Source organism: Vicia villosa, linkage group LG2 (genome assembly GCF_029867415.1).
Source record: "Vicia villosa cultivar HV-30 ecotype Madison, WI linkage group LG2, Vvil1.0, whole genome shotgun sequence".
NCBI lineage: Eukaryota > Viridiplantae > Streptophyta > Magnoliopsida > Fabales > Fabaceae > Vicia > Vicia villosa.
In genome coordinates, this window is record NC_081181.1 from 115,797,656 (window position 1) to 115,869,744 (window position 72,089).

The 72,089-nt window shown below is 35.1% G+C and overlaps 3 protein-coding genes and 1 long non-coding RNA gene across 12 annotated transcripts; 3 read left to right on the forward strand and 1 right to left on the reverse strand.

Annotated features, from left to right (window-relative positions):
* Window positions 1-19,176: 19,176 nt before the first annotated feature.
* On the reverse strand, window positions 19,177-23,762 carry LOC131646656 (uncharacterized). 8 transcript variants are annotated; one of them, XR_009297561.1, is made up of 8 exons: window positions 23,356-23,762; window positions 23,123-23,216; window positions 22,544-22,622; window positions 22,389-22,476; window positions 21,911-21,995; window positions 19,733-19,817; window positions 19,578-19,642; window positions 19,177-19,363 (listed from the first exon to the last, which is right to left on the reverse strand). It is a non-coding gene; the product is annotated as an uncharacterized LOC131646656 (long non-coding RNA). The 8 variants fall into 8 exon arrangements; XR_009297559.1 differs by having other exon boundaries at window positions 22,544-22,675; XR_009297563.1 differs by having other exon boundaries at window positions 22,389-22,471; window positions 23,123-23,224.
* An 8,926-nt stretch (window positions 23,763-32,688) lies between these two features.
* Window positions 32,689-36,694, forward strand: LOC131651841 (uncharacterized). 2 transcript variants are annotated; one of them, XM_058921551.1, is made up of 4 exons: window positions 32,689-33,631; window positions 35,634-35,689; window positions 35,785-35,974; window positions 36,177-36,694. In XM_058921551.1, the coding sequence occupies exons 1-4, from the start codon at window positions 32,972-32,974 to the stop codon at window positions 36,525-36,527; spliced, it is 1,257 nt and encodes a 418-aa protein (XP_058777534.1). In that variant the 5' UTR covers window positions 32,689-32,971; the 3' UTR covers window positions 36,528-36,694. The 2 variants fall into 2 exon arrangements, with proteins under 2 accessions (XP_058777534.1, XP_058777533.1); XM_058921550.1 differs by having other exon boundaries at window positions 32,690-33,631; window positions 35,782-35,974.
* A 146-nt stretch (window positions 36,695-36,840) lies between these two features.
* LOC131651842 (RING-H2 finger protein ATL52-like) lies at window positions 36,841-38,045 on the forward strand. Its single transcript, XM_058921552.1, has one exon. It carries the CDS (start codon window positions 37,312-37,314, stop codon window positions 37,849-37,851), a length of 540 nt encoding a protein of 179 aa, XP_058777535.1. The 5' UTR covers window positions 36,841-37,311; the 3' UTR covers window positions 37,852-38,045.
* A 19,169-nt stretch (window positions 38,046-57,214) lies between these two features.
* On the forward strand, window positions 57,215-57,751 carry LOC131649843 (E3 ubiquitin-protein ligase EL5-like). The gene has a single exon (XM_058919595.1). The coding sequence runs from the start codon at window positions 57,215-57,217 to the stop codon at window positions 57,749-57,751; it is 537 nt and encodes a 178-aa protein (XP_058775578.1).
* The last annotated feature ends 14,338 nt before the right edge of the window (window positions 57,752-72,089 follow it).

A 72,089-nucleotide genomic window follows, 5' to 3' on the forward strand; every position in this document is an offset into this window, starting at 1 on the left:
GTAATTTTTAAAGTTCCCAGGACTATCCATACTATATAGAAGTAGGTAGTCCTTGTTTTATTGGACGTGCGGGTCATCGAAGGGTCATCGAGGTCGTTTGAAGGCAACAGGTAGAGGTACCTTTAGCAATATTCGAAGGGACAATCATTGTTTCGTAGGCAACCATCCGAGGGACTAGATCATATTATCGTAGGCAACATCGTGGGTCATCGAGGGACTTATGATCTTTGCAATGATTTTAATCGAGGGACTTTGCTAATTGGTACCTCTACATTTCGAGGGACACGACCTTTATTCGAAGGCAACCAAGAGGGGCGTACCCTAGGGGTGAGTGCGTGCAAGTGTGTTGGATTCGAGTATTTAATCTTGTACTTAGGTTAGCTAGCGTTTGATTAAATTATCTTGCCATACACGCCCTAATTATCATACATCTAAGCAGAATAATAATTAAAAATACAGGAATTTAAAGGTGCGGAAACGTAAAAATATTCACTATGATACTTACATATTTTTCACCTATGTACATTCTAATATCTTAAATAAAATAAAACAATCATGCGCCATACACGGGATTTTTAAGATGAGAGAAGAAATCGGGGATGATTTTGAATTTGTAAGAAGAAATATTTAAATTTAAATCAATACCAATTTTACTCCTAGTTATAATTAAAATTAAATTATTAATATTAAATACTAATCTAATTTATAAAATTAAACCTAATTTAAAATTAAATCTAATTATTTATTTTTATTGATTAAAAGAGTGAAGTTTGATTTTAAATCCTTTTTTTAGTGATTTTTAAATTGGTTAGTTTAATCAAAAACAAAATAAAACATAAAAAAAGAAGTTAAAAACAAAGTAAAACAAATAAAATAAAATAAAGAGTGCTGGAATCTGGTGTGGAATTCCCATGAGAGAGCATCATGGACTGTGCTTTCAGAAGCGTTAGATCAACCAAAGTCGAGATCTGATTGCTGGAATGATGGGGTGCATGGTGCATGCGCGATGGCCAGCAGCATGGGATCTGTGTAACAAATAATTTAAAAAAAAGATGCAACACACAGGGCTCGAACCGAGGTGTTGCAAGTCATTCCTGAATGCGTTTCACCAATGCAGCCATTTCATCTCGCTGATATTACCACTAACAGGAACAATTAAATATTAAGCAAACATCATATAATGGAATTCAAATTCAAAACCAGAAGTGGGCCCAGGCTTCCTCGAAAGGACCAATCGCTAATGGAGGGAGAAACTGATTTATTGGCTAGCGAATTAAGCAATGCCACGCGACGGTCAAATTTTCAACGGGCACTATTCATCATCCCCTTCCTCCATACCTGCGGTTTCTCTTGCCACTTTACCTAGGACATTACCTGCGAATTTTCATGTTTCTTCCATTGCCATTTTTGAGATTTCACAGCCTGCGCAACATGATAAAAACACATACAACAAACACCCAGACACACTAATTAAAAGCTTCTGAAATCAATGGTGCAATTATTTTTTCCTAAAGAGGCCGAGAACCCTAGGTACGAATGCAAAAGCAAAACATGCCCTAACCATGGCATCAAACGATTTAAGCTTCAAAGCTTACAAGCAATGGTCCAATCCTTCCTTAAAACACTACACAAACTCAAGGCAATCGTTAAATAGTGTTAAAACATCCATGTATACGTAAAACGAAATATTACAAAAAAATCAAAAATTTGAATCATGAGACATGCATATTTATGAGATAAGGGACCTGTTCTTTTGGTTATTTCTTACCCTTTGATACCTGATGAATGAGTTAGGATGATCTTTCGGCTAGGCGGCTGCTGCAAAATAGGAGAACGGAAAATTCAAGCTTTCTTTGTATTTTTTGAAATTGGAGGCACACCAAAGGCTAGGTTTTCGTCCTTGGGCAAGGCTGATTGCTTGTGAATATATAGGATATCAAATTAGGGTTAAAAGAATGGAATAAAATCATGCCTTGAATGAAAGAAATATTTGATCATGAATAAAAGGAATTATGGCATGATTCTTGTACCAAAGCTTTCCATTTTGAGTTCCATGTTATTTTGTGCCTTTGTTTCACGTGTTATAGCCTTCCTAACTCACATAATTTGGAATGATTTATTAGATTTAAATTTGAATTTACATACATAAATTCAAAAATAAAGAAATAAAATCAAAAAATAATGAGAATTGTTTTATGAACTTTCATAGTGATCCTAAAATTGATAAAAAAAAGATTATAAAAGATTCACATAACTTCTATCATTTAATTGTGATTTTAGTTGATTTTATTTGAATTTAAATGAATAAACTCAAAATAAAATAAATAAAAATCATACAATAAAGATAAATGAACTTATGGACCTCCTATGGGCTATAAATCACGTGGAGAGTTCAAGCATTAAGGCCCTTTTAAAAAAAAAGTCAAGATTGCTCAACATTGGCTTCATGAACTTTCTCCAAAATCACTCAACTTCAACCATGCGTATCTTTCTCAATTTTTACCCTATGAAGGTGTTCTTGATCATTTTAGAAAGCTTAGAGTGTCATCTAAATGATGCTTTTGGTTTCATCTCGATTAAATATTCCATGCTCAAGTTATGAGCTTTGACCCAAAAGGTGTTTTCGTTGACCTTTTTGGAGGACCTGTAATGTATTGGCTCATATCTCTTAAACAAGGAATTTTTGGACTTGGCATGTGAGAGACAAAGTTGTAGAGAATTGAATTTCCTTCAAATTGAGCTTTGGATGGGCAATTTTTGATGAACCATGTGAGAGTTATGATCGGTCAAAGTTCAGTTGACTTTCCCTTTAAAACCCTAATTTAGTAACCTCTTCCTTTGATGATTTTGGACCTTTTTCCTGATGAATCATGATCAAATTTTGATCGAATGATGAATATAACATAAAAATGTTGATGTTGCCCAAAAATCGGGAGTTTTGACTGTACTTTGACCATTATTGACTTCTAGGTCAAAGATAGTCGACTGTTGATCGTTGGGGCGTTTGAATGAGCAATCCTGTGGATCAAGACTTGAAATTTGTCATGAGGGTCCTTTGAGGCATATGAGAGGCCATGGTGCCTATTTGGGGCCTCAGAATTTGATTATCCTAGAGAAAATATCAAACCCTAGTTCTAACCTTCATTGCTTAGGAGGAGAGTGAGCATGTGGAGATTAACTGAGCTCAATTATCATGAAATGTAATGGGCAAATTTTGGGGTATGACACACTTCAACTTCCAAGGCGGGAAACGGCGGATTCCATAACTTCTCTTGGGGAAACCAGACGCGGTCCAATCAAAACTTAAAGAATAATCACTCTTTTATGGCCAACATCCTCTATATAAACCTTAGTATTCTATTCATTTCTTCATCCTCTTTCCATATTTCGCTCAGAGTTTTTCTCTCCTCTTCTTGTACTTCTTTGAACATAGAGTTTGAAGAATTTCTTTCTTGTACTCCCTCATTTACAATGACACCTTTAACTTATTCTACTATCAGATCTTCTATCATTAAAGAATTCAAACTTTCTGTAGAAGAGTTCGATGAGAATGAAATCAATGTTGACGCACTCTTTGCCAACCAACAACTACGGGTTTACCAGGGAATCCTGGAGGGATCTGTTTATCCAAACATGTTGGCAGACTTCTAGATGTTTGCGTCCCTCCGTATAGATCCAGAAGGAAGAACCACCATTGTGTCTCAGGTTCGACGAGCCCGTATCACCATTACTCCCTCGACTATCTCTGAACTGTTAAGATACGATAACTTTGGAGATGTGTTTGATGATAACACCTTCAGCACGACCACCTCTGATGTCTTGAGGGTCCTCATGGATAATGATCCTTTTAGTGCCAAGATCATTAGGATTTGGCATCAACTTTTAGTGGGTAACTTTCGCCCATGAAATCAGGATCTAGAAAGCATAATGATGGAAGACCTGGAGTTCATACTTTGTGCCATTCAGGGAAGGAAAATCAACTTTCCATTGCTGATCTTCAAACAGCTTGTCGAAGTTGTTTCTATTACTGCCTCTCGTCAAGGCATAGCAACATGCCTTCCTTATGGAAGGTTGTTGTCCTATATGTTTATCAAACAAGGCATAGTGAGGAGAATGCGCATGGAATGATCTCTAGATCTTTTTGAAGCAGAAAGCTTGCCCCTGCTATCCTTGGAAGGTTTGGAGCAAAGGATCAACTAGAGGGTGCATTGTTTGAGGCATTGTTGGAGGCGTTGTAGGCCATAGTTTTATTGTTTATAATTTCTAAATGCTTCTTTTGATAGCTTCTAGTGTGCCTCTATTTTTGTAACCTTGGTTATGCATGCAAGCACAATCTTCCAAGATGAATGTACTCTTCTAATCGTAATGAAATATTTCTTGACATTGTTCTGTCTTCTTAGTTTATTTACTATATATCTCACTAAGATACGAAGCCATTTTGGTGCTTGTTCAACCATTTTGGCCTACGGAGCACACTTTAAATATCTACGTTTTTGCAATTTTTACTTCGTGCATGATTGGTTTGTATCTTTTCAGATACTTCCCATTCACTCTCAAAATCCTACGATCTTCTGCCAACTCTTCTATCTCATAAGCATTATTTGAGAACACTTTTAAGATTCGAAAGGGTCCTTCCCAGTGAGGGGACCATTTTCCTAAAGACTGATTCTTTCGATCTATAGGCAAAATAACTTTCCAAACTAAGTCATTACTGATAAATGTTTTACCTTTCACCTTTTTGTTGTATGCTCTCGACACCCTTTCTTTTTGTCTTTTTATCATTTCCAACGCTCGAAGTCTGTCTTCGTCCAGATCAACCAATTCGTTCATCATTAATTCCCAGTACAAGTTTGGGGGAATTTCTGCTTGTCTTTGGATCCGGACTGATTGCGAGTATATCTCAACTGGGAGTACTGCATCGTGTCTGAACGTCAATTGGAAAGGTGTAGTGTTTGTAGCTTCTTTTGGTGACGTTCGACAAACCCAAAGTGCCTGGTCCAAAGTTTTATGCCAATTTTTTGGTTTTTTCCCTACATGTTTCTTAATAAGGCCAATTATTACTTTATTGGCTACTTCGACCTGTCCATTTGCTTGAGCATAATAAGGTGTAGAGGTAAATAACTTGAACCCCATTTCTTTGGTGAATTCTTGCATCTTTCGTCCAGTATACACTGATCCCTGATCAGTGGTTACACTTTCTGGGATTCCAAATCTGTATATAATGTGTCTTTGAATAAACTCAATCACAGCCTCCTGATCCACATTTGCCAGTGGTATCGCTTCGACCCATTTTGTGAAGTAGTCTATTCCTACTAAAATATATCTTTGACCTTTGGAAGATGTGGGACGAATTTCTCCAATTAAGTCTAATGCCCAACCTCTGAAAGGCCATGGTTTTATTATCGAATTTAATTCATTTGCAGGTGCATGTTGAATACTTGCGTGTTCTTGACATTCTTGACACCCTTTCGCAAACTCTATGCAATCTTTTAACATTGTGGGCCAATACATTCCATAGCGAAACAAAAGCCATTTCATTTTGTGCCCCGCTTGGTGAGCACCACATGCCCCACTGTGTACGTTCGAGAGAGCCAAGTATGCTTCAGCTTCGCCCAGACACTTTAGTAAAACACCTTCAGGAGTTTTTTTAAATAATTCATTTCCCATCAAGAAGTATGATAAGGCTTTATACTTCACCTTTCTATCTGTATCCGTCGAAGGGTCTTTCAAATAGTTTACAATTGGACTCCTCCAATCTGTGTCTGCTAGGGAATCTATATTCAGAACTTCAAATTCCTCTTTGTTAGCGAAGCCTAATTGTAAATTCTCCAGATCACTTGGAGATAGCTTTGTGGCCATTGCTTTGCCTCTTACTTCGATAAATTCTTCTAGTTTTTCCTTTGATACCCTGTACCCTGAGGCTAATTGCGCCAGATCATTTGCTTCTTGATTGTTTACCCTTGAGACGTGTTTTAATTCCACATACTCGAATTTTTTAAGCAATCTATTTGCTATGACAAAATACATGATCAAATTCTCTTTGATACATTTGTATTCCTTTGTCAGTTGCTTAATCACTAGTTCTGAGTCTCCTTTAATTTCGACTCTGGTTGCCCCCAATTCTAACAAAGCTTCAAGTCCAGCGATCACTGCTCCGACTCAGCTTCGTTGTTAGAGTATAAGGGGCCGTCAATCTTATACTTGAGCTTTGTTGGAATTCCATCAGGAGAAATTATTAGTATCCCAACTCCACTTCCTTCTTTATGTGTTGAACCATCAAAGTATAACTTCCAAGGCTTCAACTCTACATATTGCTGAGGATTCTCAACCACTGCATGGTCAACAATGAAATCTGACACTACTTGTCCTTTCATTGCCTTAAGAGGTTGAAAGATTAGAGAGTACTTAGTGAGGGCCAAAGCCCATTTGCCAATTTGACTATGCAATATTGGTTTAGATAGCATATGTTTAATGACATCAAAGTGAGATGAAACATAAATATCAACTGGCTTTATATAATACTTGAGTTTAATACAAGAGAAATATAAACAAAGGCAGAGCTTTTCTATTGCGCTATATCTAGTCTCTCCGTCATTGAGTACTCTACTTAAGTAATAAATGGCTCTTTCGATGCCATTGTCATCCTCTTGAGCCAACATGCTACCTATTGTGTTATCTGAAGCTGAAATATACAAGCGCATGTGCTTCTTTCCATTTGGGGGAGACAATATCGGTGGATGCATCAAATATTGCTTGATTTTCTCAAAAGCTTCTTGATGTTCAGCATGCCATTTAAACCTTCCTTGCTTCAGTCGAAGCAAGGGGGAAAAATCTTGCGTGCGTCCACTCAAGTTAGAGATAAATCTTCTTAAGAAGTTTATCTTTCCCAATAACGATTGTAGTTCTTTCTTCCTGGATGGAGGCTTTGTTTTGTTTTATTCTGATTAATTTCTATTCCCTTTTTGTGGACTACGAAGCCCAGGAAATCTCCAGCCTGCACAAAGAAAGCACATTTAAGGGGATTCATCTTTAAGCCATGTTTTCTCATTCTTTCGAATGATTGGCTTAGATGGTCAAGATGACTGTGATCTGAAACAGATTTTATAACAATGTCATCTATGTACACTTGCATGAAAGTTTCTATAAAATCAAGGAATATAGAATTCATGGCTCTTTGATAAGTTGCCCCGGCATTTTTTAGACCAAAAGGCATTACAACCCATTCATAGGTGCCTATTGCCCCTGGGCAACGAAAAGCTGTTTTGGACACATCTTCTTCTACAATGAAGATCTGGTTATACCCAGAATATCCATCCAACATACTTAGGTATTCGAAGCCTGCGGCTGAATCTACTAGTATTTCTGCCACAGGCATGGGATATTCATCCTTAGGAGTTACTGCATTTAGATCACGAAAATCAATGCATACTCTTAATGAACCGTTCTTTTTAATAACAGGCACAATATTAGCAATCCACTCAACATACCTTATAGTTCTGATGAATTTGCAGCGAAGAAGTCTTTCGACCTCTGTTTTGATCTTCGAGAGAATCTCTGGTGCGAACCTCCTAGGAGTTTGCTTGATGGGATAAAATGTATCCCAGGACCTGGTGCTTCTACCTCTTTCTGAACTGCATTGACAGTCATGTTTAATAATTTGGCTTCGAGAGCCATTTTTCTTTTGTTCTCGGCTATGTAGGCCGAAATCCTTTCGAAGAAGGATGACTCAGACATCATCAACGTTGTCGTCCCAGCCTGTTGGTCGTATTGGTGGTAGTCCTTCGACAGGTTCTGTGTCATCTGGGCCATCCATTATTTCTCTATTCCATTGGAATCCATTTGGGTGTAAGGATAAATAGTATAAAGCATTCTTGTTTGGGGTGTATATATCTTCCGCAGCATGGCAAGGCCCTATGTTAGCCAAGTTCCTGTCGAAACTAGTTTTATTGACTTGGTTAACTTCAACCATGTAGTAGCTTTGATCCCCTTCAATGTTTTCCACTATACCATCTTCCCTCCAGATGTTTAGTCTCTGATGCATTGTCGAAGGCACTGCAGCAACTCCATGGATCCATTCTCTTCCTAGCAAAAGATTGTAATTTGCCTTTGCTGGTATCACCATGAACATCGTTGGCCTCGTGACCAAACCCACGGTTAAGTTCACTTGAATGACTCCCAAAGTTTTCCCTATTTTGCCTTCGTAGTTAGACAAGACCATATTATGTGGCCTTATATCAGTATCGAACATACCAATTCTTTTCAACATGTACTAGGGTATTAGATTCACTGCTGCCCCCATCTACTAGGACTTTGTTAATGCCAACATTTTCAATCTTAGCCCTTATGTAGAGTGGTTTTAGAGGGTTTCTCATACCTTCATCAGGTCTCTCGAAGAAGGCATTATGCTCTTCGACGACCCATTGTTTAACACATAATAACATACAGGTCTGTGTCCTGCCATCTCTTCTGCATCAGCTTTCTCACAATCTTCCGCTTCTGTTTCTTGGTTAAACTCATGAGGGAATACTGACACAATATTGCAATTAAAGTTTATAGATGACACTCCGTCTGAGTCGAAGTCATTTGTCATCCTATCGTCCTCTTTCCAAGGACTGGAATGCATCTTTTCTTCTTCCTTCTCATTTTCGAAATTGAATAGTTTGCGTTCTAGCGGAGGTTTGCTTGATCGTGCCCCCTGCATTGGGACTTTGGTACTACTAGACTCTCCAACCTCCTTTGCCTTGTATTCCTTTTGGGTTTTCTTCATCCTTTAGTGCCTTCTCCATTGGGATCTGGACATAGGATGCTTGCCTTTGTAATTCTCCAACCTATACATCTCTCAATTTGAGGTCTGGAATTGCTTTCTATAAGCCATAGTAGTCCTTCCCCCTTGGTCCCAACTTCTCCACTTGTTGTTTCTTGTTCCAGCTTGTGTCCATCTATCCATGGGTATGTTTGCATGAAGCTTGAAAGACACTCTTCGAGCTTTAGGATGAGGACTATCAGGCCTTCTTGATGGTGTTCGATTGTCGAACACATACATGTTGGGACGAAGTCCTTGAGACTATCTACCAGAAGTGAGTATAGTTCTTTCGAATGATTGTGCCATAAGGCTATCATAGACTGCCCCACATCTGGGACACATAACAATTTCTGAATTTTCCTTGTGACACCTGACTAGGAAACCCACCAAGCTTTCTTCTGGCCTTGGATAAATTTTCAGCACTAGGTTTCCCCCTCTCCAGGGTTGTTCCATCCTTTCACGTTGGGCCCTATCATAGTTAGCTTGGGCCATTCGATTCAGCATGATCGAACATCTTGGACACATTAGCATTTGACCAGAATTCCTCTCGTGACATCTCCAGAGATAGTCTTTCAAACTTTCAACTTTCTGTGGGAATTTCACCACATTGACGTTTCCTTGTTCTCTCAATAAGCACTTCTCCAACTCCTCTATTTCAGATAAAGGTTGTCTAACATTCACCATGTTGACACCTGCTGGGGAAGCTTCGGAGATCTTTATCTATTGGAGTTTCATCCAGATGTCTTCAGTGGCCTCACTGGTTTTCCCTTCTACATCTTCATTGATTTCGGTCTTGGCAGATTCTTCAACATCAGTATTGAAGGTTGTACTGTCATTTAAGCTATCAGTAGCCTGCTTTCCAGATGAAATTAATTCCAATTCAGCAATATCAGTTTCATACACTTCCACCATGTTGACATCGAATGGTTCACACAAGTTAGTGTCAGCAACATTCAAAGGATCTGCGTCGACCTTCATATGATTCTTTGTTTTATCAGCGAATTTCAGACGTCCATCCTTGATAGCATTCTGAATTAGATCCCTGAAAAGAAAACATTGTGAGGTTTTATGGCCTAAAAAACCATGATATTTACAAAAGCCTCGTTTCTTCCGTTGTTATAATGGAGGAACTTTGGAATTAGGAGGCACTATCATCTGGCCATCTTTTACTAGCAAATCAAATATTTCGTCACATTTTGTGACGTCAAATGTATAAGTTTTCTTTGGAAATCTATCGCTTTTATCATTTTCAACTGGATTTTTTCCATTCGAAGGGGTGAGCAACTTGCAGGAATAAGGTGGTGCCTCTTTTAATTCGGCTAGGTCTATTTCGACTTCCTCCACGCTATATGAATCCTCGAAGGGTTCGCCCTCAGCGTCTTCAGCTTCAATATATGCTACCCTCTCCTTCTTGTAACTTTTGTTTGCTCTGGCTTTTTCTGCTTTCAGTCGTTCGAGTTGTCGAACCCTGTCTGCCAATTGGGCCATATCCCTTAGGTATTGGGTATACAGTTTCTTTCTGATTGAATAATCTAGGCCGCCTGCAGCCATTTTGACTAACTCATGTTCTGGGGCAACCGTGAAACATCTTGACTTTAGCAAACGGAACCTGTTCAAATAATCATCTATAGGCTCTATGAACTTCCTCTTGATCCTAGCCAATTCCTTCAGGCTTATCTTGGTTTGACCCATGTAGAATTGTTCATGGAACAATCTCTCCAAGTGTGCCCATGCATCTATGGAATTTGGGGGTAAGGTAGTGAACCAAATAAAAGCATTTTTTGTTAGCGAGCTAGGGAAATATTTGATTCTCAAATCCTCGTTGCCTGCTAGATCCCCTGCTTCTGTCAAATATTTGGCTATGTGTTCTACGGTCGATTCACTAGTGTCCCCTGAAAATTTTGTGAATTTAGGCACCTTGGTACCTCTTGGCAATTCCGTTTGCATAATATATTCGGCTATGGGGGATGAGTAGTTTGGACGTCGAAGTCCCGTATTAAGGCCATTATTGGCCAAAATTCTCTCTATCATGGCAGTTAAATTATTCTCTGTTGCCATGTTTTCTCTCCTAACCCTGTGGACTACCTCATCTGGATGTTCGTTCTTACCCATTATCCTTAATCTGGGACCTTCTTCGATAGTCTCTTGTTGGCCAGGATTGGTCCTTCGATTCGGATTTTCTAGGTCTATCACTTGGTTTCTTTCAACGGGTGGTTGCCTAGGCGGGGGAACTACATCACCAGGTGTTGGTCTAGGCGGAGGAACCACTTCTTGAGCACGTTCCAAGATTGGGTCAACCTCTCGAGAAGGGGGTTGGTTATTTCTTCGCCTAGTTTGTGGAACTCCCATAAAATCTGCCATTCGATTTATTTGTGATGATATTTTTTGGAAGGTTTCCACATTGTCCTGGTTAGTTCTGGTCATGTTTGCTACTAATGGGGTAAAAAGTGACCCTATTTCTTTGGCAAGAGCACCTAGCATATCATGGTTACTTGCGTCCATTTCTTGCCTAAACGCTGCCTGACTGTTGGTAGTTAAAAGAGGCAATTGGCTAGATGTGCCTGCATTTTGTGCACTTCGACCTACCGAAACTGTATTAGGCGAGAATGTCGTGGCATTAGATGCAGTATATGTAGATCCTGCCATATAAGAATACGACATTCCATAAGGGTTTCCAGGCCTCCATACATCAAATGGGGATGAGAATGGCCTTGGAGATTGTACTTGACTTGTCGAGAAATGAAGCATCTCGTTTGTTCCTGTCGCCTGAGGCATGGTAGTCGAACTGGAAATTGGGATCGTTCCTGTTGTGTTATCGGGCATGGCTTGGGAACTAACTGCAGTCACAGATCCTCTCGACACGGGTATTTCCTGTTCTTGTGACGTAGATGTCGAAACATGTGTAGTATTTGCTGCTACTGTTCCTGACCCTTGTGGGGGATCTTGATGCCCCCCCTCCACTGGTATAATTGACCATTTTCTTGTTGTACCTTCATTTTGGAATCGGTGGCGCACTGTTGGTTAATTTACCGTTCCTAAGGTTCATACAAGGTCTTGATATGTTCTAGACAAAACAAAACAACCAATTAATAACAATCTGTTTGACACTGTCCCACCAGGTGTGCCAATTTGTTTACGGTGATTTCCGGTAAACAACGGCTAGTCTTCCAAACTATAGAATATACTTTGGTTACTCGCAGGATCGACTAGATTGATCCTAGGACATAGTCAAAAAGGTTGTTATTTGTGATGAATTGGTTCATATTGGTTGATTACTTGATCTTCGATATTAGAAATAAATAGACAAAATGTAAAGACTAACAATCACCTTGTTATACACGTAAATATAACTCTGGCGAAAGATAGAGTAAAGATAAACTTGCAAGAAACTTAGAATACAAGAATGTAAATTGCAGAAAGTAAATGCTTCGAAGTAAGTTAAAACAAAAGACAAAATTGCAGGAATGTAAATGACCGGAAAGTAACGAAAGATAGAAAAATATTGAAAAGATACTTGCATAAAGATGAATACAAACGTATTTAAGATGGTGGTGTCATACGTACATTTCTCAGCAAAATCGTTCTCTTAACGCTTGATACTTGAGTAATTTGTGAGTGATTTGTGAGTGATTTGTAGAAAATGAACACACGGAATCCTAACATTAAGACCCTTATTTATACTAATTTCGACCCTAACGGTCCTACACTAACATGATGCCACGTTGCTCACATGCATACGCTTCGAATCCCTGGGGCGCCATCTATCCTTATTCGTTTACACAGACTCTTTCGAAATTCAAATCCTCCCGCCTGAATCCTCTTTCGATACGTGGCAACGTGATCAAAACCGAGAATGCTACGAAAACACGCCAAGCTTCAGTACCCTTCGTATTTCGTAAAAACGCTTAAGTCTTAAAGATAATTTACTTCAAACTAGCTCCAATACTTATTATCTTTGTTTCAACTTAAACAACATCCTCGAACATGGCCATCAGTAGCCATTTTATTTCTCGAAATGGTCATCAGTAACCATTCTTCCTTGAACTTTAATCCTTCAAAAAATATTTTTCTTCAAACAAAATCTCCAGCCAACAGTCCTCTTCAATTATTTTTGCACTTGAAGATTTTTGTTTTTAAAAATGAGAGGGCAAATTTTGGGGTATGACAGTCACCTACGCCTAGGGGGCTTCCAATCCAAGAAAGTAAATACACTCTCAATAGTAAAAGTACAAATAGTCTTAGATGAATAAACCTTGTTCAATGCATCTCTTCCTAATACTACTCGTGAATTTTTATTCACGACTCTCTATAGAACGACACCACTCTCAATAGTCAGAAGGACAAATGAGCTTACTATGAAGTCTCTCAATTAAAGTCTCCATCTCACTTTCACTTAAATACTCTCCCGATGTTTGGACAATTACAATATGATTGAAAGGATGAAAGAATCGTAACACACAAATACTTTATTCTGAAGATTATAAAAAATTAGTATATAGGAACAAAGTATTATAACAAAAACAAAGACTCTACAAAAACACAATTATCCTAACGAGTAGATATTTTCTATTGAGGTCTGAGTCTTCACAGAGGAGATGAACTCCTTATATAGCCACAAAAGTTCATCTCCAAAAGCCCATCATGAATTTCAGTTGGACTTCTAAAACATAAACAAGGTCAATCTTCAATAATGATGATTTTCAATATTGATTAAAAACTTTGAATAAACATGAATCTCTTGATTATTCTTGTTGTATTTGATTCAGATCACATCCTCAAAAAACACACATGATCAATCAAATCTTTATTAAGAAGATTGAGATCATTGATTGATACAGATTAAGCATGCCATGTGCAGTCTTGCTAAAATAAGATATTTTCCAAATCCAAACTCAATGCAGTATACTTATATCTCTGATATAACATAAAAGGAAACAAATCTTAAAATAAAAATATATACTTTAATATATCTTACTCACCAAGAAATAGTCCAAAACATATGTCTCACAAATCGATGGAACATTTGGCATGACATGTGTCCACGTAACAAAATTTTGAATCTTGAACAAATCAAATAAAATCTTTACTGCATGTAAAACATAATTTCAAATTTTCAAGTAAGGGATTTATAATAAATCTCTTGCAAAAACTGAATGACACTTTAAATCATCTGTAATAAAGATTAAAGATTTTCTTATTTAGTGCAAATCCAAATCTTGTAATTAAAAATAAATCCAATAAGATTTATTCAAGGAATATAAATCTTCAATCAATATCTTTGCATATCAATTTCAAAACTATCTTTAGATATGATAAATCTCAACTAAATCTTCCTTCAAAACATATTCAAATAAATCTTTTTTTAATGCAAATCCAATCAAACCAAATCCAAATATTTTTAATTAAACCACATCCAATTAAATATTCTTCAACCTTTATGGATTATGATTTATTATAATCTTTTTACAAATTGATTAGGATTAACAAGTTTTTTTTCAAAAGCCATCTTCTTAGAAACAAACTCTATCACACTCAGATTTACTCAAGAAATCTAGCTAACAGACTGATGCCATATGTTGTACCTCATGTTGGAATATTTTGTCCCTCATAATGCTTCTTCATATATTACATCTTGTTGCCCATGTTGTTTTACCTAAAACAGCCAATCAAAAAAATAACAAAAATGATTCATGGGCATTTTTAATGTTCTAATCGATTAACCCTATCTTTTAATTGATCAAACAACCCAAATATGAAATTTTTTTAATTCTACCATTTTAATTGATTAAAGGCTTCTCTAATCAATCATAAGCGTTACAAATGTGTTAATCGATTAACCATAATTTGGTAATTAATTAACTAGTGTAAAAAATCACTCCTAATTGGTTAAACATTTCCTTGATCAATCAAGTACACATATAAAAAGTTTTTTAGGCCTTTTTGTATAATAAGATAGGCTTTAAAATATAATTGTGTGTTTGTGAGTGATAGCTGCCTTGGTATCTTTAGAATTACTCTTATACCTTTACATTAAACTGATCATTCAAACATGCACTAAGCTCAAGACCATACGAGCTTTCTTACTTCCTCTCTTTCACAACTTTGGAGCTTCAAGTCTCTTTGCTAGATTCACCAATGACTTAACACTTCAATTGAAACTTGACTCTTCTAACTGATGAGACTATATATAGCTTCTTGACCGGATTCCATCATCATAGATTTTTAGACAGTTGTCAGAGACTTCACCGAATGCCATTTGACATAAGTTGTTGTCATAACCAAAACAAACAAGATCATATAATTATTACAGACCTTTGTACCTGCAATCACATAGACCCATATTAACAATAAGTTATTTCATGTTTTTTAGCATATTTTACATTGGTTTTGAGTGTTTTTACTTTTAATTTTTTTTTTACATTTTTGTAATAAAGATTTTAAATAATTATGGAAAAGATCGATCAATGGGTAACTCATCTTAACCATACAAGTTATGCAGAGTTTTCGTTATAAAAATTATGACGACAAGAATGAAGAAGACTTGAATGCAATAATTGAAAGAATATGGGATAATTGAACAAATTGGAAAAAAATCTTAGGGTTAAATATGACAGGGGTCACTATAAATATGCGACACTGCATTTTTAGTCCCTAAAAAAAATTTCTTCCATGAATGGTCATTCTAAAAATTTGTATGCATGTAATTTTAGTCCCTGCTATTTTCTAAAATTTTAAAAATAGTTTAATTTCCCTTTAATTTTTAATTTTTTCTATACATGTTTAGAATACTGTAAAATATTTATTTACTAAATTTTAGAATTTTTTAAAATGCGAAGAATTAAATATTAATTTTTCAAATTTCAAAAAATAATGATAAAAGTAATGAAAATCTCTACTAAAAAAACAAATTTTGAGTTCTTTTTTTCCAATGAACTTTTTTAAAATGTTCTAAACATGTCTGCAAAAGAATCATTTAAAAACACACATTAGTTTACAATATGGACTAAAACTACGTGCATAATAATTTTGTAGGGACCAAAACATGTCATTTATTTTTATAGGGACAAAAAAACTGCTATTTTATAGGGACTAAAAACATATTTAACCCAAAATCTTATGAAGCTTAAAATTTCAAAATTTCTTGGAAAAGCACACCGCACAAGACTAGACAACGTGACATGTTGCGCAACCAACAAAGTGCCACGTCAACAAACCTGTAAAAATGTGGCGCATCACATTTTTGCGAGATCTAATTTTTTTTATATAAATTTACAAACCCGTATTGCTGCAAAAGTTACAAATTTTATCACCAATTTGGCCAATTTTTAAAACTTGAAGTCAGGAGAGTGTTGTAGAAGGCATTCATAAGTTGTTGTTCAACAATTTACCGTTGTTCAAAAGATGAATTGACGCGACTATTTCCTTCGTTTTTTCTTTACAAGGTGGCAGACTGTCTGCTTAAAATTTGGGAACCTTCATGTGATGACGTGAAAGACCTTCAAGTGACTCAATTGTACCCATTTATCGTTTTATCTGGTATCAATAAGGGATTTTCCTAAGACAAGTAGACTTGTTATGAACCCTCATCTAAGCATATTAAGTTAACTTAGTGCTTCTTAAACACCATTTAAACTCTTTTTTTTTCATATAAGGGGTTTCAACCACATTCGTCAACCTCAAACCTAAGGATGTGGTCATCTGATTTCTTGGGCAATGGAAACATTTCTAGGTCACTTTTTCATATCATGTTTTGACTATTGAGTTTAGGCTATTCGTGACAAGTGTTCATTATGCTCGTGGATGACTTTTGATTTCCTTCGAACGACTCTAAGGAGACCTATGAGAAAAGTTCATTAACTACTTGTCTAAAGGGATAACTTTCTATTTATGTTTGTCGGGGGTTCATCGTTGGATTTAAAGTCAAGTGAAACATTGATGACATTTTCCCACAGACAACGCCAAATAATATGCAAAGACCTTAATCTTCAGTAGTTGTATGGTGATGACAATAATGAACTCCTCAATGACGAACGTTGTTTGCTCAATCTAATGTTAGAAAAATGTATCTGTAAACACTCCAATAATCAAGTCGACACATATTGTGAGGGGGATATTTAGGGTTTTAGAATAATGTGTTTTTCATTTCAAAATTAGGAGTTTATAAGCCTAGAACTTTCTCCAGGACAACTTTCTCGTAGCACAATTATCAAGAGATTTAGTGATTCCCTTTATAAGAGGTAATTTAGGTTGGATCATTTGTGTCCGTGGTATGTGTATGTGTTCATCTAGGGGTGATCAAAACCAAACCAACCCAATAAAAAACCGCAAACCAAACCAAACCAAACCGAAACCGCAAAAAACCGCATTTGGTTCGGATTAGTTTGGGTCATTTTTTAACAAAACCGCACGGTTCGGTTCGGTTTGCGGTTTGTATTTTGTAAACCGAACCAAACCGAATCAAACCGCATTATGTTACAACCTAACTTTTACTTATCTCACATCCAACCCAAACTTAAACATATGATTTTAGTCCCGATCTTAAATCTCTAATAGCATTATCGCGCCTTCTTTGCCACATACATCTTTTCTCATTTTCTATAATCTCTACTCTCTTATATTCTTTCTTTTTCACCTTCTCATTTTTATGCAAATGTTCCCTATTTTAGTTTCGTTTTTATCGCACATGTTCTTCTTTAATCTCTCAACTCTTTTGTTTTTTTCTTTTTCACATTCACTAATCTCTCGTCTCTTCTATTTTTTTTTCATTCTAATGATTTTTATATTGTTTTATACTATTATTTTATGTTTTTTATTTCACTTTTGTCTAATTTAATTTTTACATATTAAATAGAAAGTTGTTGTCAAAATATGACGAGTTTTGTTGTTATTTGATAATGTATGAATGTCTAAATACAAAGTTATGTTGTCATCTATATGTATATGTATGATTCAATAAAATATTTGTAAAAAACCGAACCAACCGAACCGAACCAAACCGCATTAGTTTGGTTTGGTTTGGTTTGGATTTTTTTAAAACCCAACCGAACCAAACCAAACCGCACGATTTTTTCTCTTACGGTTCGGATGATTTTTTTCGTCAAAACCGCCCAAACCGCACCGCGAACACCCCTATGTTCATCCATTATCTAGTGTTTTTCCTAAGTTTTGAGTTGTTTACACCTAGGTAGATACAATTTAGTCCGCTACGAAACATCAAGTTTCCGGAAAAACATTATATTTCATCACATTTACTTTTATGTTTTTCATATACACCTATATTATTAAACAATTTTAATAAATCAAGTCAAAATAAATGCCTTTTATAATGTCAATATTGTTTCTATTGTAATACAATATCATACTTCTATTCCAATATGATTTTATTGATTTGTTAATCAAAATTTATAAATTATAAAAAGTTACAAATAAAATAATATAAATGAAATGACAGTTTTTTAAATAAAAACAATGCATCAAAATTAAGTACTATAAATCTATATCTCTTTCCTAATATTTATAAGATCCAAACACAGTGTAAAAAAGCAGAAGCCGGCGAAGCGAAATAAGGGCCTATGACATGACATGACCGATCAAGCTACGTTTACAACGTCTTTATGGCTATGAACTTGTCATCTATCTAATCAATAATCACATTTCTCTTTCTGCTTTTTTGCTTTTGCAATTGCCACTGTAAATAAAATGTGTACAATTCTGACACAAAAACAACGCAACAGTTATTAGTGGGGTTAACCAATTATTCCATCCCAAACGCAAACATGGTCATTTTGGCCAACTTCTACTGTACAAAATCACCAAACCTTTATTTCTAAGATTACAATGGTACTACTCATGTGCTCGTGTGTGTTACTGTGTATGTGTAATGTATGCGTGTGTTTCCTTTTGTCGTGGAATAATAGGACGTGATTTTACTAATAGCATTTTTTTTAAGAAACACTAATACTACTGTATTAGTAGTAATTACTATAATTATAGTACTATAGTACTGGGTGGACATCGGTTCGGGCCGGTTCGGGTTCGGGCCCAAAACTCCAAACCGGCCCAACCCTCGGGTGAGACAATATGGCCCAATCCAGTCCGTTTGAGACTTCGGGTTTCACGGGTTCGGGTAGTTTCGGGTTCGGGTATAAAGGTCGGATATTATTGGGCCCAACCCAATTTTTTGTTACGTAATGGGCCATAGTGGGCCAGTTTTGAAAATTTTCAAATACTTTTTTTTACATATATTTTTTTTTTTTATTAGATGGGCTTAATATTGAGATCAAACACTTGATTGTTTTTATAAAAAATTGAATACTATAAAGTCATTAATCCCTTTAAATATGGGTTGAATCATATCTTTTAGAACTCATTCATTTTTCCAGTTTAAAATTCAACTGAATATTAGTTTAGAGCCTATAAAATATAAGTTTAGAGTCTATAAATATTTGCTCAAATTTAATACAACCCATATAACTTTAATCTAACAACACAACCAATTATAATTAATCAATGTTTTCTCCTAGAGCTCCAATTTCTTTTTCTCCAATTTCTTTTGCTTTCCTGCAACATATACTTTCAACAAGTTAATCAATTAAGAAAAAGTTAATTATCATTTTTTCTGGTTTAATTTCTCTAATGTGACACAAAATAAGGTGCAAATCAAGAACCATAGTGCATTGTTAAAAGTGACAAAAAACCAGATGGAAAACTTCTTTTAAAATATTAGCACATCAATGAACTTTAGTTTATAAAATATTCAGTTTGTTGTGCTTACCAATTCAAGTTCTTCCCCTTGTTTAATCCCACCAAATCATCTTGCAGAATCATATCCACACCCACCTGAAATTATAATCATAACAAAATGTGGATACTATTCAAAACTAAAATCATAATGACACAGTCAAATTTATACCCTTCAAAAAACCATACCTCTTATATGCTTTCATGGAATACTCACTGCAAGTTGGAACACATGTCGGTGGTTCGTATTCTCTTGTTACATGTTTCTTATACCCTTTAACATAAATAAATAAACACAACACATATCAGTTCTTATCTACTAGAGACAACTCATTCACATTCATATTGTTAAAGGGATAATAGCTATTTTGCCCCCTGTCATATGGGCGAGGTTTGAAAAACGCCCCTGTAAAAAAAAAAGTTTGGATTCGCCCCCTAACATATGAAGATTCCCCTGTTTTGCCCCCTTCAAGAAATTTAATAATCAAAATTAATGACGTGGCAACCATATTTTTTATTTTTTAATTTTTTAAAATTATTTTTAATGACGTAGCACGCTTAGTTGGAATTTTATTTTTATTTTTTATAACTTTTAATGACGTGGCAGACTTACTTGGAATTTTTTATTTTTTAAATTATTTTAAATGACGTGGCAGGCTTAGTTGGAACTTTTATTTATTTTTTTATTTATTTTAATTCCATGTGGCATGTTTTATTATTATTTTATTGTTTAGTTGTTAAAATGTCAAATATTAAAGCTAAAATTTTGTCTCACATGAGTATTGAACCCACGTCTTAGTAATTGCAAGGGGGCACCACCAACCACTAGGCCATTTTACTTTTCTTGTCATATTCTTACATTAAGTTGTATTTATCTACTTTACTTTTGTCAAATATTAGTTACTTTTGTTGTTCTATTTTACTTTTGTAAAATATTAACGTTAATATATTTATCTACTAAAATATTTTTTAATAAATTAGTTAATATATTAGTTAATTAAATTATAAAATATATCAGTTAAAATATAATAATTATATTATAGTTATTAGTTAATATTAGTTAACATTAATATTAATTAATACTGTTATAATTAATATTTATTTTATTGTTAAAATTAATTAAATTATAAAATATAAATTAATTTAGTTTTAATTTAAATTATTTTAATTTGGTTTATTTTTAATTACATAAACAAATTTAATTTAGTCATGTTTTATAAACTAATTTAAAAAATACTGAACCAAATTAATTTAGTTATATTTTATAAGCTATGTTTTAAAATATACTGTTAGTCATGTTTCATAGGCTATGTCTTAAAAAAATAATCTAGCTTTTAAACTAATTTATTAACGTTATTTTTAATTAATAATTTAAATATTTAAAGTTATTTAAATATTAACGTTTTTAAATATCAATTATATTTAATATTTTTTAAATATTTATGTACAATATTTTAAATATTAACGGTAAATATGCAATTCATGTAATATATTAATGTTAATATATTAGTTAATAAAACAATATTAGTTAATAATAATAATAAAACATATATTAAAAATTCATAACCTAAATAAATATATTAACGTTAATATATTGATTAATAAAACATTACCATTGATTAACAATAATATTAAAACATAAGGACCTAAATAAATACTTAATAAACATGTTTTCAGACATTATTATAATATATATACTTTAATGCAAAAGATTGGAACAACAAAGGTAAAATGGCCTAGTGGTTGGTGGTGCCCCCTTGCAATTACTAAGACATGGGTTCAATACCCATGGGAGACAAAATTTTAGCTTTAATATTTGACATTTTAACAACTAAACAATAAAATAATAATAAAACATGCCACATGGAATTAAAATAAGTAAAAAATAAATAAAAACTCCAACTAAGCCTGCCACGTCATTAAAAATAATTTTAAAAATAAAAAATTCCAACTAAGTCTGCCACGTCATTAAAAATTATATAAAATAATAAAAAAAATCCAACTAAGCCTGCCACGTCATTAAAAATAATTTTAAAAAATAAAAAAATGGTTGCCACCTCATTAATTTTGATGATTAAATTTCTTGAAGGGGCAAAACAGGGGAATCTTCATATGTTAGGGGGCGAATCCAAACTTTTTTTTTTACAGGGGCGTTTTTCAAACCTCGCCCATATGGCAGGGGGCAAAATAGCTATTATCCCTATTGTTAAATAATACATAAATAAATCAACACATTCCAGTTTTCTGTCAAATGCATTCATAGATTTTAAATAAATAAATAAACTGGAGAGAATACATTCATATATATTAGAAAGATAATGACTATAGAGTTACAAAAGAAAATGCATAAAAAAGCAACTAATATACCTCTTTGACTCTGAATGGCTACTGATGAGCTGAAGACTTTGATACACCATTAGAAACCTTACTTGCACTTTAATTCTGTAGTTTTCTTTGAATGCAAAAAGTATATTAGTTATTATTGGTTATTATATTATTGGATATTAATTTAGGCAGCATGTTAGTTATTATGCAAAAAGTATAACATCAATCTCACAATCAGATTACAAAAATGATTAAGCTAAAGTTTGAAAAAAAATGATTAAGTAGCAAGCCCACAAACAGCATCTCCTAATCTCTTGATCTGTATTCAAACCAATACATATATTTCTAATGCTAGAAATTTACAAAGAAGCTTCAGGGGTTCTGTGGGTTTGAATTTCGCCCCCATCAAGCCAAAGAATAGCGGTTCGATAAAAATAATATATAATTAATAATAAGTTACTAATTCTTCAAATTTTCTAAAAACAAGTAATGGATGCACAACATTGAGAAAGAAAACTACCTGCATTCATAGAAAGTTCCTGTGCAGATTGCATTCATCATCAAAATATATGCCGGTTGATAAATTCGCTCCTGTGCAAATTCCTGAACTACCAAATTGCATTCAACATCAGATTGCATTCAACATTAGAATTTGGTGCACAATATTTAACTCACCATAAGATTGCATTCAACATCAGATTGCATTCAACATCAAAATATATGCCGGTTGATAAATCAGCTCCTGTGCAAATTCCTGAACTACCAAATTGCATTCAACATTAGAACATGACTCCAAAAAAGTGGTAGCTGCAAATACAATATAAAACATTATAATACATACTTTCTTTAAAAAAAATCCATTAAGAAACACAATGGAACAATTAACCATGAAAAATTAACCATGAGTAATTAATTATTAAAAGATCTTGCGATAGATTAACAAATGAGAAACCAATGAAACAATTAACCATGAAAAAACAAGTTGTGTAAAAATCTTGCTGTAACAAGCTGTAACATAACATCCAAGCTGGAATAGATTCATACTGTCACAAATAAACATGATTAACAAAATAGATTCATACTGTAACATAACATCCAAGCTGGAACAGATTCAAACTAGCAGACAAACAGATTCTCACACAAATAGATTCATAACTTGCATACATAAAGATTAACAAAATAATACTACCATAAATACATGTTCTATAACTCAGAATACATGATTAAACAAGTTCAGAAACATAATATAGTTACCGTTATTTTGCAAATTTCCATCTACTTGCATTTCTCCAAGTCCTTCCATATCTTCAAACCTAAATCCTTTCAGAAATTTCAAGTTCCTTGCATTCTACAATCCTTTTCAGAAATTTACACAAAAAAACCACATCAATCAAAACTATAACTAGATATTATGGTAGTGAGAGATGATGGTGAGAGAAAACATCACGTGGGAGAGAGAGCAACGAGTTGGAGAGAGCAAGACTTACCACGGTGAGAGATGACGATGATAGTGGTAGCTTGAGGCTTGGAACGATGAGAGGATGACGGTGAACGGCGAAGGAGGAAGTATCGTGGAGGCAGAGCGGCGAGGAAGTGAGGAAGCTATGAGGCAAAGTTAACCCTAATCCTAAATACAACCCTTCTGAATATCACACTTAACTTGGGCCAAGTGGGTTCTAATTAGTATCAGGCCCAAATTTAGAATATACTAGTATTTCGGTCGGTTTCGGATTCCGACGGGTCCCAAATTCATCCCCGAATCCGACTGTCTTCACCCAACAGTATCCAAGCAATTGCCACAAACATACCCGCAAACCGAAACTGTCCGATCCGTTGACAAAAACACGGTCGGGTTCGGTCGGATTTCTTCGGATGGTGTCCGATTGTCCACCCCTAATAGTACATAATATTAATATGGTGGCTATTTTTTTTTAGTAAATATGTTATTGAGATATGTTTCTAACCAACATTAGATCTAAAAATGAAAAAATTCAATTACTAGAAGATTTAATTTAAATCTATACACAATGAGTTAACGAATATTGAATGGTCCTATTCTTTAGTGAGTAAATTTTTAAACATTCAATCATAATTTCAATGTCTTTCGAAACTAGTGAAGAAATTAAGCATTAGTATTATCAAGAATGTTCCATTTATTATAAGATATCCTTAATTTTAGGTGATATCTACTATACTATAACCTATCAAAGGATTTAACAACGGCGGTCCAACCCTAATTGTTAACCATGAATCAATTCCTATTGGTCTGACAGAGAAAACATTAAAAACAATGAACGATTAAATCAATTATAAAAAACTAATAGATTACTGAAAGTAAGAATTCAAAGTGGTTTACAATGTCAAATCAGGAACACCCCTAGCATTGGAGGGTTTAGCCACACATATTGTTCAAAATAATTTCAATAAAAAAATTAGACATTACAAGGAATTGGGGAACTTTGATCTTCAATTGCTTCGCTCATGAATCTCTCCAGCTTCCCGATAACCTTGATCTCTCCAGTCTTCAATAGTCTACAAATTATTCGTGCTGTTAAAAGTTCTGTTCTCTGTTGTAGAAATTGTCTCAAATAGTGAGAACACCTTGGTCCCTGCCCGAAATGTCAAAAACCCCCTTGCGGGTCACACTTGGTGGAAAAATCACAAAAACATGAAAAATCAACGCCTCAGCCTAAAATTACATCTTTGTGCTGACACGGCCCGTGTCAGGTGACATGGGTGGCCGTGTCAGCCCCCTGATTTCCTTCTTCTTATTCTTCTTCTTTAGCTTCCCACCTGACACGGCCCGTGTCACCTGACACGAGTGGCCGTGTCAAACCTCCTGATACTGCATTTTTCCTTCCGTGAAACTTCTGATTTCTTGACTTCCTCGCATCGAGTACCTTGGATCATTCACCTGAGCCTAGAACAATCACAACAACCCACTGAAGCATAATACACAAATATTACTTGAAATAAACTACAAACCATAAAATACTCAAGAAACTTAATAAACATAAGGCTGACTCAAACGATAACAAAATACGAAACAAAATGGTGCAGAATACTTGGATTTTCTTTGGACAAGTGACAAAAACATAGTGAAAATGGTGAGCGATCACAACCCCAAACTTAGCTCGTTACTTGTCCTCAAGCAATGTTCAGGACAAAAATAATCGGACACCCCCAAAATATCAACTTACCAGAACACCTCCGAAATCTTTTGCAACTTGCTTTCGCTTTCCTTCCAAAATTCCCCGCTTCCCCGAAGTGGGTGTTCTGTCACACTTCCATATCAAGACATTGCTTCACCTGTCAGCTTATATCACACTCTCACCAAGTCTCCCAGGGTTAAAACGCTTTCACTCATCATTCAACACATGCAATATCAACTCATAAGTTTGAATAAATTCTAAATTCATTTCACGTACACATTCCACACACTTTTTGAGGTCTTTGGGTTGTGACAGGGTTTAGGGTACGGTGGGATAAACGAAAAAAATGGGAAAATAAAGGGTTTTTGGGCTTAGATCAGTGTTGTCATCTTTTTCACTGCATTCCTTTCCGCGTTGTTAATCACATGAGAATTTCAGACACCTTTTCAGTTTGACTTCTTAGTTTCGACTCAAAGATTTTCTTTGAGTATGGATCTTTGTTTTCTAACAGAGTATTGTCTTTAGGTAAATGCACTTTTTCTATCTTCTTTTTTATCTTTCATTTTGGTATTTTTCAATTCTTTTTTTTTTCTTTTTGGTGCACTTACCTAGTTTATTATCGGTGTCCCAACCCAAAACTTAGAATTTTTACAGCTCCGAGACAAACAAAACTTAACTAAGCAGTGTAGTGGATATACTTTAGCTATGGGTTACACAGATGTGGTGATAAAAACAAACAAATGGGGATGCAAGCTCAACTAGATAAATGAGGGATGAACAAACCAACAGGATGGCTAGAAAGGCTCGGGGTAAAAAAACAAACAATGTGCCTCAGTGTGTGTCATTATGTAGTGATATTCAAATAGAACGTATGTTATCTCAGAGTGATAGAGACATACATGACTAAGCTCTCATAATGACAAATATGTGTTTGTCTTTTTATTCTCTCACCATGTCGGGTAAAGTTGACAGATTCCACAATGCCTCTCAGTATGATGCAACTTTTCTCTCATCTCGGGGTGCACATGATACCTTTGTTGGTCAACTCTTGTTGGTTGCGTCTGATTAAACATTTGACGGTATCAACTTTTGGGGGTCATCCACAACAAGCATAGTAAGTGGCTTGATCTCCTCATCCACTCTCACCGATGCTCATCACTTATCTCAACAACAACTCCATGATCCTGTACTAAATGGCACAACAACACACAAACGATAACAAAAAAAAATAACCAAAACGAACAAGAAAGAAAGGACTAACAAAAGCAATAAATCCCCCTCACACTTGAACTAAACATTAGCCTCAATGTTTTAGAACAAGATAGAGAGGGGTAACTCATAGTGCCTACTGATAAGGTGGTGGAAATTACAACATCAATTGTTGCATCATTGCATACATCTCACCCATTATTTCCCCTTGCCGCCTATGCTCATCCCATTGTCTTGTTTGCTCAGTCCTCAGATTACCGAGCTCCGAGTGGACCCACTCCCATTGATTTTGATCCATGGAAAAAGATCCAGATCCGCGAGGAACATCTTGTGCAAGTGGTGGTACTCTGGAAGTGCAGTGGTAGCCTCTCCTGCATGCTCACCTACATCAAAATCATCAAATTGGTCGTCCTAATCATCGGGGACGACGTTTGTATACAACCAATTGGCTCGGTCAGCAAGGCTAACTTTTGTCGGGTTAGGTAGCTCAAGTATAAACCTGTTCCTGCTTATCACCCAATATGCACCGTGAATAATAGAAACCATACTCTGATGTATAAGTGATTCCATGTTAATTTTATGCTTACCTAGAACAAGGGTATCTTCAACCAGCAAAGATTCATAGCCTAAATAGTTAGCAATTTGGGTAACGATTCCCCTAACAGAAATACCACCAGTGGTGGCCCTACTAACTCTTCCCAGAAAATCAGCTACAAAGGCAACGACATTAACAACCTCACGATTTAGCATGGAATAAAGGAGGAATAATTCCCTCTGATAGTGCTTAGAAACTCAAGAGTTATGCGCTCATAAGATGGCGCCTCAAAATACATAAATTCCAACATACCAAGTGTATGAAACAATTTATCAACCTCGAATTTCATTCCTAACTCATTCATTGTGATTTCGCCAATATACCTGCTTGGAGTTAGTTTCTGCTTCACATGTGCCATGTACCACTTATGATGCACACTATCCTCGAAAATAATATTATGCGGGTTATGTTGTCTGACAATTCTCTTTCGCGTGTCGGAGCTCTCGACCACTTGTTTCCCTTTGAGAGTCCTCTTTGAAGGCATCTCGAACGGTTAAACTGAAAACGAGCACCGGAAAGATGTGAAGGGGGTTATGGTTTTTGGGTAGTTTTGAGATGAAAGGTGGAAGCTTTTGTTAAGGGTTTTGGTGGATGTTGGAAGAGAAGTGGGAGAAAAGGATGAAGAAAGATGAGTTTTGAGAGAGAAATAGGTGGAGTGATGAGATAATGATAGGTGTAATGGGAATAATGGGAGTTTATTGGGGAATAGAAGATGGATGGGGACCACACAATATGTGACCAAAAGTTTTTCAAATTTTTTCGTGAACCCAACCCGGGCCATGTTAGACCACACGGCCGACCGTGTTCCTCATATAGAATATTAATTTTTTACGAACTGCTTCGGGTTACCCGACAAGGGTCATGTCACAGAACACGGGCGCCCATTTTGGATCTCTGATGTTCACCTGTTTTGTGATTTCTTTAGTACGCGTCCTGACATGGGCCGTGTTGGCTAACATGGCCACCCATGTCAGGCTTCTAAAATTTCCCACGAACAAATTTCTTCTGCCGACTTTTTTCGTTCTCTTCTTGACCTCTTGAATGCACTTTTGAGTCTTGATATTCGTTATAGATGAAATTGATAATGCAACCTGATTCGTTACGGTTGAGGCTCTGATCATGCCAACTGAATATTGATTATCTTCACCTTCACCTTATTTCTCGATGTCCAACACTTTCAAATTTCTTTTCTCACCAAAAGATTTCAAGGTCAGAGTACCTCCTTTTTTCTCTTCTCTTCAGTTGGCTTCAAAGGTTGTATCACTTCCTCTGGCACTTTCTTATTTTCTCGCACTTCTTGATCGACTTCTATGACATCGTCATACTTGGTTTCTCTTTTTCCTTTTGGTTCTGACACCCACAAACTTCTTGTTGAGACAATATTCACATTCTGATGCCCCATTGGGCTTGTAACAGTTGCACCTGGTAGGGCACCTAGTGCTTGAGCATTGACAAGTTGATGTGCTATCTGACCCATATGAACCTCAAGATTTTTTAAGAAGGTTGTGATGTTCCTCTGATTATTCCGAGACTCTTCTTGAAATTTGAGATTGTGAGCTGCCATTATTTCAATGGCTATTTCGCAATCCGCTTTCTTAGGAGTCTGTTGCTAATTTTGAAAACTTCCCTGCTGATCTTTCTTGGAGAAGTTTGGATGATTCTTCCACCCTGGACTGTAAGCATTTAAGTAAGGATTATTCTGCTTCAAGAATTTTATCTCTTCAATCTGTTGTGGAGTCGCAAGACAACACACAGTATAATGGGTCCACTACAAATTTCATAGCTCACATTTTGAACAGGTTGAACTTGGACTACCTGTTGGGTGCCTATATTCATTACCTTCAATTTCTTTTCTACCTCAGCATCAATTGTGTCTTCTATCCTTATTTTGCCGGCATAAGGTATAAGTATACACGGTCACATGTACCACATTATTGATAGACCTTAGCTTAAATTTTTTCTATCTCGAAACACTTTTATTTTTAATATTTTAATATTTTTAAAACTCATTATTGATTAAAATAAATAAAATTTAAGTGAGCTTGTGTAATGATATGAGTTTAAGCAACTCATCCCAAAACACATCATAATTCAACCACTAAAAACCCATCAAATAGTTTACACCATTTATCTCTGTCAATTATGTCAATAAATCCATACTTTACGAATGATCATAAAGATCACACTGAAAATAAAAAATAGATAAAGTATATAATCATAATGATAATAAATGTTAGGTATTATCGTTATAAATCTACTCACTTGCTACTTGCTTCTCATTAGTACACCGTTTCATTTGCTATTCGTCCTAGTATTTGATGCACTTACAACCCCTGCACCTCAAAAAAATAGAACAATAAGCTAATTGCAAGAAGATTGCAACAATATAATCAATGATGTTAAAATTAAATCATCTACGCACACCCTCCCATGGAGGTTAAGTAACACATGAGCAATATCTAACTAATAATATCATGAAAGCAAAGTATTATAGCCTATCTTTGGAATTCATGAAAAATCACGGTAAAAAATCACGATTGATAAAGCTACCAATAGTAGCTTCTAAAAATCACGGTGGAGAGGCTCTAAACATGCAGTGGTAGTGGTGGACCATGTTTCCAAACACACATAGTGCCGACCATTTACATTTTGATATTGAAAGACACATAAATAATAATATATTCAATACATTTATAACTTTATTTTTTAATCTATTATCTACTAAAAATAAATTGTATGAATTCCCTAAATTACTCTTTCACTATAAATTATTTTCACCAAGTGTTTACTTGGTACAAAAAAAGTTGAGAAAATAGAGTCTAATAGGAGTAAAGTTGATAAAAAAAGATTAAGTTCCCTTACTTGATAAACAAGAGAAGTAGGAAAGAGAGAGTAAAATTATGTGGGTCCCACCAAATAATATTTCTCTCCTTATTAGCTAAGAAATGGAAGGAGAAATTGTGTATTTAAGTAATCAAGTAATGTTTATCTTGTTCATTCTCATCTCCCATTACAATATGCCATGCGTTCAATTTTAATAATCTACTATATATTTAACTTTTTTCAAGATTCACATGTGACATTCATTTTCCAACCTTCACCATTAAATATTACATCCACTCATTTTCTCTTTGTATTAAAATTTCAATTTTTTTTTCACATTTTTTCCCCACACTTTATCACTTTTATTTTAATTTTTTCCTTTCTATTTATTTATTATCACTAACAATAATAATAATCTCTTTTTTAATTTTAATAAAATTAATAATTTGTTTTATCTTACGGATTACTATCAACACAATATTTACTTATTTTAATCAATCATTGCCTTAATTTGAGAGACAAAATCCTTATTTTTAATTTTTTTTTCCATCTCATAATTTTTTTTCTTTTTGTATAATTATTTAATACAATTAATTTCAGACAATACTAACTTGTGCCCTAGGGGCATATGTTAAGAATTAAATATAAAAATATTTCATTGAAAATTGTGTATTGTCTTTATTAAAATTTTATACTTTCATTTTTTATTACTTTTTCCGATATGAATTTTTTATGTATGAGTTTCTTAACATGTACATTTAAGACATAAGTTAGCATTACCCATAAATTTATATGATTTACTGTTTATTTAAAATGAGGGGGAGGGAGGGATTTTAATGGAGGGAAGGGGAGAGATTTTCTGTAGGGGTGGCAAAACGGGACCGGCCCACGGGGAAAACCCGTTTTGCCCGCACTTTTACGCGGGACAGAACAAGGTTTTAGACCTACTCTCTTTAATGTGTCCGCCCCGCCGCGTTTTTTTGCAGGCTTTTGCGGGCATTAACTTTTTTATACAATTTTACTATTTTTAGGCCTAAAAGGTTCTATGCCCGCGGGATTTTCCCGCCCCGTCCTCACTTTTTTGCGGGGCGGGGCAAGGTTTTAGACCCGCACAATCAAATATGCCTGCCCCGCCTCGCCCCATTTTTTCGCGGGCTTTGACGGGGCGGGCCTAAACGGGGTGGGCATGCCCGTTTGCCACCCCTAATTTTTTTTAATTATATATATGTTTGGTTCAAACAAGGGAAGGGGAAGTGAGAGGAGGGGAGAAATTTTGTTTAAAAATATGTTTGGTTCACGAGGGGAGGGGAGAGATTTCATTTTAAAATATGTTTGGTTCACGAGGGGAGGGGAGAAATTTTAATAATAATTTGCAATTTTATCCTTGTAATTTTATATAAGTGATATGATATTTAAAGGTGAAAATTTCATAAATATTTTTTTAGAAATAATAATTGTATAATTGAGTGATTAAAAAGTCATAACTTACCCCATAACATTAAAAAAATTGAGTACACTTGATTCATATCATAACTCTCGACACAAAATAAACTGTGTTGATAATAACTTTTGAATACATAAAATAAATTATAATAAAAAACAAAAAATTCCAGTAATTAAAATTTTTATTGAATAAAAAAATAATTCGAAGGTGAAGAATAATTATAATAACTTGATGGAAATTTTCAATTATAAAAAATCACAAAAAGAAAAGCACAAACATGAAAGAAAATAATAATTTTAAAATAATAAATTAAAATTGAAGATATTTTAGTAAATATATTGATTTATTTAATATTAAAACTCAGATTCTTTCCCCTCCCCTCCGAATCCCCTAATTTGAAGGGACGCAAAATATGTCATTTGGAGTAATTTTGCTCCCCTTCCCTCCTCTCCCCTATTAAAATTTGAACAAAACACATTTCATTATAAATATTCCCTCCCCTCCCCTCCCATGTCCTCCCCTAGCTCTACCTCAAACCAAACACACCATATAGTAAATCATTTTAAATTTTACTTTATGTATCTGAATACATTTATATCTTATTAAATAATTATTTTATCTCAAGGGTCACTATTAATATAATGTTTATTTTATTTTAATCAACAATTTTTTTGATTTGAAAGCAAAATCTTTATTTTAAAATATCAAAATATATTTTTTTATTCTCACAAGTAATTTTTTTCTTCTTTTTACATGATTCTTTATTACAATTGAGTGTATACAAAAATAACATCTCTTTGTACTTTAATATAATTGATTTTATATAATTGTGGTTGATTTTAAAATTAATAATTAATTTTAAATTTATTTGAATATATATTTTAATTTATTTTAAATTTTAAATACACTTTATATTATATTAAATAAATTTACTCGTGGGACCCTCAACTAATTTATGTTTAAAAACATTAAAATAATTATTTAAAAAAGTATTATTACTATCATATAAAATGAGAGACAAATCCAATTTGTAGTTAATCACCAAACACAACCCCATTATTAATAAGTTTTTCCCAACTCTTGAGTTAGGACATCAGTGATTTTTAATGAGCTTTTATGAAAAGGACCGAAGAAAGAAAGAAGAAAAAGAGATGAAAAAGATGAAAGAGATGAACAAAAATACCTTAAAACGTGAAAATGGAGTATGCGAATATTAACATTGTAATACTTTAATATAATGCAATATGTCGAGTCACAAATGCTTAAAAAACCTTGCTGGCATGCCAGATCACCAAACTTAACGTTTTCACACTGAAATTAATGGAATGGATCAACATTAGTAACTAAAATTTTCTTGAAGGACTAAAAATAACATTTATTACATAAGTGACCAAAACGAAAAATTGAAATTAAGTTATGGAACTTCAAAACTAAATAAACCCACGGGTACATGGGCAAATTATATCCGACTAGTACTAGTTAAATATAATTTAATCTCACATCACTTTTTATTTTATTTTAAAATAAAATAAAATAAAAATACAATTTGCAGGTATTATTACCATCATATAAAATGATACTAAGAGACAGATCCATTTTGTAATTAATCACCAAACACAACCCCATTATTAACGTGTCGTAGCCAGCTACCCTCAAAACCAAACAACAAAAAACCACTGATCCCCTTTCTATTTCCCAAACCTCTCTTTCTCCAACACAACCAATAAAAGAAACACTCCTTTTCCCTTTCTCTGTTCCGTTCCGCTCTTTACACCCCCACCACAAAAAAAAACAAACCCCCTTCACTCTTTTCTTTCTCAGTTCTCACACTCTCACACACACTATCACCATCACTCTATCTCACACTACCTCCCATTCCAATGGCAGACGAAGACCACCACGACGAAATGAAGAGGCTATTTTCCTCCTACATCGGTCTCAGCTTCTCCGTCTTCCTCGCTCTCCTTCCCAACAAACTCCGAGAGCATTCTCTCAGAGCCTTTCGCGCCGAGGAAGAGCTACGCCAGATAAAATCACGCCGGCAGGAGGACTACAAAGCAAACGCCAGAGTAGCTGAGATCTTCGCCTCGCACCGAAACTCCTGGCGCGACGAGGAGAAACGTCTGTTACGGCGAATCGACGCCGCGTCGGAAGAGATCGATAGGCTGAGGGGAATGGTTGAAGATTCCAAGGCGCGTGTGGAGGAGCTGGAGCGTGAGGTTGTTGAGAGGGATGAGATGATTGGGTTTATTTCGAGAAGGTTTCAGGAGGAGGGATTGGATGGTTGCGGGAGCAGGGAACGTTACGGTGGGAATCAATATCATAATAATAATAGTAATAATAATAGCGGTGGTGGCGGTGGGGAGTGGTTTCATAAAGAGGAAGATGAAATGGTGGGGACCACTGCTGATTCTCGTGTGGATGAGGAAGTTGATGTTATCTATCAACAACATCATCAGCATCATGATAATGGTTTTGATTCTGAGTTTATTGCTTCTTCTGGTTCTAAGTTTTGGGCTGAAAAAGCATCACTGTGGCAGGTTTGTTAAATCACAATCAACTTTCTAAATTACCCATCTTACCCTTTGATTCTCTTTTTTTTTCTTCCTTCTTTTCAATCATTGAAAGTTTATTGCAGTAGAAAGTGTTAGTTATATTTTTTTTCTAGTATTTTGTTCTTTTAATCTAAAAGTAGTTGATAAGTTTAAGAGAAATGACAAATTTTATATGAAAAAAATATGATGAGGATGAGGAGGAGGACCACATGCTAGGAAAACCTTGACACAACATCAGTGGCAGTCACAGTACTCCAAGTAGACACCAGTTTATAATTTAAGATAAAAAGTTATTGAATGTAACTAAATATATGTCTTCTTAAACACCCTTCAATAAGAGGTGTTGATGTTACTAAGATGACATGAGCCCAATGAACCGAGCCACCGTCTTAAATTTTTGGAGGACATGTGTAAGTTAGTCACAAATGTCTAAGGTTTCGGAAGTAATGTGTAAATTAGTCACATTATTAACTGTGGCAACACTAATAGTGACCTTATTTTATCATTGTTGAACCTAGCCAAATATTTTATCATTGTTGAACCTAGCCAAATATTTTATCAGAAACTTTTTAGTCATGGTTAAACCATGTCTAATTTTGGGCCTAGTGTGCGGTATTTCGCCTTGCACTCCCTCAAAGACGGATTTGACCATGGAACACATACACACATATGCTTCTTAGCCATGGATAAAATAATTGAAGAAAATGAAAATAATTGAATGTAATCAATCACACATGTCATTGTTGTGCCTGGCCCCAAACACATGTAAGACATAATGTACATCCTTTTTAGGATGTGCTACATGGTTTTATGGTTACCTTTTTATTTTTATTTTTTCCTGTTCTTTTACCACACAGCTTTTTACTCATGTTTCAAGTTACAGGCTTTAGGAGATTCCTTTCTTTGGGTACGGTAGAGTTGGACCGGATTCTTTCATGTATTTGTGATATCAGCTGGGGTCCTTGGGAGGTCTTGTTTAGCTTTTTTTATCTTTGAAGTTTAGTGGTGGAGCCATGTACCATTCATTTGTTGTTTGTCTCTTTTTGCACCTTCTCTTGTAGCAAATGTGTCCCATTTTGCTTTGCTTTACTGGTCCACTTTAATTTTTAACAGGCACTTGAAACTAGTCACTGTTTTTATCTAGTGCTGAAATCTAGGGTATCCTTCACTGGGCTGTTTTCTGTCTGTACCTGTGATACGGTTGCAAATTGATAAAGCTACTGATATTTTTGTTGGTTGGGGTGTATTATTGAGATATAGAGATATCTCTCTTTCTGCTTGCTATTTGCTAACACTGGTCTCTTATACTGTTTTCCTGTTTGCTACCGCCAACGCATGTGGTTTGAGTGTACATGTTTATCTTTTAAGAGTGATTGAATAGTAAATTTAGAAAGACGCAGTAAAGAATAAGAATATTCTTACCACACCTGCCAAGGGAAATGAGTTTTTTCTTACAGCTCTTGTATTATCAGTGTTATAGCTGTTTTCTCTGTTGAACTTGATTTTTCTCCCTAAAGGATCCAATGCCAAAAAAAAAAAAAAGAGTAACTGTGTTTCTTTACTCCTTGTTTCTTCGTTTTAATGTACCTTGAATCATGGTTAAAATTGAGATTGTAGGATAAGTTATTGAATTTCACTATCCATGAAACATTGTTTGTTTGTGAAAGATGGCTTGAATGAGGAGAACCAACCAATAAATAAATGTACAACAGACATTAACTAAAATTTGTTGAACACCTTTCAACTACATAACACTACAGATTAGGACTCATTGAATCTCAGTACTTAATTTTGGAAGGTAACTAAGTGCTCTTCTCTCTAAAAACTTAAACGGCATTACGAATGGAAACCTGAAAGGCTCTTCTTCCACGTGAAATGTGAACCATAGTGTTGTTGGGTTTTGTTTCTATCCTTCGTAAATCATATATACAACTAATTATCAAATTGGTGCTGATTTCTGACCCTTAAGTGTTTATTCTGCTTGCAGGATGTACAGTATGAATCCCTTGAATCAATGTATAATACGAAACAATTTGTAGCAAGGTAAATATTTGATAATCTAAATGCAGATAACTTTTGTAGCGCTTAGCATTAATCTTCAACTAAATGAAGGGTAAATTGTTTTTTCCCCTCAGAAGGGAGTCCCCCTGGAAGGTAGACGGTGATTCAGCTGGAGTTTCCTCTAAACTTAAATTACTTGAACAGGAATTATTAAATTTGGAGAAGATTAGTAAGGATGTTCCATCCAAGGTGTCATCCTCAATAAAGAAGCAAGCAAAGAGATTTCAATCACTTTCAGAAAAAATTGATGATTTATGCAGACGAATAGTAAGTAACTCATGTTCTATTGTCTTTGTTTATGATGTTAGTTATCTTGCAAATTGTAGTTACCCAAAACTATGGTCCCATTACAATATCGCGTATATTGACATTATCTTTTATTGTTTCACTTAAACCTGGCTCATGTTTCCCAGTCATGGGATGCCATTGCCATTTATTTGGGCCTGACATTTCCTCTCTTATTGAGCAGGCTAGTGATCCATGTGAACCCTCCCTCGGTTCAGAATTTCGAACTCAAACTCAAACAGAGTTTTTACTGGAAGCATTCCGTCTTCAACAGGGTGCATCTGAAACTGGACAGAAACTAATGGCATTGCATACCGAAGTCGGGAAGACCCATTACAGGGACGAGTTAAGAGGCGAGACCACACTAACCACAAGACGATCATTGGACTCTATTCGAAACAACTTCAGAGAACTCCAGCGAAATCTAGAGATATGGTTGGCCAGAATCATCGGTGATCTCGAAGGGATTCTTGCAAGGGACGGTGCTTCGCGCGTAAGAGAGTATTACATTTCTAGATATCCTTTTGTTCAATAGAATCTGAGACTGGTAGGGTAGGAAGCTTCACTTCTCAACCTAACAAGTTAGTTCTTTTGGTATGTAAATTGTTGTAGTACATAAAAGTGGTAGTTGGGGACATCCATGTGAAATGAAATCATACCACATTTGCTAATTTTGGCATCTTAAATATATGCTTTTCTTCACACCCCACGAGCACATCAATCTTAAATGCATTTGTCAATTTGTAGATGGAACCATGCAAATGTAACAGCTAAGAAACAATCATAAATGTGAAGATTCCTCATATTAGAAATCATAACAGAAGTTGTATCAAATAAAAAATCACAACAGAAAACACACAATGCACGCACACATATCCTCTTATCTATTTCTCTTTTCCTAGTTTGTTCTTTGTCTTGTCTTTTGTATGTTTCTTCTTCCATTTTCACTTGTCTCCTTAGAGAAAACAATATCACTATTCTTATTCTTATTGCTTTTCTGATTTTGATCCTAGTTTTGTCTGGATTGTCATTCAATGACATGAATTTCCTACCCATTGTAATTTAATTAATCAACCAGTAATCACATTTTTGTTTCTACTGTGAACAAATCAAGAAAACAGGGCAAAAACATTGATAATTATGCATTCACATTCACCGTCACTATATAGGTAGATTAATCATTATTTAAGGCAATTTCATTATAATAGAACAGTATAAGATAAAATACGCCTTCTTTGGCCGGCTTTGTCACTTCTTATAAGGTTTAATTAACAACATCACAACCATTTCTTTCTTTCTATCTAGCATTGCAGTGATTTATGGAAAATGATGAGGGTGATCCTACTTCTGATCACAAGGTTATTTTCCAATTTATTGTTGTAGTTTCAGCTGCATTTGTTGTTACTTCAGTGTACCGACTCATAGCCATTTGTTTGTGTGGTCGAGGACCAACCACAACAAATCAAAACCGACTACAACCACCAAATCACGCTGCGATACCGAGCCTCGTTGAAAGGACATCCTCATCAGTAGCTGTAGCACACCGAATTCCAACACACAAGTACCACAAAAGAAATAAAGGTGATGTTTCGGATGATGAAGGAGGCACCTGTGCCGTGTGTTTGGGAGATTTTGAGGAGGGTGAGGAGTTGAAGACTATGCCGGAGTGCTTGCACTCTTTTCATGTACATTGCATTGACTTGTGGCTCCATTCGCATTTGAGTTGCCCTATTTGTCGCACTGGTGCTGGTGCTGGTGCTGCCCCTTTGCCGGCTGTGAGAGCAAATCATCACAGCATAGATATGAATATGACTCCTCTTGGTGGTACTGCCATGCAAAGTGGATTCCTGAGATGGTGAGATTTTGGTTATGGTGATTTTCAGGAGTCATACCGGCAAAGTACATACACAACTAATTCAGCAATGTCAAAACATGCATGGGTATTGCATTTCAGTTTTATATCCTAGGTATAAACTTTTCAGCAATCATAATATCACTAGTAAGTTATTTTAATGTAATTTTGCCAACCTTTTGAAAATTTCTATATTTAAATCAGAATCTAATCCATTTAGTTTCATAAGTATTGATCCAAATTAGACCAAACCCAATCCAACAACAAAATAAGAGCACACCACTCAAAATTCACTAGCTTAAAAAATATCATGAACACACTTAGGCTTTGTTTGCGAGTTTGGGGGGAGGGGAAGACTTTCGAGAATGAAATTTTAAAAAATTATAGAAAAATATTTGATATTTTTTTTAAAAATAATTTTGTTTAGAATGATAAAAGAGTCATTATCATTACTAAATTTTTAATTTTCACAATACTATAACAACCTAAAAGATATTTGGCAAATTTATGTAAGCCCTCCAAAACCCTCCAATATAATTTTTGAGTTCCCTCATTTTATGGGAGTTTTGGTGTCATGAATAAACTCAAACCCTCCAAAACCCTCCTACCCAAAATCCTTTTATTCTTTTCACCTAATTCTTCCTATTTTTCAAAGTCCTCCCCTCTCTTCCCTTCCAAACTCGCAAACAAAGCCTTAGAGACACATTTAAATAGAGTCTCGTCACATTAAGACTAACAATTAAATAAAAGGCCAGGTCTAAATGTCAGTGTTAGTCTTTTTTTCCCGATCTTCTTGTCCACAAAAGTAATTTTATTGAATCCGCAGACAGAATCCCGAATTCAAGTCACACATTCTTTCTCACTTTCTTAAAAAAATATCATCTTCCCATGTCATTCACCATCGGTTTTATAAAAAATGCTTCAGTGACCAATAATAGAAAAACACGATTTGAAGGAGTACATGGTTCCTCTAGGGTCTCCACAAAAACACAACTATAGACCTGAACATTGGCTACTTCAGCCGAATGCCTAATAATGACATACCTAACCTTGAAATTTTTAAGAGAGTCGATAAGGACCTCAAAAACCTTTGACGACTACTTAAATGATACAGACCCTTATGTGTACATAGTTTGTCGACCTCTCAAACCAGGGAGAAAATGTTAAAGAAGGAAAGTACACACATTGACAATTTCAAATAGTCATATTCTATCGAAAATGCCTACATGAAGACAAAACTATTAGGCCACAACTAGAAAGAGGCTACACCAAGGTGGAAAAATATTTTCCTCTCGAATGACAGAAACAATAGATCGATCCTTATATCCATACAAATCACGTCATACTCAAGAAAGAAAGGAACATTCTGGTTATAGATTGCATATCCTATCAAAGATCAAAGGATCACCCACTGCTCAATCTTCCAGGCACCCCATGTAACACCCCATTTCTACCCGGCATTTATAATTAAAAATCAGAGTATAAAAATTTCATCACATAAACGAAATGTCACATTTACTTCGTAAAACCACATCATATTATCGCATATCACATAGATACACAGCACATAATTATAAGATAACCCAAATCATCATTAACCACGCAACAGATTCATAACTGTTAACATCAAGTAAACATAGCATCTTTAAATCATCTTATACAACTCCAAAACTAACAAAAATTCTTAAAGAAACATCTTAAAATCCAACAACAAAATAAAATCAACATGTAAATAAAACATGCGTTCAACCCCCCGAGTGCTACGTATCAGAGCGACCAACACGCGACTCAAACTCAAGAAGCTACTAATCCTCACTCTGGATTACCTGAACGTTTCCAACATAGGGGTAATATTCAAACATAAGGGGTGAGATATCGAACCATATAATTAAGTGTATGATAAACAATATATCATGTCAGATTATATTAGATTCACCACTTCATAACAATCACACAAAATCAATCATCGTAAATCATTCAAACAATAATCTTAATATGCAACTCATCATGCGACTCTTCACAAATGCACATGCATGTGGTACCATTGGAGCAAAACTCCCATCTTAAAAATCTTCCAGTTTATCGAGGCATTCAACAAGGTATAAACCTTCTTCGCAAATTTCCAATCTAGGCCGTCGTGTTTATCATTTTCAGGCCACCATCAAATATGCAATGGATGCGACTCTATGTATGCGACATCACATAATACAACACAACAATCATCATCTCAAATCATCTCAAGGCATAAGCCTACATCACAATTTTACCAAATAATAACGGTACTCATCAACATCTAAATACTGGCCAGAGGCCTACAACTTAATATTGCCAATAAATACGGCTAATTCAACCAGATTCTATCATCACTTGCAGTTCAGAACATCCAACAAAATATCTAACATTCAGATAAACCAAAATAAGCTACAACCATATAAAGATTTCTCGGACAAGTTTGACTATTTTCTGGTTAATTAATTATCGGTGAAACTACTAATATTTCTATTCTGCTTTAATATTCTTATTAGTCCTCTGTTAAATTGATACTACATTGCTACCAAAAATATATAATTCAGTCACTATTATTTTGCACCAATATTACTAGTTCTATTATTGTATCCGTTTCTAACCCTGTTACTACTAGTATAATTCTGCTAAAGTATACACTGCTACTTTTAATAGCTTGACTGGACTTATACACTTTAATTTCGACTGGACTAAATAACTAAATTAAATTCTGCTATCAAGTATTCTATATTATTCTCATTCAATATCATAGTCCAGCCCAATAAAATTAAGTTTGCTATTCATATGCAAATCTTGTCTGCTACATATATCTTACCTCTAATTAATTGCTAACTATATACCACTATGCACACAGGTGCTACCTTTTAATTTATTGGGTCAATAGAGATGCTATCATATTAATTCTGCCATCTTAATGCTAATTCATACCAAATATGCCACTAGAATTTCTACCAATTATTCACTAAGTCTATAATGTTATTAGACTATTTAATTAATTCTGTAACTTGTTAATTTTATAATTTAGGCAAACTAGATAATGACCTAAACTATGAATTGCCATCACCATTTATTAGGCTTACATTTACTTAAAAAGAACGTACCAGGCATAGGAAAAAACAAACAAAACAACAAAGAAAAGGACTTGTGCCCCTCGTCACAAGCCCATGAGGTCGCCACCAGGGGTTTGTCGATCGGCACCCCCTTCTCCCAAATGCATGCCGGTCGTCACAATGATGTGCCCCTCGACACACCTTCCTTTTCAGTATTTCTGTATTTCTCTATTACAAAATTTTCCTGTAGTCGATCCCTTACAAATTTTCACAGAACAAAATAATTTCCACAAATCACACAATACACACAATATCATGAAACAGTCTGTAACATCTAATGTACACACACAGAGGCAATTTCATATCAACCTAATCCCCACATATTTTTCATCATATACCCAGTTAGATAGCAAGAACCCCACCCTTACCTTTTTGTATTGAAGGTTGCTCTAATTCGTCTAACTCCTAGCCTTTTTGCCACTTCCTCACTTTGCCTCTTCTTCTCTTCTCTATTCTTTCCACGATCTATCACCAAAACCCTTATTTTCTCTTTCTGAAGGACTAACCTACTAATACATCTAATTTTCCTATTTATTCCATATAACTCTTAAAATATTATTAATTGCTAATGGGCCACTTCACACACCTCCACTATTACTACTACTAACTCTTAATTAAGCCCAATAACTGATTACAACTAATCTAATATATTAAAGAATGTTATTAATCAATTAATAACTTCAACTAATACTCATACATCTTGAAATCAACATCTAACAACACATCACAATATCAAAAAGTAAATCTGAATATTTAATTAAATAATCGGGCGTTACACTCCATATTTAGGAACAAAATATTAAGGGACAAATCAATCGACTCAGAATAGACAAAGGGTGTCTCCATATAGTCCAAATTCACATAACTATGTTGTGAGACCATTCTTAGATCCACTACCTATAAAAAAGTTTCCATCTACCCACCCATCACTTTGTGTAAAAGGATGGAAAACCACATTATTTTCCTCATTTTTCAAAACTAAAAAGTTCAATAAGAGGGAAGGTCCCTAAGATTTTTCTATTTACATTTCCACCATCCATACGATTGGAGGGGGAAGAGGCTACACCCAATGGGGAGCCACCACTCATGAAGGAAATTTCACCACCCATACATGCAAGGACACCTAACAAAACAACTGCCTCACACCATAAAAGAGAATATGACCCAACTATGGAAGAAAACAATAAATTAAACAAAAGAGAGAGAATGTAAATGAAAATAAAATAAAGGTAGTGTTGTACCTCAATTTTTGACCCTGAGATCCCACGTCATTTTGTGCATAGTATGATCATCATCATCATCATCATCATTGTAAATATGGTTTTGGTAAAAATGATCAAATCATACCTTAACGTGTGCCACTTACTTCTAATACTTGAATGTGAATGGTAGATGGAGGGGTGTGTGTTTACATGGGTCAAGACGAATTTCCAACATCCACTAATGACATTTAAAGGTAGAAGTGATAACAAACTCTGGACAAACATTGGAATTTTCTAACAAATTATAAAGAAAAATGTGTGGAATCCATGACACATATTTCTGGACTCTTCATAAAAGTGGCTACCCAGAATTTCTTCATCAGATTCCACTAAGAATTGCACTCACAATTGTCCTCTGTAAAAGATGACATATATGAAGAACCTCTAAACAAAGCCATAACCAATCTACACCGTTGAAAGCTTCTACTTAGGACTAGGTCGAGGCCGAACCCATATGATATTGGATCACTTAGTCTTAGGAGATAAATTCAAATAAGAAATTAATGACCCATATGCATAATACTAGAAAACCTTCGACAGGTCTTCTCAAATTCAAATTATGTTAGTGCGTGAGATACTTTTAATGAGGATAGAGAGAGAGAGAGAGAGAGAGAAAGAGAATAAGGACATAAGGGTTTCTAATATTGAATTATACAAACTGAATTATAAACTATATACATATATATATATATATATATGTATATACACATATATGAATTGTACACTAAGTAACTAACAAACCCTAATTAACTTGAGCTTAGGCTACTTAACTTAGATTATATCACAACATACCCCCTAGTAATCCAAGTTGTTGAACATACGCTAATCATAGTCGATCTGAACTATACCTAATTTCTTTCTCAAGTTTAGGAATATGTCGATCTTCAATCCTTTGGTGAAAATGTTGGCCAACCGTGCTTTACTTGAGGAATGCCTTACTTCTCGTTCACCTCGATTTACCTTATCTCTTAAGAAGTGAAATCTAGTTTCAACATGCTTACTCCTTTCATGTAGAACTGGATTCTTTACAAGATTTGATCCAACACAGATCTCCTCCAACATAAATCTGATCCAAATTGCTTGACACATATCATAGGATCATGCTATATATTCAACCTTACATGATGACAAATTCACTACATGTTTCTTACTCGAGTACCATGAGATTGGGAAACCAAACACTTGAAAGAAATAACCAGTGGCACTTCTTTGATCTTCCTTGTTGGTGCTTTGTTAGCAATAATTTTGGTAAAACATATTGTTAGCTTAGCATTGTGAAGATGTCAAAGCAGATGTCTTGACATTACATGGTTCTGTAACTTTTTAGCTAGTTTCGTTTTTAGGGTTTGGGTTGTCAGTTTCTTAAACTGACATTGTGCTTTAGCTGCGCGATTAGTCCTTTTTGGGTGTTCAGAACCCTATTTTATTGGCCCAAGCCTGTGACTAGGATTTCCAGCGTTTGTCGATCTATAAAGGCTTAGCGAATCCTTATTTTGACGCACGACTTATGTTCGAAGGAATCCTTTTCTGTGTGTTCCATATGTGTACATTCACAAACCTTTAGGTATTGAATGTTGTTTTTATCTCCGAAGCTTTTAAGTAAGGAGAGTATTTGCATCCTCATAAGCTTTTAAGCATCAAGGAGTAATTTGTTCTGGAAGAGTATCTTCTGGTTACTTTTCTTTGGTTTTTATTTTGTCACAGGGATTGTGATTGGAAGGGATTTGAGGAGGGCCTCATACCTAGGTGAGTCTTTGGTAGAAGTCATAGGAAGGGTAGTGATTAAGTGAGATGGGTAAACTGGGACTGTTTAACTTCGAATTGATACTATCGGATATTGATTTCATCCTGGCTTGATAGCCCCCAGAGTAGGAAGGATTGTTCCGAATTGGGTAAACATATCACTCTGTTGTTTACTTTATGCACGTTTATTGTTACTGTTATTATTCTTGTTTCATAACTCAGATATCGTGTCGTGACATCTCATTCGACATCATATATCTGACACCAGAATTTCAATTGGTATCAGAGTAGGAACTCTACTCTGCATCTGAGTGAGATCTAGGGAGGTTAATTTCAAGTACGATGGACAAGGAAGTTGAATTTCTGAACAGACCACCGGTTCTGGATGGAAGCAATTACGATTATTGGAATCCCTGCATGGTGGCCTTCTTGAAATCCATAGACAACAGGGTCTGGAAGGCAGTTATGAAAGGATGGAAACATCCTGTTATTGTGGGAGCATACAAATAACCCACGAATATGTTAAATCCAGAGGTAGATTGGAACCAAGAAGAAGACCAACTAGCGCTTGTCAATTCTAAGGCTTTAAATGCCATATTCAATGGAATTGACAAGAACACCTTTAGGTTGGTGAGCACGTGTGAAGTAGCTAAGGATGCATGGGAAATTCTTAAAACTGCTCATGAAGGGACATCCAAAGTGAAGATATCAAGACTTCAGCTACTAACCACAAAATTTGAGCACCTAAAGATGAAAGAAGATGAAAGTATTCATGACTTTCATATGAATGTCCTTGAGATAGCAAATGCATCAAGTTCCTTGGGAGAGAGGATTCCTGAATCTAAGTTGGTGAGAAAAATACTGAGATATCTTCCCATGAGATTTGACATGAAGGTCATTGCCATAGAAGAAAACCAAGACATCAACCAGTTAAAACTAGATGAACTTGTTGGATTTCTACAGACTTTTGAGCTAAGTATCAAAGAAAGATCTAAGTTGAAGAACGAGAGCATATCCTTCGAATTCATCTCTGATGATCAAGAAAAATAATTTAATCCAAGGACAAGAATTAATATAGCCAATGCCATATCTCATCTTAGTAAATAAGTTAGGAAGGTTATGGTGTACTATAAAGGGAAGGAGTCACGGTACCTAGGTTGCGAGGGGTTTGGAAACAGTAAAATCAAATGTCCTACGAAAAAAAGAGGGACCTGCTAAGGCTAGGAACAAAGAGGTCACTGTGAATGATCATATGAAGGAATCTGGCAAGTTGGTAAAAGCCTTAACAGGTAGGTGGGGGGATGATGAAAATTCTAATGATGAGGAACTAAACTATGATGAACTAGCTGGATCATATGAAAAGCTGTTTGTCAGAAGTTCAAAACTCAGCCAGAGGCAAAAAGAGTCCATAAACAACCTGAAGGCTGAAAAGAGAGGGCTCCTACAAACCATCTCGGGATTGGAAGAAGAAGAAGTAGGTTCTTTGAAATCTGAACTTAACAGAGTTCACAAACCTCTAAGAATGTTAAATAATGGAACTGACTCATTAGATGAAATTCTTCAAATGGGAAGAATGACAGGAGACATGAGGGGGTTGGGATTTAGAGAAAGCAAAATCCCTAGCGCATACCACTCTCGCCCTAAGTCAAGTTCCGAGATGTCAAATCAGAGACCTCAACATCATGGCAAGAGAAGAACTGCTCACACCAAGAACAAGTTTAAAGATTGGAGGTGTCATCACTGCTGAAGACCTGGACACATAAGGCCTTTCTATTTCAGACTGCACGGGTTTCCCAAGTCTTGACCTTTCCTTAAGGTTGACAAGGCTGAAGTCATTAACAAAAACTTACAACATTGGGTTCCTAAATGTGCTGTTACTAGCCTCATGACACATATATCAGTAAGAGAGTTGGCCAAGGAGAAATGGTATTTTGACAGTGGATGTTCAAGGAATATGAATCATAACAAAGATCCGTTAGTAGGGATTAAACCCTACCCCTCCAGGCATGTGACTTATGGAGATGGCTCCAACGGAAAAATTATAGGAACTGAAAGACTAGAGTGTTCAGGAGTTCCAAATCTTAATGATGTTCTACTGGTGAAAGGACTCTCCACCAATCTAATAAGTATAAGTCAGTTATGTGATCAAGGGCTTAGAGTTAACTTCACCAAATCTGAGTGTCAGGTAATTGACAAAAATAATGAAGTAGTTATGAAAGGAATTAGGTCCAAGAATAACTGTTATGTGTGGATTGCTCATAATCCAATGTACTACTTATCATGTCAAATATTTCAAAATAAGAAAAAATATATGATTCCCAAAGATTATGTCAATGATGTCGGGCTTGGTGGAATGTTGTATAAAGTGTTTCAACATTGCGTTAAACATGTGAATTCAAGTGATAGACTAGCTGTTCCTAACGATCCTCAAGGAAAGCAGATAGATAACTCGATACCTTTACCACAGTGTAATTGTGGCAGACTATAACAAAAAAACACGGGTTTTCAAAAGGAGGAATAGGGACCAGCACTTATGAGAGGTTATGGCAATTAATAGGGTGCGGAAAATCTAGTCAATTAATTGGGCTGTGGGCTTATCAAAACTAATCCGCTCAAAATTACTTAAGATATTTTCCCGCTCGGCACAACTATTCTTTTTATCATCTCAACAACTAGTTCACCTTCCGTCTCAGAAAAGAAACCATATTTTCTCTCTATGTTGTTGACTGCAAGATCTGCAAGATGTCTAATCATTTGACTGGATCTTCTTCCGGAACCTCTACCGGTGAAGAAACAATACCGGAGTCCTCCTCTAAAAGTTAGGCTGTGAACATCACTCTTGGAAAGGCGATTACTGTTGTTCCCTCATCCTTCAACGCTAACTTGGGATCAAAGGAATCCCAAACTTCTCATTCAACAAGCTCTGAAGGACCCTCTGTAGGTAAAGGTAATTCCTCTAATCTTGTTCTTGATAAATTTAGAGAAGGAAGTAGATATGTTGATGAGGCTATTAGTCATCTAGTTAATAGAGTGATGCGCGAAGATATTCCTGTGGCGGGGATTACTCGTCCTCTTGCACAGATTGTTCCCTCCACCATTATTGATGAAAAAGAGCAATCTCCTATGACCAATTCCTGTAATAGTAATGATAGTTGTAGCAACCTGCCCTAAAAATTTAGATTTTAGAGTCGCCACCTATTCTGCTAGGGTGAATAGGAAACCCTACGAAGTTTAGAGATCTGGATAAGTTATTATAATCGGGTCAAGGGAAGGTGTTAGGCACCCTTAACCCTTTCCTAATGTTTTGTCTAAGGTAATGGTTTATGGCTAATAAAGAAAGGTGACAGAAAGTTAAATAGGGCAAACCTCAAACCTATTGAAATTTTGGGGAAGGAGACTCGCCTTGTTACTAAGTGCCTACGTACCTCCTTATGGAGGATCAGAGTCTACGTAGTTCGGGGTATGTTGATGTTTTTTAGAGGTTGTATGCATTTGAAGTTTGTATGTTGAAGTGTGTTTTAAATTGCAGTTCGCAGTTATGCAATTATCGCAGTTTCGTAGTTCATAGTTTCTGAAACGTTAATGAATTATTAAGTGGCATACAACCCTGTTTAGTATTTTAAACCATAGTATTGTTAATTGCGTTGATCAGTAGCTTTGATCAATATAATTAACAAATTAACAGACATCGATTTTATTACTAATTATCATAATCGATTGATTCGATTACAACCGTTAGCAAATTAATTTGTTTTTTTATTAGATTATTTTAATTAAAGGCAGAATTTAAATGACAGAGATTAAAATAAAAATTAAAGCACGCATGCGACAATCATAGAGTGGAGGTGAGAAGAGAAATCGCGAATAAAATATGAGTTCAAAAAAACCAGGGTTAAAAGCCTTATGGCTAAAAAAAACCTAATGACAAACCTAAAGGTTAAAACCTAAGAGTTAAAAACCTACGGTGACTAGACAACTATTAAATTATTGATAAATTATAGGGTTTACCTAAACCTTCGAAGGTTAACTTAATGGCTAAAACACCTAAGGGTAAAAACCTTAGCCTACGGCTAATGGGCAAAAGCCTAACGAAGTTAATGGACAAACCCTACCAGTAACAGACTAGATTGAATTTTAATCACTAATCAAATTTTAATTATAAACCTAAATTATCTAATTAAAAAAAATATTTAACCTAATTTTACTAATTAAATTATTAAAACTAATTATCTATCCTAATTAACTAATTAAAATTACTAAATTAAAATATAAAATTACTAAACCTAAAATTAATATAATTATTCTAATTATCCTATTCTAATTATTAAAACCTAATTTAAAAAACTAAATGGATGTTAAGTTTTCAAAAGATCAAAAAGGGTGAGAAAAATGAGTTTTAGTGGATAAATTAAAAGGATTAACTAAAAAAACTAATAAAGAAATAAATAAATAGAACCTGGACGTCAGAATCTGGTGCATTTGATTTGTGAGGGTGTATCATGGGGGAAGTTCCCAGAGTCTTTGGATTCAGGAGTGTTGGCGATCCTATGGCTGGAGTTGAGGGTGCATCGTATGCTCTGACGGACCACGCGCATTGTATCCTGAAGAAACAAGTAACTTGGACAAGTAAAAATAAAACCTGCAAGACTCATGAATCAAACCGAGTCCCTTTGGTAGCTCATCTCCCCTCATTAGCCAACTCAGCCAAGTTTTTAATTTATCAAAATATTAATCGAAAACGAATAAAAAAAAAGATTAACGAAATAAATCAAACGTGGATTCCTTCGATCTGCGCACGGCCAATGAGGATTGAGATGAGTGCGTTGAAAGGTTGACCGTCCAGCCACAGATCTCCACGTGTGAACCAAAGCCAGGGTTATTGTTCATCGTCTTCAACGAAGACATTTTCTACGAATTTGCTTCCATCTGCCACGAATTTTGCTACAAAAAAACATAGCTGAACCTGCACACACAAATAAATGTAACAACGACCAAAACGGTAAAACCAAAAGCCCAGATCCTATGCAAACAAGCTCCTGACCACGATTATGGGGTCGTTTGGGTCCACAAACCCCTGTATCCACGAAAACGAGAGCGACCTCCACTTGTGCCCTAACAACGATGGGACTCGGTTTACATGTTAAAACCCCATTCCAGCGATTCAAATGTTTCCTACAAGATCTCAGGAGCTCAAACACGTGATTAGTTTAGATTAAAACATATTAAAATGCAACACACGAAAATCAAACCTATGTGATAATGATGAACATGGCACCTGCGTTTCAAACGTTCTACCACTCATCCATTGGCTCGTATTTACTCTTTTATACCTCCTAAGTTGAATGGAATGGCTGAAATATCATGGATTTTGTTAGGAACCAAGCTTGCTCGTGTTACCCTTTTTTAAAGAATGGTGCAACTTTGTAAACTCTTTTTTGTTGGCCCATTTTCGTCCCCCTGTGATCTATACATATTAAGTATTTATAATAAAACAAATTAGGATTAGAATTCTGGGCCAAATCCTTTTGAATCTTGGATTGCAAGTTTGGAAAACTTGATTTATGGAAGCTTCTGTATTGGGCCAATTTGCTCTCAATCATTCCAATCTAGTTTGTCACGAAATTTGTATCAAATATATGTTATTTGATGATTGATTATGATTGGAGTTAAGAGCCAAATCAAATCCCTCAAATTCTCCTTCATTTATTTGATTTAAATCTTCTTTTAAATGAATAAAAATTCAAATAAAATCAAATATTCATCACAAATTCGTAGCTTTGGATTTGGACCTCTTTGATAACTTGAGGATCAAGACTGAATCAAAAAAGATTGGGCCCATTTGCAAGAAAACTCATTTTGAGCCATATTTGTTTCGCATTTTCACCCAAAATTGTCCAACTTTGACAAGGCATATCTCCCTCAATTTTTAAGATATGAGAGAGTTCTAGGACTTTTTGGAAATCTCAAGATGTCCTTTACAAGTCACTTTGGAATCTTTTCTCCATTTGAAGATTTTATCTTGATGATATGGGCTTTGACAAAAAACTGCTTTTGGTTGACTTTCAAGAAGGACCTGTAATGTTTTGGCTCATATCTGTCAAATGAAGCATTTACGTCCTTGGAATTAGAGAGACAAAGTTGTAGAGAATCCAATTTCCTTCAAAATAGGCTTTGGTTGAGAAATTTTTGATGTTCCATGTGAAAGTTAGGGTTGGTCAAAGTTCAGTTGACTTTTTATGTAAAAACCCTAATTTAGAAACTTTGAGTTTTGTTGATTTCTGAACTTTTGACTGAGCAATCTTGTGAATCAGAGCTTGAAACTTGATGTGAGGATTCTTTGAGGCATATGAGAGGCCATGAGAGAACTTGATTTGGCCTTGAGAGAAGCACAACCCTGGTTGTGGGCTTGTTGCTTAGGAGAGAGATAGTCAGGCTCATTTCTTAGTGCTTGAGCCAAAATATTTTAAAATATGATGGGCAAATTTTGGGGTATGACAATAGTAACAACAATTTGCACAAGTTTGTTGACTCTGTGCTGAAATCAGCTGAAGAAAGTAACTTGGAAACATCCTCTACAAAAGGTTTTAATTCTCCCAATCAGGATGATTGGTGTGATGAGAAGATCGATCCTACTGTTAATGTTATTGATTTGTCATCTGATGAGGAACTCATCAAAGGTGTGGACTCTAGGATCGCAAAAATATTAAGATCTAGGAAAGAGAGAGCATTGAATGATATAGAGACGTCTGACCCTAATAGAAGACAGGGAGGGTTCGGTCCAACAAAGTTATGGAGCAAAGTGACTGTTCCCTCAAGGAAGAGGAAAGTTGTGACAGAGGCTGAGCCTGATGATGTTGAATGTGATGTTCGGAACATCATACGAGTAAAGAAAACTGTTTATAAGCAATCAGCTGCAAAAGTTCCAGATGCTCTCATGGATAACATCTCCTTTCACTCTGTGGATAACACAGACAGATGGAGATTTGTGTATCAAAGAAGGATTTCCTTAGAAAAAGAGCTTAATAAGGATGCTCAAAAAATCAAAGATATCATGGATCTAATCTCCGTGGTAGGTCTTATGAAAATAATAACTAGTTTTAGTAAATGCTATGAGGTTCTGGTGAAGGAATTTATTATGAACATTCCTATGGACTGTATTGTCCCTGGAAGTCAGAATTTCAGGAAAGTATATGTTAGGGGCAAACTAGTTCACTTCTCTCCATCAGTAATTAACAAGTACTTAGGAAGAAGTGAAGACGAGGGGTGTGATCTGGAGGCGACTGACAATCAAGTTTACAAGGAAATCACTGCAAATTAAGTTGTTGCGTGGCCAATGAGAGGCAAACTGTCAGCTGGTCAACTTAGTGTGAAGTATGCCATTCTGTACAAAATTGAAGCTGTTCATTGGGTTCCCACCAATTACACATCAACAGTAGCCGTAAGATTGGGAAAGTTCATGTATGCAGTTGGTACCAAAACTAACCTTGATTATGGAACTTATATTTTTGATCATACTGTGAGACATGCATCTACCAATGCTACCAAGATACCTGTTGCGTTTCCTTCCTTGATTTGTGGTGTTTTTCTTAGTCAACACCTTGGTATTCTGCTAGGAACTGATGTATCTTGCAAGCGAGAATCTATGCTATCTCTTCTTGAAAAACATTTTGTAGGAAAACATGTTGCAGATCTGGTCCTAACATCCGCTGAGAGAAGGCCGCCCACCGTTGCTTATACCATTCTAGCTCTGAAGGATACCTGCGAGGACTTATATAAGATCATTTTTACCAACACCACGAGAAAGCTTGACATTGAAAGGCTTATCAAATGTCTCGAGCAGCCTGACAAGATTGGTACTAGAAAAGCAACTGCAGAAGCAGATGATGCAGAGAAATCTGATGATTATGTGAAGGATAATACCTTAGATACTACTGCTACTGATGGGGATGATAGTGCCTCTGGTTCTAGTTTTGATGAGGAAGAATAATGTGTGTGTGTGTGATTTGTAAAAATATTTGCTGTATTGGTTGTTCTTTTGTTCCTTTTTAAACTGTGTTTGGCATATTGTGGCTAAAAAGGGGGAGTTATTGCTTGTTGAGGGGGAGTCGTTGTCTTTTTTACTTTGATGTATACTATGATGTATGCTAACACTATTTTAGCCAAAATTTGCCAAAGGGGGAGTTTGTTGGTGTTTTGTTAGCAATAATTTTGGTAAAACATATTGCTAGCTTAGCATTGTGAAGATGTCAAAGCAAATGTCTTGACATTACAGGGTTCTGAAACTTTTTAGCTAGTTTCTTTTTTTAGGGTTTGGGTTGTCAGTTGCTTAAACTGACGCTGTGCTTTAGTTGCGCGATTGGTCCTTTTTGGGTGTTCAGAACCCTATTTTATTGGACCAAGCCTGTGACCAGGATTTTCAGTGTTTGTCGATCTATAAAGGCTCATCGAATCCTTATTTTGACGCACGACTTGTGTTCCAAGGAATTCTTTTCTGTGTGTTCCATATGTGTACATTCACAAACATTTAGGTATTGAATGTTTTTTTGATCTCCGAAGCTTTTAAGCAAGGAGAGTATTTGCATCCTCGTAAGCTTTTTAGCATCGAGGAGTAGTTTGTTCTGGAAGAGTATCTTCTGGTTACTTTTCTTTGGTTTTTATTTTTTCACAGGGATTATGGTTGGAAGGGATTTGAGAAGGGCCTCATACCTAGGTGAGTCTTAGGTAGAAGTCATAAGAAGGGTAGTGATTAAGTGAGATGGGTAAACTAGGACTGTTTAACTTCGAATTGATACTATCGGATATTGATTTCATCTTGACTTGGTAGCCCCCAGAGTGGGAAGGATTGTTCCGAATTGGGTAAACATATCGCTGTGTTGTTTACTTTCTGCACGATTATTGTTACTGTTATTATTTTTGTTCATAACTCAAATACCGTGTCGTCACATCTCATTCGATATCACATATCTGACACCAGAATTTCATTCCTTATCTCCACACCAATAAGTATCTGAATAACAATTAATCATAACTTATTTGCTTTCAGAGTCTCTTTGAAATAGAATTTTATAGTTTATTGATCCTTTTAAGTATATCAAGATTATTCTTGCAAATTTCATGTGTGATACCCTTGGTTCACTCATGTATCTGTTCACTAATCTGACTACAAAGCCTATATCATATCGATTGTTGCACACATCTCTTAGAGATCCGAAAATTTGTTTGAACAAACTGACATCGACTTTGTCTTCCTCTCCATGCTTCTCAAATTCAAATTTGGTTCGACAAGTAAAGATGCAGGAGTCAAATCACCCATCTTGAATCTCTTAAGTATCTCTTTGACATACTTCTATTAATACAAAACCATACCTTTCCTGGTAATTTAAAATTCCATACATAGGAAATATGACAAGTTTCCTAGACCTGACAACTCAAATTCCTTCATCATAAACTCTTTGAACTTAGACAAGATCTCTAAGTTATTTCTAGTTACCAGCAAGTCATCAATATATAAGAAACTGATTATTATATCTTGTACCACAACCTGAACATAGACACCACATTCAGATTTGCATATGACAAATCCCAATTCGACTAAGTTTGAGTCAATTTTCTTGTTCCATACCCTAGGTTCCTACTTGAGGCCATAAAGCACTTTGTGCAACCTGTATAATTTTCTTGCTTCCTTATGAATCACAAACCTAGGAGATTGTGTGACATAGACCTATTCGTCTAATGGAACATTAAAAAAAAATACCGATTTCACATTAACTGAAATATCGACCAGTCTTTCTTGTATGCCACGACGACAACCAATCCGACAATATCTAATCTTATGACAGGTGCATATACTTTAGAGTATTCGAGTCTAGGTCTCTGAAGAATTCTTAGAGCTACCAATCTTACCTTATGTCTTGCTATCGACCCATCGACATTGTGTATCAACTTGAACACTCACTTCACTTCGATAGTGTTTGTATGTGCTGGCAATTCGACTAACTCCCATATGTTGTTTCTTTTGATTTTTTGTACCTATTCGACCATAGAAGACTTCCATTGTTTATTATCCAAAGCCTCTCTATATTTGATTGGTTCAGCACCAACAAGTAAAGAAAAATGAACTAATTCTCCATTTGGTGTGACTTCATCATCACCAGTAACTTCTTAATCTTGAATTCTTGCAGGATAAACTCTAGTTATTTGAGGTCTTTGGCTTGTACTAGCCACACCCTCTTCGACTTCAACTGTGCCGGGAATGTCAGCAACTGCTTCTACTTTGATTTCGACTAGAATATCAGAAATTTCTTCGTATTCGACTTCATGAGTTTCTTCTTTGAAGCCACATCTCATCAATGACTTGTTAGCTATATCACCAAAATTCCAATCCAAGGCAAATTTTTTATAAATCACAATATCTCGACTCATCACGATCTTCTCGTTAATTGGAATGAATAACCTGCATGCACCAGTTTTGTGATATTCTACTAGAATCATATGTTCACTCTCGTCTTCAAGCTTCATTCTTCTAGCGTCAGAAACATGCTTGTAACAAATAGAGCAAAACACCTTCAGATGGCTCACTAATTATCGTTTTCCACTTCACACTTCTTCAAGAACCTTGTTCTTCAATTTTTTGGTAGACACCTGTTCAGAATTTAAACAACATTCGTGACTACTTGACCTATAAGGATTTTAACATATTCTCCTGCTTTAACATGCATCTCGCCATATCCAATATGGTCATATTTCTTCTTTCTGCTATTCCATTACGTTGAGGTGTATAAGGAGCCGTTACCTCATGATCGACACCATGTTCTGCACATAACTCCTTAAACATCTTGGATGTATATTTGCGACCTCCACCTGTTCGAATAACCTTGATCTTCTTCTCACTCTAATTGTCAACAAGTATCTTGAATCTCTTAAATATTTTAAATACTTCGTCCTTTTGCTTGATCACATAGATCAAGAGGTTTTGACTATACTCATCAAGAAATGAGACAAAATACCTATTTCCACCAATGTTATGCTCCTCAAAAGGGCCACATACATCTGAATGTTATAGCACTGTGACCCCATTTTTCACAGTTATAGCACTGCACACATTTTTTCTCTTATTTTTATTTCTCATAGGTGTTTCCTTCTCCTTTGTTTGAGGATTCAGAAGACCTATCATCGACCTCGTGTTTGTAAGGGTTCAACCAAGACTTCTTATTCCGAGTCTTGTCTCCTTTGCCTTTGAACTTGTTGAAACCAACAAGCTTAAGCTTGCAGTGCTTGTATTGAATCTTGAACCCCTTTCCTTTCAAAAATCCTAATCTCATGCGCCTCCAAAGAACTAACAAAATCTTCCAATTTTAGGGTTTCAAGATTGTTGGATTCTTGAATAGCAACGATAACGTGATCAAAGTTAGAGGTTAACATACACATTACCTTCTCAATTATCATCTTATCAATTAGGGTTTCACCACAACTCTTCATGAGATGGACGAGATTCTACACCTTCGATACATAATCTACAATCTTTTCATCTTCTCCTATCTGCACCAATTCATACTATCGTCGCAAAGTCTGTAATTTAATGACTTTGACTTTTTCACCTCCTTCTTAGTACTTAACAAGAATATCCCATGACTTCTTCTCCAATTCAACATGAGAGGTCTTTTCAGAAATCTCCAAATCTACCGCTGATTGAATGTAATACGCAGCCTTGCAATCTTTCTTCTCCGCCTCCTTGTGTGTATTTTTCTCCATGTTGGTTGCATCCTGAGCAAGCTTAAGAACATCCTTTTCAACCACTTATATTGTTTCATTAGAATCGAACAAGGACTTCATCTGCTTGCTCCATCGGTTCCAATTTTTGCCGTCAAGAATTGAAAGATAATTCAGAATGTCATTAGTGGCATTCATCTTTGTAGCGATTGATTCACGTTTCCTGGAAACACGACCATCAACGTGAAGTTTTTGAAAACACGATCAAGACATGAACCATAAGCTCTAGATACCGATTTGTTAATGTGTGAGACACTTTTAGTAAGGAGAGAAAGAGAGAATAAGGAAATAAGGATTGCTATTATTAAATTATACAAGCTGAATTACAAACTATATATGAGGAGGGATATATATATATATATATGAGGAGGGATATATTTACTCCAAGAGTAAGTGTTGAAGACTAACTCCAAATCTTAACCATTGATTATCATTAATCTAACGGTTTTAATTAATTTTTAATATAGAAAAATATTTCCAAAAATAGTTAGATTAAATGATCAATTAAAACCGTTAGATTAATAAAAATCAATGGTTAAGATTTGGAGTAAGTCTTCTATACTTACTCTTGGAGGAAATATATCCCTCCTCTCTCTCTCTCTATATATATATATATATATATATATATATATATATATATATATATATATATATATATATATATATATATATATATATATATATGACTTGTACACTAAGTAACTAACAAACCCTAATTAATTTGGGTTAGGTCTGAAATTACTTAATTTAGATTATATCACAACAATATAGACGCTTACTTTTTAACAACTTTTAATAAGGTAGAGATAACTGTTTGTGTACGAGATGAAATGGAGCAATTTGTGGTAGCCCGGACAGAGTCGGTGTCACCAATTACCGATGTTGATACGGGAGGGACTTCAGGTCTTATAGCAACAATCAAATGGGTGCATGCACTCGATTTGGATGGAGTGAATTTTTAGGTAGATTCTAAGAGCATAGCAGATAATGTGAATAGCTTGCATCTGAGTTTGTCGGAGTTTGACAAAATTATCAAGAAGTGTAAATGTTTACTAGCTCGTTATTTTATGAACTATTATATTAAGTTCATTAGGAGACAAATTAGTGAAGTAGCTCATGTTTTGATATGAGTGACTCTATCTCTTGTTAGTTTATCGATATTTATCGTGATTCAATGTGATGAGTTTTCTACCAATTGTAATTAAATATTAATCAACCAGTAATCACATTTTTGTTTCTAGTGTGAACAAATCAAGAAAACGGGGCAACAACGTTGATAATTTTGCATTCACATTCACCGTCACTACATAGGTAGATTAATCATTAATTAAGGCAATTTCAGTATGATACATCAGTATAAGATAAAATACGCCGTCTTTGGCCGGCCATGTCCCTTCTTATAAGGTTTAATTAACATCACAACCATTTCTTTCTTTCTTTCTTTCTAGTATTGCATTGATTTATGGAAAATGATGAGGGTGATCCTACTTTTAATCACAAGGTTATTTTCCAAATTATTATCTTAGTTTCAGCTGCATTTATTGTTTCTTCAGTGTACCATCTCATAGCAATTTGTTTGTGTCACCGACGACGAACCACAACAGATCAAAACCAACTACAACCACCAAATCAAGCTGCGATATCTAGCCTCGACGTAAGGACATCCTCATCAGTACCTGTAGTACACCGAATTCCAACTCACAAGTACCACAAAAGAGATAAAGTTGATGCTGTTTCCGACGATGAAGGCGACACGTGTGCCGTGTGTTTGGGAGATTTTGAAGAGGGTGAGGAGTTGAGGACTATGCCGGAGTGCTTGCACTCTTATCATGTACATTGTATTGACATGTGGCTCCATTCGCATTCGAGTTGCCCTATTTGTCGCGCTACTGCTGGTGCTGCCCCTTTGCCGGCTGTGAGTGCAAATCATCACAGCATAGATATGAATATGGCTCCACTTGGTACTGTCATGCAAAGTGGATTGACGCGATTATGGTGATTTTCAAGAGTCATACTGGCAAAGCACATAGGCAACTAATTTAAAAATATAAAAAACATGCATGGTTATTGCAGTTCAATTTTATAATAATTATCCCTTGCATATACTTTTCAGCAATCGTAATATCCCTTGTAAAATATTTTTGAATTTTACTTAATTATTCAATTCACAATATAATGCATTTAATTTCATAGGTGTTGATATGAAATACACCAAACTCATTTCAACAACAAAACAAGAGCACATCACTCCAATGTCACTAGCTTAAAACATAACATATCATATGGGCACGTTTTAGAGACAAATTTTAATAGAGTCTCGTCTTGCTAAGACTAGCAATCAAGTACACAAGGTCTGAATGTCAAGTTTTAGAGACAAATTTTAATAGAGTCTCGTCTCTAAGACTAACAGTTGAGTACACAAGGTCTGAATGTCAAATATTAGTCTTTATAAATTGGTCTTGTCCATGAAGGATGTTTTGTCAAATTTATCACAAACAAAATCTTGACTTCAACTCACACCCTATTTATCATTTTCTTCCAAAATATTGTCTTCCTATGCGACTCTCTTACAGTCTTTGTCGAAAATGACACATTCCCCAAAAATGGGAAAAACACAATTTATTGGAGTATATGGTTCCTTTAGGAGTCTTTATAAGAACACAACTACAGCCCTTAGACGTGATCTGCTTCAGTTAAAGGTCGAATAGTGAGATATCTAAACTTGAAATTATTTAAGAGAGTTGGTAAAAGTCTTGAAAACCTTCAACAATTATTAAATAATATAAACCCTTGAAGGTACTAGGTTTGGAGACCTCTCAAACTAAAGATAAAATGTTGAAGAAGATATGTATGCACATAGACAATTTCAAATAGTGCGATACAATTTGAAAAGCCTACAGGAAGACACACCTATTAGGGCACAACTAGAAATGCTCTAGACCAAGGCGAGGAAAGATCTTCCTCTCGACTGACACAAAAGGTAGATGTATCCCCATATTTATACAAATCACATCACACTCAATAAAGAAAGAAACAACATGTGTCATGCTGCAAATCATGTCAAAGGTTAAAGGATCATCTAATGCCAAACTACTAGGCACACTTTTAGAAATAAAAGATAAATGGATAAACCAATCGACTCAAAATAGACAGAGAGTGTCCCTATATAATCCAGATTCACATAATTATATTTTGGGCTATTCCTACTTCCTAGATCTGGCCAACCCATAAAAATGTTAATTCACTATTTTAATCATTTTCTCCCTGTTCACACAAAGAGGAATAGTAAGTCATATGAAAAATCTTCATCTATCCATCCTTCACTTTGCGTGAAAGGCCAAAGACCACATTATTTTTCCTATTTTAATAAACCCAAAAGTTCAACCTGAGGGGATGGGGTCCTTAAGGTTTCTCTATTTACATTTCCACCATCCACCATATTGGAGGGGGTGAGGCAACACCTAGTGGGGGTGCCGCCATTTATGAAGGAGATTTAACCACCCATACAGGCAATAACACCCAACAAAATAGTAATTGTTTCACACCATTCGAGGGAATAAGATGCAACGATGGAAGAAAATAATAAATTTTAAAAAAGAGAATGTAAAGGAAAATAAACTCACTGATAGATGGAAATGAAAGAGACCAATAATTAGAAGTGAAAAAGAAAAGAAATGAACAATTTCTTGCTCTTAAATACACTCTCAATAGATCCAAGGAAGTGATATACTTGTGAGTCCAACAATTGACATTCAAGTATCCAAGAAACTACAACCATGCCAATGTATAAGGGCCACATAATTCATGAGAGTCACATTCCTTGTTAAAAACATCATTGTATATTTGGTTTTGGTAAAAATGACCAAATCATACCTCAATCTGTGCTACTTCAAAGACTAGGGTCCACATGGTAGAAATGAGGGGACATGGGTTAAGACAGATCCCCATCAACGACTGACGATAGTCAGTGGCAGAATTTATGAGTGCACTTGCCTATTAGATATTTTGCATGATGTCAAAACTTAGGAAAACCTTAGGATTTATGTACATTGAACGATATTTCCAAGTCATTATGTGTGCCTCTGTATTAGGGATATTAGAATGTATAAAAAACATATTTGAAAAAGATATCATGCATAAAAAATAGATTACATAACATCCAAAATTAGTTTCATGCTTGAAAAATAAGTTTTTGCTCAAAAACCATGTGTACAGGTCGACATATACAAGTTATAGGTTGACACATATACTGCAGTATTAATGCACGTAGCTTCTATTTACATGAGTAGACACATACAACATTTTAGGTCGACACACACTGAAGAAATTACTTCTATGTGTCGACATATGTGCTGCAGTTTTAAAGCCTGTAGCTTCTTTTTTAATGTGTTGACACATAACCTGATACAAGTCGACACATGCATTAGTACAGGTTGACACATGACTTACATGTGTCGACACATACTATTGTTTTTTCTAAAAAATTTGCATTCTTTTTCACATTCTTAGGTTTCCCTTTTGCCTCCAACTTGCAACACTATAAATACATCATACATGCATCGTTTTCAATTTCATGAAACTATAAACACATACTAAGATTTCACATCATCTTCAACCTCTATGCATGCACGGAAACAAAGTATACATAATCATTCATTGTTTGGGTGCCATCTAAACTTGGTTGATAACGTTTAATTTAGGTTGGTTGTAACCTAAGGTTTGGTTGAGAATCATATGGGGTTTCATCAGAAAAACGGTGAGAGTTTTACTCCAAGATCAAGGTGTTGATTTAGGGGTTTTCTGCAAGATTTATGCAATTGGATTTGATCGAGTGAAGATATTTGAAGAACGAGTGGTTCTTTCAAAGGAGTAGCGTGAGACGGTGAATCAATTGATAATCTTGGGTGACAACAACTCGCACTTTGGATTCAACCGAGTGAAGGCTTTGAAGAACGCTGGTTCTTGCAAAGGATTAGCCCGAGACGATGAATAAATTGGTGTTTGTTGGGTAACTTTATCAAACTCAAATCAAGGGAAGAGAATTGCAAGGATCAACATCAAACATAGGGTTTATAGGGTTGGATTGCTTGACATCTCTTGTAAACAAGTTTTTGCATAGTAATATTGATATCTCAATTCCAAATTGGAATTGGGGGCAGTCGTAGTTGTAGCGAGGACGATCGGTGAACTGTCTAAACAAACCCTCATGTCCTCTCTCTTTCTATCTATCTTTTTATCTCTTGCATTTTTTAAATTTCCATTATCAAATTGTTAAACACATTGATAGAGAAATTGGTTTGTAATAAACTTCTGGAAATTGTTTTGAACATTGTTGGTTTGTTGATTTCCTTACGTAAAAGAAAATCAAACGCAAACCAAGTGTTCGATATCAACAAATGTAAAAGAAATTTCTAAAAAATCAAATGCACACCAAGTGTTCAATAATTTGACACTATAATATTGTGTTTAAATTGATTGGTAACTTGATTGCTTTATGCTTATTAAAATTGTTAATTTGAGAATTCAAGTGTTAAGCATAATTGTGTAATTGTTATACCGTATAAATGGTTGCGCATATCTGAGGTTCCAAAAGCCGGTTCAGTTTAGACGACTTTCGATCTAAACACGACACTTCCGCTTGCCATAGTTTAGACTCTTTGAAAACCTTAAAATCTATTTTTTTTTAAAGTAGTGGATCTATTCACCCCATTCTAGATAAGGCGCCATCGTCTAGCATAATTTGTAACACCCTTCTAAAACCCCGCGACAATTAATAATTAAATCAGAGTACATGCAAACAAGGGCGTCACAATAAAATTAAATCAATTATCATCCGTCGCTGTCATGCATTCACTAAGGAACATTTCATCATAACTCATAATTCATAATATATCATGTTGACACAGCGGAATAAATCATCAAAATTAACATCACACCATCAATGCCACAATCCTCAAAATCCATTAAAACAGAATAGAGTTATTCAATTAAACTCGAAACATTTCGTCCCCCAGTGTTAAAATATCAGAGCATGACACCTGACGCTAAACTAAACGATGACTTATGAGCTAATCCTCACCAATCCGAAAAACCGTTATCCTCAATCTGAAAAATGTAATGTAAGGGTGAGTCTCATTCGCAATTAACAAATATTATTGCATTATAAATAACAACACATCAATAGTCATATTATTCACCCAATTCATCTATATTCAGATAATCCATCATCACACAAAACATATAATACCAATCATAACAATGAAGTACATTCAGTCATGTTATCAAATTCATGCATATGCATGCAACTGACTCTATGCATGTGGTACCAAAAATCATCAATGGGAATAACCAACCGACCGATCCAACATCATCCAGATACGGCCCTGCCAGCACAAATTCCACACAATGGGAATTATGCCCTTCACTGAATCCCCTCATCATTAGGATTCAACCCTCAACAAATGACTATGAATGAATGCAACATACACAACATACTTATATCATCATCATCATTAAGTATGCTCATATGTATCAGCATCATTCATCACAAATCAATCATCATCACCATCATTACAGAACATACATGTATTACACTAATCATCATCATCATCAATAATAAGAATATACACGTATTCATATCATTCAATAAATCTCATATTGTCACCTCTCATCATATATGTCAACAATATATATCATATATCGCCACCTATCCTACTAGGGCAAATAGGAAACCCTACGCAGTTAAGAGATTCGGGTAAGATATTATATTCATGTCAAGGGAAGGTGTTAGACACCCTTAATCCTTTCCTAAGGTTTTGTGCTTAAAGTAAAGGTTTATGGCTAAAATAATTAGGTTTAATAGCTAAGGAAATGAATAGGGCGAAAAGTGAGATTTGGACGAATTGAGGTTTTGGGGAAGGGGACTCGCCTTGTTGCCAAGTGCCTACGTACCTCCTTATGGAGGATTAGAGTCTACGTAGTTCGGGGAAGGGTTGTACGCCTTAGATTATGATATGGATGTTTGAAGGTATTTTGAGTTACCTTATCGTAGTTTTGAAATGCGAAGTTCCCAAGGTATTTTGAATTACCTTATCGTAGTTTTGAAATTCGCAGTATTGAAGAGATGAGTTTTGAGTGTTTTAAGATTTGGTGTACAACCCTGATTTAATATGCTTCCGTTAGATGCGATGATCAATAGGTTTGATCACCATAGTTAACGGATTAGATGAAGGATTGCTGACCATTCTGATCGATAGATTCGATCATCACGAACAGCAAATAAAATGTATTTTAGTTTTGGATAATTAAATTACTAGTTTTATCATTATCTCTCATAATCAATAGATTTGATTATTAGACGATAACTAATTTCATTATTGTATTTTATTGCTTTATTTCCCGCCAATGCGATCAATAGGTATGATCGAATCGAAGAGAAAATTAACCAAGGATCAATTAAATAAGAATGAATGTTTTTGCCAAATGGCCTGTGGGTTGGGCAAAACCTAATACCCTGATAACCTTTCTAGGGTTTTTTGTGATTTTTTAACAATTAAAATTGATTAAATAAATTAAATCGATATAATCGGGAAATAATCCTAAACCCTAGTTAGGAGCCTAACCCTAATTTATATTCTAACCTTAATTAAAATAAATTAATTGAATTAAAATATAATTAATATTAATCTAAATAAGTAAATAATAGAATAACATATAAAAATATAGAAAACCTGGCAATCATCCTGTGTGGTGCATTAATGAGTGAGCATGGTGAGCCTTCAACCTTGATGCCTTGGATCTGAATACTGGTGTGATCCTGTGGTCTTCGCGTAAGAGCGTACGGTGGTCCTTAGGAGGTGTGCAACGTAGGAATAGGGCACAAGGAAAGGCAAGAAAAATATGGTAGAAGCCTGGGTTCGAACCCAGGTCTTAAAGATTACCAAACGTCATCCACACCAGCCATGCCATATTGTTCAGTTGTTAATATATTGAACCAAAAACAAAATAAATAAAAAGGAATTTCATAAATCGTTTCAATCCAAACGCCGCCTGGGCCCCACATGCAGTTTGACTATCCAATCAAGAAGAGAGAAAGTGGGTGAGACCTTTGACCGGCCCACTGAATTTTGACACGCGTGGTCAAGAATTCCAAGCTCCTGTTCATCTTTTCCAACCCCCTTACCTGCGGAATTTGCTTCGAAGCTTGCTGCAGATTTACCTGCGGAAAAACCTTTGGATCCTTATGTTCGTCTGAAAACCTGCAAAACGAACACTACAAAAACGAGAAAGCACCCAGATCCCCTAAAACGCATGCTACGAGTTCATTGGAAAAATCCTTTTGGACGCATACGGCCTGGAACCTAGAGTACGAACATTCACGTTCGTGAAACCCTAACCATGGTGATTTAATAACCCCACATCCAAACTCATGCACAGTGGTTCTAAACATTCTCAAACCTCATTATAAACATGAATATATGAGTCAAAATCATTTATATGTCGTACAACCAAAGTTTTGAGATTCAAGAAGCTTACCAATAAGGCTACTTCATGGAGGACGATTCCGCGTGCATGGAGCTTCAACAAAGCGTTGATTGGGCTCCTGGGATCTCCAGAGGGAGGAAGGAACACTTGCTTTGGTGTGAAACTCGCTTGGAGGAATGATTCGATGATGCCCTGCCCTTGCCTCTTTTGAAACTCCAAACCCTAGCTTCTCGCCCCCAATTTTTCGTCCTCCCCTCCTTAATGAATATTTTTAGAATATATATGGATGTGTTAGGGTTTCTCTGGGCTTGGATATTAAGTTATAGAATGACATAGAAACTTGATAAATCTTATGTGTAATTTTTTCTAAAATTGGCCTCCCTCATTCATAATCAATTTCCCACGAATTTGGACCTCCATGTGGTGTTATTTGGGCCTTCAAATGATTAAAAGTGGACTCTTATAATTTATTCCACTATTTTATGATTTTATTTAATTTATTTTAGCATTTAAATGAATAAAATCCAAATAAATCAAATAAATATCATAAACATGTGGGAATAATCTTATGGACTTTTATTTATGTGTTAATCATGTTTAGAGTCCAAAACTTGGGCCCATTGACCTAAAATCCCAAGATTGGTCCATTAGGGTTTCACATTTTCCTTGATTTTTGACCAACTTCTGGGCCTCATATCTCCCTCAATTTTTATCATTTTGGTATGTTCTTGAACTTTTTAGAAAGCTCAAAGATTCCTCTAAACACTCCATTTGGTTTCATCTCCATTAAAGCTTCCATGCTCAAGTTATGAGCTTTGACCCAAAAGGTGTTTTCGTTGGCCTTTTGGAGGACCTATAATCTTTTGCACCATATCTCCCAAATGAAGCATTTTTGGCCCTGGCTTGTGAGAGACAAAGTTGTAGAGAATTCAATTTCCTTAAAAATAGGATTTGGTTGGGAAATTTTTGATACTCCATGTGAGAGTTATGGTCAGTCAAAGTTGAGTTGACTTTCTCCTTAAAAACCCTAATTTGAATCTTTGACTTTGTTCATTTCTGAGTTTTTATTAATGGATCATGATCAACCTTTGATCAAATGATGGATATAACCTCAAATACTTGATGTTGACCAAAAATCTTGAAGTTTGACTGTATTTTGACTATAGTTGACTTTTAGGTCAAACTAGTCGACTGTGGGTCATCTGAGCCATTGAGTGAGCAATCCTTGGAACTGAAGCTTGACTATTGATCTGGAGAGGCTCTGAGAATTATGATATACCTTGAGGTCCATTTGAGGCCTTAGAGATTCAAACTTATGTGATAAAATGCAAACCCTATTTTTGAATAGGAGAGAGTGACTTGAGAAAACCCTTGAACCTTGAGTCATTGAAGATGAAATGAGGAGGGAAAATTTTGGGGTATGACAATCATACTCATATCATCACATGAAATATCTCATAAGCTCCATCACACAATCAAACAATCATCATACAAATCATGTTTAAAACATAGCATGTATTGTCACATCTCATCACATATATGTACAATACATCATTCATCAAACAATAAATTCATGATTCAAAATTAATTGAAAGCTAAACCTCATTTCATCATTTAAACTCATAGGTTATCTCATAAGGTTCATCATACTCAAAACGGCACTAAAAAAGGACATACGGTTTGGAAGTTACGCATCATTGAACTTTACAGAAAAATCACAAAAACAGAAAATTTAACACACAGCAGCCATACGCGTATGACACCTCCCATACGCGTATCACCAATACTCATACGCATATCAGTCACCCCATACGCGTATTAACAGAACTGATTTTCCACTAAGATTTCCCATATGCGTATCAACACACTCATACGCGTATGGCCTCATCCCATACGCGTATGACTCCATTCCATACACAAAACACCAGTATTCTCCAAAAATATGCAATTTCGTACCAGTCCAATTTTCACTCGTTTTTACTTCTATCAGTCCACGATTTTAAGTCTAAAACAGACATTTTTTCACTCTTTCATTCATAGGATTCATTCATACTTATTAGACTATCATCCTATATCAATTTATACACCAAAAACCCAATTTCTAATCAATTCTTTAGAACCCAAAAACCTAACTCTGACATATAATCAAATTGACCCAAACAACACAATCAATCATGCCCTATCATTCATAATTACGATAAGAGATGATAATTGGAAGAGTCCCCCTTACCTTAGCCAAATTCTTGATTTTGATCCTCTTCCTCTTTGGTTCCTCTTTACGTTCCTCAGCTCAGCTCTTCTCTTCAACTTCTCTTTTTTCACGTTCTGACTCTTTTTCCTTATTTCCTTTATTTTATGAAAACATAAAATAATTAGTAATGGGTTTACTCACTTAGCACCCCCATACTACTAATCTCACCATCCGGCCCAATGGCCCTTAATCCATAATTCTCCAATAATTCAACAAAATACCAAATAATTCTAAATAATAATTTAATTTCTGATTAAATTAAAATTAGAAAATATGGGGTGTTACAGAATTGATATCATACTTTGATCGAACGCTGGGATTTTCTAACAAATGCCAAAGAAAAATGTGTGGCATCTTTGACATGTATTTCACGACTCTTCATAAGAGCGATTACTCATATTTTCATCATCAGATCCCACCGAGGATCATGATCACAATCATCTTTTAAAAAGGATGACCCACATGAGGAACCTCTTAACAAATCCTTAACCAAGCTACACCGTGGGGAGCTCCAGCTTGGAACCAGGCTGAGGCTCAACCCACATGATATTTTATCACTTAGTCTTATGAGATAATGTCAACTAGGAGATGATCACACCTTAGAAGTACACTTGTTCAAGGCTTATTAACTATTGGAACGCAGTTAGGTGACAATGCTTATAAGATCTTTTGACATCTATCCTCTAAAACAAGGGTCTTCGAAGAAGGTTTTAGGGCCTTTAAGTCCTAAATAAATATTATAAAGTCGGTGTAATTGCACAAGAGTAGGAAGACCCTATTTTAACCCTAAACTTCACATTTACAATTATCAAATAATTGATCTCCAAAGTATTTTCAAGCATACTCCCATTGTCGAACGCAATATATCCAGAAACATTATACCATCAAAATTTGTCATCACCGTCACCATCATCATCAACACTTGAAGATAAAGATCAAAATTAATATTATTAATTAAAAATTCACTACATGTTGCATGCTACTCTACTATGGTACTATCAAGCATCTCCAATAACTATATTTTTATAAGGATTTTCCAACTTCACCCTCCAACGAATCTATTTCAATGCCTATATATATATATATATATATATATATATATATATATATATATATATATGATTTGGAAGCTTGGAAAAGTGACGAATGTGACAGAGAAGAAGAGCAATAAGAAGCATTGTAAGAGAAATCACAGCAAGTTAACACTTTGTAAATAGAAAGCAAAAATAATATCACAACTAGAAGAAAATAGCAAAATGTTGTGAGAACTTTAAAAACAACACCAAAGAGAGAAACACTTATAGTTTTATATTTTAAATCATTTAAGTGTAATATATTGATCTTCAATTTTGTGTAATATTCTTATTATAGAGGCAAATTTTTAAACAAAAAATCCTTGTATTTAACCTTTTGATTAATTTCCTTGAGTAACTAAATGTTAGTTAGATCTCGAGAATTCATTGACAAGTAGCCTTTGAGTTGTATTTCCTTGAGGGACTAGGGTATAGTCAGAATTTTTGAAAAGTATTTGACTGTATGTCATTGAGGTTGTAATTAAATCATTGATTAGTGGATTAAGTCCTTATTGATAATGCAAAATCACTTTGGCGGGTAGACTGGATTAACCTAGTTAAAAGGGAACCAGGATAAAAATACTTGTGTTCTTTTATCATTGTTGCATCTTTACTGTTTGTGTTATCGGGGGAGCAAAAAGTTTCAATATTTAAACCCAATTCAAACCTTATTTCTTGTGTTTCATTGAACCTTCAATTGGTATTAGAGTCAGGTTCGAGTATTGATTATTATATCAAACACTTAGTCGTATCAGATAAATATCCAGCTCTTGCAACAAAATGGCAAAAGTTTTTCCACCTGATGTAAACAATGATAAATATCACTACTCTGCTAAACCTCCAGTTTTTGATGGTGGCAAGTGTAACACCCCAAATCTACCCCGCAAATATACAGGAAAATCAGAGTGTAAAAGTCTCGAAACATACATCACATTTGAGGCGTCACAATTACATCATACAACAAATCATACACATGCTCACACACACACACACACACACATATATATATATATATATATACACATAGCAAGTAATACGGAGGAAACTCACATCCATTAAACATCAATACTCAAATAGTCATAAATATCGCAGCGGAACAACTTCAACAACAATATTCAAGTCATACATGCCAAACATGGGCAACTAAAAATCCAACATATCTCTGTAGGACATAAAAACATAATCCCATGAGAGATAACAATATCCAAATATGATAAAAAAATGACAAGGCAACATGACATAGTCAAAACAAGCTAGTCGTCCCCCGAGTGCTACATATTAGAGCATAGACACATCGACACGAGCTAAAGGTAAAAGGCTACTCCATGTTGTTACCTGCACGTTACCAACAAAGAGTAACATTCAAACAGAAGAGGTGAGATATCAAACAGTATAAAAGAAAGTATGATAATATTCAAAGCAAGGAAAGATCATACATCACTCACCACTTCTCATTACATAACATCTTACAACAACTTTCATCACAAACAACATTGTTAATATTCATTTGTAATAACATGTTCAATAGTACCACTAGATCATCAACATATCAAAACATTCACGTCATAATCACAAACATACATAATGCAACTCAATATGCGACTTGACTTTATGCACATGCATGCGGTACCGTTGGAGTAACATTCTCGTCTCAAACATTGCCACTTAGGCCATCGTCGTTGCCATTTTCAGGCTAATAGTCGTTGACATCTTTCAGGCTAATAGTCGTTGCCATCTTTCAGGCTAAAAGACACTTATGCAATGGACGCGACTCAATGATGCACATCCACAAAAACTAACATTCACAACATACGACAACGTCGTCTCAACAACATCAACTCAATGACAAAGTCTTACGGCAACAACAACATCATTACTATTATAGTAATTATTCACATCTCAATCATGTCTTTACGGTATACAAGCATACATCATATACAACTTTACGAAACATCCTTAAATCGACAACATACAATTCAAGAAAAAGGTTTCAAAATACATCCAAAGGTTTTCAAGGCATATTCATTAGAAAGATAACAATTAGAGCTTCACGGAGGTTCAAACGACACATAAAAAGGAGTTACGGATCAAAAGTTATGGTCTTTACAGAATCTGCCAAAAATGGAAACCCTCAGGTCGACGCAAGGAATTCTCAGGTCGACGCATAAATGTTTCTACCCCCCTAGGGTTTGCTCAGGTCGACCCATGACTCAACTCATGCTGGTCTTTGAAAAGCCATAGGTCGGTGCATAAAATTCGTTGGTCGACGCATGCTGAAGAAAAATAGATTTTCTGCCTTTTTGGGTTGCTCAGGTCGACCCGGGCTTCTGTGTAGGTCGACCTACACTGCGTAAAAATTCAGAAATCACCATTTTTCTTCTCTATTACCCTCATACAACACCCATTAACCCATATATAAATTATACATCAATTGACAACAATTTAGCACACATATAAGGTTCCTAAATATATTTCTAACTATGGGCTCACATACAAACATCATTTAACATGCTTAGAATCACAATTTCATAGAAATCTAGTATGAACCCTAACAATTTCAATCTCAATTTTCACACAATCATGGATAACAAACATATAGTCAAAACCCCACCCTAAATATCATCATACAACCCTTTATCATGAAAAAATCACACCCTTACCTTAGGATTTGGATTGAATCCAACTCTAATCTCCAATCTCTCTTTCTCTTCTTTCTTCTCTTCTTTCACCATAAATCCCCAAATGAGTTTCTAATTCTATTTTCCTCTAAAACCCTTGTTTTGTTAAACCCTTACTATCTTCTAAATGCTAATGGGCCCTAATTAACACCTCTCCAATGCTAATCCTATCATAGGCCCAATAACTAGTCTAATCACTAACTTATGTCATTTATTAGTAAAACTCAATAAATAACATAAAGCCACATAAGCACATATAAACACACTTAACCCATATAATTCACAAATAATAAAATAAAATACGAAATAATAAATACGGGTGTTACAACAAGTTTGATTATTGGAAGGATAAAATTAAAAGTTTCTTCCTAGATTTTGATGCAGACTTGTGAGATATTCTAATAGATGGTTACACACATCCTACATATACAAATGGTAGAAAGCTTGAAAGAAGTGCGGCGAGCGAGCAACAAAAGAAAAACAACAAAAATCATCATAAGTCAAGAACCATTCTGCTAAATATTATCTCATACACTAAGTATGAAAATATAACAAATAGAGACTCTGCAAAGTCTATATTTGTTTCTCTTAGAATGACTCGCGAAGCAAATAAACAAGTAAAGGAAACCAAGGCTTGGGCCTTGATTCAAAAGTATGAAGCATTCAAAATGGAGGAAGATGAAATGGTTGAGGACATGTTCTCAATATTTCAAACACTTGTAGCTGGACTTAAGGTTCTTAACAAAGGCTACACTACTATAGACCACGTAAAGAAAATCATCAGAAGCTTGCCCAAGAAACAGGGGTCCAATAGTGACAACACTGAAGGTGTTAAAGATCTGAACAATATAACTCTATAAAAGCTTGTTAGCTCTCTAAAGAGTCATGAGATTGAGTTAGAAGAAGATGAACCTTAGAAGAAAGGAAAGTATGTAGCTTTGACGTATAAAGCAAGTCTGAAAAGACTAGAGCTCTTCAAGCAGAAGAAGAATCTGAAGAACATTCTAATGGAGAGGACAAAGTATCTTTATTGTCCAGAAGAACTAACAAAAGTGGACTAAAAGTATATGGTACCAAGAGATAAAAAGTTTATGTTGCAGATATTTTTCTGAAATAATTTTTTTTAAAATAAAAAAATCTAGGGAAGTATAAATTATTTTATGAACTTATTTTTTTGAAAATTGGAAAAGCTGAAGAATAATTTAAAAAAAAAACAATTTTTTTGTTGAAAATAGAAAAATTGATTTTGTTAAACACAAAAAATGTTTTTTTAAATAAAATAAAGAAATTTTTTCCTTAAAATAGAAATTATATATTTAAAAAAATATTCTAAAATTTTTACTTCATTTCTAAGTAAAAAAAACTAAACAAAATTGGTTCTAAATGTGTTCAAAATATAAAATCAGTTTTTATTAATGCAAATTGATTATAAAATTAATTTATAAATACAAATAGATTTTAAACTAATTTTAAATTGAATTAAAATTATTATAATAATTAACTATATTTTTAATGAAGTGGTTGTTGAAAATTGAATTGAATCAATAATATAATTTGGTTCAATATGTAACTGTATAAGTGTAGGATACACTGTTTTAATCCTAAACTTCACACTTATGACTGTTAAATAAGAGAAATGATATTTTGACACCTAATTCCTATGCTGACATGCATAATTCTGACTTTTTTTATATTTTTTCTCTCTCCAAAACAATTTCGGTTAATAGAGTGTAAAAATTTGGTTAATAAAATTTGTAGTTTGGTTAATACCATATACAGTATAATAAATGGTTGTAAAAACATAGTGTCAACATATCATTGCGTTAAATAATTATTCTTCGGAAGTGCTTT

What these genes read in the sequence shown, in the direction of transcription:
- LOC131651841 (XM_058921550.1), top strand. Translation starts at nt 32,972, where the DNA reads ATGGCAGACGAAGACCACCACGACGAAATGAAGAGGCTATTTTCCTCC. An exon ending in AAAAAGCATCACTGTGGCAG is followed by an intron (nt 33,632 to 35,633) that starts GTTTGTTAAATC and finishes TTCTGCTTGCAG; the next exon opens with GATGTACAGTATGAATCCCT. An exon ending in ATGATTTATGCAGACGAATA is followed by an intron (nt 35,975 to 36,176) that starts GTAAGTAACTCA and finishes CTTATTGAGCAG; the next exon opens with GCTAGTGATCCATGTGAACC.
- LOC131651842 (XM_058921552.1), top strand. Translation starts at nt 37,312, where the DNA reads ATGGAAAATGATGAGGGTGATCCTACTTCTGATCACAAGGTTATTTTC.
- LOC131649843 (XM_058919595.1), top strand. Translation starts at nt 57,215, where the DNA reads ATGGAAAATGATGAGGGTGATCCTACTTTTAATCACAAGGTTATTTTC.